The following is a 72,089-nucleotide window of genomic DNA, read 5'->3' on the forward strand; positions in this document are numbered from 1 at the left end:
GAGGGTATAATACAGAAAGCTGTTTGGAGAGCCTTGTGTATGCAGATGTGACTTGTCCACTGGAGACCTCCGCTTTATGACAATTGCTCAGAGAACTCTCTTTAAAGGTATACTGTTTCTCTTTTAATTTTTAATAATCTTTCTGGATGATTCACCAACAAAACCTTTTAGGACTAACACCCAAAAAAGATGTCCTTTTCATTACAGGGGACTGGAATACAAAAGTAGGAAGTCAAGAAACACCTGGAGTAACAGTCAAATTTGGCCTTGTAAAGAATTATCCTTCAATTAAAATAAATTAATTAAATATATTTTAAAAAGTATTTGTTTTTTCTATTTCTGAGAGTTCTATGAGGGTTATGTTCTATGAGGGTTATATTCTGAGAGTTCTATGAGAATTATGTCTGTCTCTCCATTCTGTACCTCAGTGGTACACAGGGTACATCTATATGCGCACACACACACACACACATATATATATATACACACATACAAGCATTCAGTTAATGTGCCAGTTAGAACTGGACATGGAACAACAGACTGGTTCCAAATAGGAAAAGGAGTACGTCAAGGCTGTATATTGTCACCCTGCTTATTTAACTTCTATGCAGTGTACATCATAAGAAACACTGGACTGGAAGAAGCACAAGCTGGAATCAAGATTGCTGGGAGAAATATCAATAACCTCAGATATGCAGATGACACCACCCTTATGGCAGAAAGTGAAGAGGAACTAAAAAGCCTCTTGATGAAAGTGAAAGAGGAGAGTGAAAAAGTTGGCTTAAAGCTCAACATTCAGAAAACGAAGATCATGGCATCTGATCCTATCACTCCGTGGGAAATAGATGGGGAAACAGTGGAAACAGTCTCAGACTTTACTTTTTGGGGCTCCAAAAGCACTGAAGGTAGTGATTGCAGCCATGAAGTTAAAAGATGCTTACTCCTTGGAAGGAAAGTTATGACCAACCTAGATAACATATTAAAAAGCAGAGACATTACTTTTCCAACAAAGGTCCATCTAGTTAAGGCTATGGTTTTTCCAGTAATCATGTATGGATGTGAGAGTTGTACTGTGAAGACAGCTGAGTGCGAAGATTTGATGCTTTTGAACTGTGGTATTGGAGAAGACTCTTGAGAGTCCCTCAGACTACAAGGAGATCCAACAAATCCATCCTAAAGGAAATCAGTCCTGGGTGTTCTTTGGAAGGACTGATGCTAAAGCTGAAACTCCAATACTTTGGCCACCTCATGTGAAGAATTGACTCATTGGAAAAGACTCTGATGCTGGGAGGGATTGGAGGCAGGAGGAGAAGGGGACAACAGAGGATGAGATGGCTGGATGGCATCACCGACTCGATGGACGTGAGTTTGAATGAACTCCGGGAGTTGGTGATGGACAGGGAGGCCTGGCGTGCTATAATTCATGGGGTCGCAAAGAGTCGGACATGACTGAGCGACTAAACTGAACTGAACTGAACTGAAAATGCCAGATACTGAAAATACCACCAGCTTGAACTTTACTTCTGTGCTACAAACTCAGTATCTAATAATTATCTGTTGGGTATCTTCACATGAAAATCCTACATTTTCAAAACTGAATTTACCTTTCTGATTAATGGTTCTACCATCCACTTTCTACCCAAGCAAGAAAGGCTGGCCTCTCCTCTGCTTGCCTCATTCATGACCACTTTGCTTGCCTCATTCATTCCTTTTATTCCACCTCTGTTAACATTTCCTCAAGTTTCCAGTCTGACTTTGTCTTATTTAATGATTTTATTATTTCTTCTGAAATGATGGCAAGTTGCCTGCTGATTTTCTCTATTCTTATTACCATCTAAAAATTGATCTTTATCATAGGGAAAATTACATGTCTCCACTTTCATAACTCTATGTGAATGGTTCCCCTTTTTCCACAAGATAAGAGAGTTTGCTTCTCAAGGGCACAAAGACTGTCTAAGACCTGGACTCTGCCCTCTTCTCCTGCTTTATTCCTTGACACCCTTCTTTCCCGCTATGAGATCTTGTCATTCTAAACTATTTGAAAATACTGAAGGTAACATGGTTTTCCATAGATCCATCATTTTAGGCTTAAATGTGTTCCAACTTCTATTTATGTTCATCTGGAAAACTACTCATTTGAACACCTGAATTCTCCTTCTCTAAATCCATCAGGCAAAATGACCATTATTCTACCCAAGCATATATCTTTTAATTTATTTTAATGGTTTACTTATATTCTCACTTAGCTTATGGTTACTATCTTTTTAGGAGGAGCCATTTCTTATCAATGTGGATAGAATATAGCATAAAAATCTAATATATAATAGCAAAACATATCATTAGCAGTATGTATCAGGAACTGTTATAGGTTCTGAGCATTCAGGAGTGAACAGACTATACAAAAAAAATTTCAGTTCTTGCAACACACATTGTAAGCTACAATGGTTGTTATCATATATGTTATATATTGTAATTTATATAGTTTATATCACATTAATGCAAAAGAATTGTCCCAAATAGTAAAACTCATTTTAGAGTCACCAAGATGACTGTAGACTGAAAATTAACTCTGCCTTCAAGCAAGAAAACTTGTATCTTGTAATCAGATCAAGAAAAGGTCATATTACTGAATGCATTTTATATGGCATCAAATTTCTTTTAATAAAAGACAGATTTATATAAAATGAAGCACATTACCTTTAAATACCTTTTTTGGGGGGGGTAATGTTTACTAACCTCTACCTTTTGAGTATACTTGCTCTGATAACTTTTGTTGTTTTTTTTTGTTATTGTTGTTCAATCACTAAGTCACATTCCACTCTTTGCAACCCAGTGGACTGCAGCACGACAGGCTTCCCTGTATGTCACTATTTTCTGGAGTTTGCTCAAACTCATATCCATTGAGTTAGTGATACTATCTAACCATCTAATCCTCTGCCGCCCTCTTCTCCTTTTGCCTTCAATCTTTCCCAGAATCAGGGTCTTTTCTAATGAGTCCCCTCTTCAAATCAGGTGCTTGTGTGTTAAGTTGCTTCAGTCATTTATGACTCTTTGCAACCCCATGGACTGAAGTCAGATGGCCAAAGTATTGGAACTTCAACTTCAACATTAGTCCTTCCAATAAATATTCAGGTTTTACTTCCTTTGAGACTGACTGGTTTGATCTTCTTGCAGTCCAAGGGACTCTCAAGAGTCTTCTCCAGCAACCACAATTCAAAAGCATCAATTCTGTGGCCCTCAATTCTTTACAGTCCAACTCTCACATCCATACATGACAGGAAAAAACACAGCTTTGACTATATGGACCCTTGTCACCAAAGTGATGTCTTTGCTTTTTAATATGCTATCTAGGTTTGTCATAGCTTTCCTTCCAAGGAGCAAACATCTTTTATTTTCATGGCTGCAGTGACTGTCCTCATTTATTTTGGAGCCCAAGAAAATAAAATCTGTCACTGCTTCCACTTTTTCCCCTTCTATTTGCCATGAAGTAATAGGACCAGATGCCATGATCTTAGTTTTTTTAACGTTGAATTTTAAGCCAGCTTTTTCACTCTTCTCTTTCACTGTCATCAAAAGTTCTTTAGTTTCTCTTCACTTTCTATCATTAGAATGGTATCATCTGCATATCTGAGGTTGTTGATATTTCTCCTGTCAATCTTGATTCCAGCTTATGCTTCGTCCAGCCTGGGATTTTATGTAATGTACTCTGCATACCTGTTATATAAACAAAGTGACAATATACAGCATTGACGAACTTCTTTCCCAATTTGGAACCAGTCTGTTGTTTTGTGTTCAGTTCTAACTTGCTTCTTGACCCGCATACAAGTTTCTCAGGAGACAAATAAGGTGGGCTTATATTCCTATCTCTTTGAGTGTTTTCCACAGTTTGTTGGGATATCAGAGTCAAAATTTTTAGCATACTCACTGAAGCAGAAGAAGATGTTTTTCTGGAATTTCTTTTCTTTCTATATGACCCAAGGAATGTTGGTAATTTGATCTCTGGTTCCTCTGCCTTTTATAAACCCAGCTTGTTCTCAGATAACTAGCTCTCTGATAACTAGCAGTAGTAAATACTAAATATTCAATAGTTATTTGAGATTATAACTAAGTAATAATAACTAAAGATGGCTGGATGGCCTCACTGACTCAATGGATGTGAATTTGAGTGAACTCCGGGAGTTGGTGATGGATAGGGAGGCCTGGCTTGCTGCAATTCATGGGGTCGCAAAGAGTTGGACACGACTGAGCAACTGAACTGAACTGAACTGAATGATCTTGGATCCAGAATCTACAATATTTTTATATTTCTTATAAAGCACAAACCCAGATTATGAAGGGAACAAGCTAGAGCTAGTGGTTAATTTCACCGTATACATTTCCCGTGATGCTCAGTGTTCTACTTCAGTCTTTACAAATCACGACACTACAGGCCTGCTGATGCTGGCTTTCACAGTTTAAAAAGTTTGGCCAGATATAACAATGATACATTATTATGTGTCAGATCTTACATGAAGCATTTTCTTCCCTAGTTTTTTTGAGATATAATTGACATAACATATGCAATATTTTATATGAATTGTCTTGTTGAATCCACAACTCCATGAACTAGGTTCTATAATTCTTTACATTTTACATGAGGAAAATTGAGGAAATTGAGTCTCATGAGGAAATTGAGACTCAGTGAGACTTAATAATCCGCCCATTATCACAGTGTTAATGACTAACAGAGTAAGAATTTGAACTCAGAGCAAGAATTTGAACTTTAAATGCCCTTAACTTGACTCTACCCTCTGCTTCACTGCAACTCATACAAGGCACTAATGCTGAAGAAGAGAACTCACAGGTTAATAAAATCACCAAACCCTAGTAGGCAAATGTATCCATTATCTGCTAGGATTGAGGTATGTGCACAAATAGGAGAGGAAACAGTTAAGAGAGGAAACAGAGGAGGGGAAAAGTGCTCAATGTGAACTGAACATGGAAGTTATCAATCTTCAGCCTCAAAAAGTTTCAAATAAGAACCTGTCATGGCGCAGGAAGAATGAAGAGGAAATAGTTCCATACTGTCTATTGTGGAAATACATCAGAGCTACTTTTTGTTTCTGCTTCATGTCAGTTTCAATTCATGCTGGCATGCTCCATGTTAAAGTGTCCTGATGGTGTTTGGAAGCAGTGGAGTAGGCTGGGTGGAAGCGCCAGAAATGCAGCTCTGCAAGTGAAACTGAATAGATTTCCTATAAACTGGTCTGCTAGATTAGCTCTGATTACCAAACATGGCCTTGATAACTGAGACTTAGGCAATTAGGTTTCAGATTAATTTGATTTGTTGAGTTTACAACAAAATGAGAAAAAAGGAACATGAGAGTGAATGATTGGAAAGGATGATGATAAGAAAATGAGTGAAAGGAGAACCAGAAACAAATTCTACCTATCTCTTCTATACAACAACTAATATTTCCATGACTTAGAAAGTTAGGAACTCCTAAAGGTAGTTCAGTTCAGTTCAGTTGCTCAGTCGTGTCCGACTATTTGCAACCCCATGAACTACAGCATGCCAGGCCTCCAGTCCATCACCAACTCCCAGAGTACACCCAAACCCATGTCCATTGAGTCGGTGATGCCATCCAACCATCTCATCCTCTGTCGTCCCCTTCTCCTCCTGCCCTCAATCTTTCCCAGCATCAGGGTCTTTTCCAATGATTCAGCTCTTTGCATCAGGGGGCCAAAGTATTGGAGTTTCAGCTTCAACATCAGTCCTTCCAATGAACACCCAGACACGCCTCAAAAATGAGTTCATTATTAGAGCAAGAGGCCATGTCTTGGAGTCATACCTGTGCTCAAGCCTAGGTTCCTTATCTAACTAGTTCTGCAAGTTTATCTTATCTGGACCTCTTTCTCTTCTTTTAAATGGTAATGAGATTAGTTGTTTGTCAGTTGCTTCATTTGCTATTATTTTCTCCCATTCAGAAGGCTGTCTTTTCACCTTGCTTATATTTTCCTTTGTTGTGCAGAAGCTTTTAATTTTAATTAGATCCCACTTGTTTATTTTTGCTTTTATTTCCTGAATTCTGGGAGGTGGATCATAGAGGATCCTGCTGTGATTTATGTCTGAGAGTGTTTTGCCTATGTTCTCCTCTAGGAGTTTTATAGTTTCTGATCTTACATTTAGATCTTTAATCCATTTTGAGTTTATTTTTGTGTGCGGTGTTAGGAAGTGATCTAGTTTCATTCTTTTACAAGTGGTTGACCAGTTTTCCCAGCACCACTTGTTAAAGAGATTGTCTTTACTCCATTGTATATTCTTGCCTCCTTTGTCAAAGATAAGGTGTCCATATGTGTGTGGATTTATCTCTGGGCTTTCTATTTTGTTCCATTGATCTATATGTCTGTCTTTGTGCCAGTACCATACTGTCTTGATGACTGTGGCTTTGTAGTAGAGCCTGAAGTCAGGCAAGTTGATTCCTCCAGTTCCATTCTTCTTTCTCAAGATTGTTTTGGCTATTCGAGGTTTTTTGTATTTCCATACAAATCTTGAAATTATTTGTTCTAGTTCTGTGAAAAATGTGGCTGATAGCTTGATAGGGATTGCATTGAATTTGTAAATTGCTTTGGGTTGTATACTCATTTTCACTATATTGATTCTTCTGATCCATGAACATGGTATATTTCTCCATCTATTAGTGTCCTCTTTGATTTCTTTCATCAGTGTTTTATAGTTTTCTATATATAAGTCTTTAGTTTCTTTAGGTAGATATATTCTTAAGTATTTTATTCTTTTCGTTGCAATGGTGAATGGAATTGTTTCCTTAATTTCTTTTTCTACTTTCTCATTATTAGTGTATAGGAATGCAAGGGATTTCTGTGTGTTGATTTTATATCCTGAAAATTTACTATATTCATTGATTAGCTCTAGTAATTTTCTGGTGGAGTCTTTAGGGTTTTCCATGTAGAGGATCATGTCATCTGCAAACAGTGAGAGTTTTACTTCTTCTTTTCCAATTTGGATTCCTTTTATTTCTTTTTCTGCTCTGATTGCTGTGGCCAAAACTTCCAGAACTATGTTGAATAGTAGTGGTGAAAGTGGACACCCTTGTCTTGTTCCTGACTTTAGGGGAAATGCTTTCAATTTTTCACCATTGAGGATAATGTTTGCTGTGGGTTTGTCATAGATAGCTTTTATTATGTTGAGGTATGTTCCTTCTATTCCTGCTTTCTGGAGAGTTTTTATCATAAATGGATGTTGAATTTTGTCAAAGGCCTTCTCTGCATCTATTGAGATAATCATATGGTTTTTATTTTTCAATTTGTTAATGTGGTGAATTACATTGATTGATTTGCGGATATTGAAGAATCCTTGCATCCCTGGGATAAAGCCCACTTGGTCATGGTGTATGATCTTTTTAATGTGTTGTTGGATTCTGATTGCTAGAATTTTGTTGAGGATTTTTGCATCTATGTTCATCAGTGATATTGGCCTGTAGTTTTCTTTTTTTGTGACATCTTTGTCAGGTTTTGGTATTAGGGTGATGGTGGCCTCATAGAATGAGTTTGGAAGTTTACCTTCCTCTGCAATTTTCTGGAAGAGTTTGAGGAGGATAGGTGTTAGCTCTTCTTGAAATTTTTGGTAGAATTCAGCTGTGAAGCCGTCTGGACCTGGGCTTTTGTTTGCTGGAAGATTTCTGATTACAGTTTCAATTTCCGTGCTTGTGATGGGTCTGTTAAGATTTTCTATTTCTTCCTGGTTCAGTCAAACAACTAATCTCAAAAATATACAAGCAACTTATGCAGCTCAATTCCAGAAAAATAAACGACCCAATCAAAAAATGGGCCAAAGAACTAAATAGACATTTCTCCAAAGAAGACATACGGATGGCTAACAAACACATGAAAAGATGCTCAACATCACTCATTATTAGAGAAATGCAAATCAAAACCACAATGAGGTACCACTTCACACCAGTCAGAATGGCTGCGATCCAAAAATCTGCAAGCAATAAATGCTGGAGAGGGTGTGGAGAAAAGGGAACCCTCCTACACTGTTGGTGGGAATGCAAACTAGTACAGCCACTATGGAGAACAGTGTGGAGATTCCTTAAAAAATTGCAAATAGAACTACCTTATGACCCAGCAATCCCACTGCTGGGCATACACACCGAGGAAACCAGAATTGAAAGAGACACATGTACCCCAATGTTCATCGCAGCACTGTTTATAATAGCCAGGACATGGAAACAACCTAGATGTCCATCAGCAGATGAATGGATAAGAAAGCTGTGGTACATATACACGATGGAGTATTACTCAGCCGTTAAAAAGAATTCATTTGAATCAGTTCTGATGAGATGGATGAAACTGGAGCCGATTATACAGAGTGAAGTAAGCCAGAAAAAAACACACCAATACAGTATACTAACACATATATATGGAATTTAGGAAGATGGCAATGACGACCCTGTATGCAAGACAGGGAAAGAGACACAGATGTGTATAATGGACTTTTGGACTCAGAGGGAGAGGGAGAGGGTGGGATGATTTGGGAGAATGACAGTCTAACATGTATACTATCATGTAAGAATTGAATCGCCAGTCTATGTCTGACGCAGGATGCAGCATGCTTGGGGCTGGTGCATGGGGATGACCCAGACAGATGTTATGGGGAGGGAGGTGGGAGGGGGGTTCATGTTTTGGAACGCATGTAAGAATTAAAGATTTTAAAATTTAAAAAATAAAAAACTAAAAAAAAAAAAAAAATAGAAAAAAATAAATGGTAATGAGAGTATTTACCTCTCAATATTATTGTGAGATAATGTGTAATGCCCCCAGTACAGGCCTAAGACATAGTAGAGATGAATGTGCCATCTAAAAAAATTTCACACATGCTCATATCACACACATACACACACACTCACACCACATACACATCACTGCCTTAGAGGGAGAAAAAAAAAAAAAGAAGCAGGCACTTTTACGATGTGAAAAATAGAAGCATTATGCTTTGACCCCATTTTTTCTTATATGTCATGCTAAAGATTTACAAAGATCTTTAGAAAGAGATTGTCATTCAGCAGTCAAAGAGCTCAAAGGGCAGCTTCTTACAAACATCAGCCTGCCAAGGGTTTACTGAGAAAGTGCCCTGTCTACCCACTAAACTGATTCTTATCTTTGGGAAAAGTTGTTTAGAAGAAACTTCATGTTTTCTTTAGAGCCAATCACATCTAATCCTAAACGATGAGACCCTTTGGGAAGTGAGATCTGAGACTAACATCTGCTTGAGACTTAAGTTAACCAAGATCAAGACCATGATCTCTGCTAGATACCTTACCTTGCAGTCCAATGCACACCTCCTGCTCTACTTTGGAGTCAGCTTTGTCTGCCTCTCCCTTTCTGTGTGTATGACGGCATTTCATAGAGTTCTGTTTCTTGTCCCTAGACTGTGTCAAACAAAAATATAAAAGTGAGAAATGCTACTCATAGTTACTCTCTGACTATATATGTCACATACTAATTATAAGAAGTATGTTTTTGTTAACCTATATGTAACCTGAAAACATACCTTAATCATCAGTGAAACTGTCTGGAAAAGAATTCAGAGAATTTAGCTAGCTCTCTAAGATAATATTAAATAACAAACACATAGTTGTTTTAAATGCCTGGTACTATTCTAAACATTTACCATATATTAATTTATTCAATGTTCCCTGAACCTTATAAGGCAGTTACTATTATTATCCTCATTGTGAAAATAAGGAATTTCAGGGACAGAGACGTTAAACGATTTGTCCGAAGTGAATTAGTTGGTAAGTGCAGAAACTGTTCTGTGGTCTAATGTTCTGTGTCTAATGATAACATTACTCTTGGAACTTTGAACACTTTGTGTAAAACAAGATGGCTTCTTCCTCTCACTGTCAAAATTTTCCAGGTACAATAAAATCTTATTCTGTTCCACCATTTTTCCAACTCCTTGAGGATGGACAAACAACTTTCTTATAATACAGAGAAGTATTATTGCAAAATTTACTGCCAGGTTGAGACCTTGCATGCCATACTAAATTTTTATGACAGTTATAAACACCTAAAAAATCTAAGTCTATCATGGGACTGCTTATAAATCCTAATAATAACTCTCTGACCAAGCAGCATCATAAAAGAGTAGAGTGGCTGACTTCGAGTAAGCAAGAGCAAAGGTTTGGATAAGTTTAGTTTGATGTTTGGTTCTTCTTCCCTTTCTCTGCAAGATACTAAGAGAAAGAGGAGGTGATGAGAGGTGAAAGAAAAAGAAGGCTTCCCATAGAAGGCCTGCTCGATCTAACTTTCTGAACTTCCCTTTTCTTTTAAGTATAATGGTATTCAATACATTGTAGCATCCTTTGAAATTCCATCTTACTAAAGCTACTCAGCATTTAGGAGAACAATTTAATAAGTGATTGTAGAATTCCTGCCATCCGAGTGCTGCCTCAGGAGTTATTTCCCTGTTGGGTGTTTCTTTTTAAGTATTGGAAGGCCTGGGGAAATACTGAACAGAATTACAAAAATGAATTATACAAGATCTGACTTTAAAGTAATGAGACTAATTCTACAAGCCATACCTGAAAATCAGTGCTATTGCCATAATCACACTTGTGCTTGCAGTCAAGAAGTCATAACACAAATCGGTGGGATTAGGGAGGAAAAATGGATTAGAAGAATACACATCAAACTCAGAATAGTGGTTACCTCTGAGATTAGAGGGGCTTCCACCGTGGATGAGTGGGTAAAGAATCCACCTTCAGTCTGCCTGCATTAGACGCAAGAGACGGGGATTTGATCCCTAGCTCAGGAAGATCCCTGGAGGAGGGCATGGCAACCCACTCCAGTATTCTTGCCTGGAGAATCTCATGGACAGAGAAGCCTGGTGGGCTATAGCCCAGAGGGTCTAAAGAGTCGGACACAATGGAATCAACTGAGAAGGCAGGCATGCTGTGATTAAAGAAGACTCTGGCTTACTCTATAATGTTATCATTTATTAAGCATAGTGTCTTTATATATTCTTAAAATAAATCAACTAACACATTTTGGTCTAAAGAGTACCTAAACTAATCTTTAAAATTGCTGTTCAGTTTTTTTCTCATGAATTTTTCAAAGAAAAAGATTTCATGCTTTCAAGAAGTAACCATTCCAAGGCTTCAGTTCTTAGGCAATACTGTCTTCACATGTTACTTTCATTTTAGGGTTGGCATTATTATCACTACTAATCAGAAACAAAACATTTGTTTGCCATGAGTAGGCAATCTCACTGGCTTCTCTGATGTAGGAGTCCAACCCTGTTAAGTTTCTCACTAGACTTCATTAATACATTCTGTCACTCTCTTCCATATGCTTGAGTCTCACCATTCATTTCATTTCTTTTAGTTGACTTGTTTCATTATCACCGACTAGACTAGGCCCAATGATTGATTTCCATATACATTTCTCAGATATTCAAGAAGAAAATTCACTCTCTCTCTTTAGAGGGAAAAAAGGCAAAGGGAAATCATTTATTGCTAAGCTTGAATGTGTCACCATAAGCAAGTTTTAATGGATGGTGGTGGGAGGAACTATATCTTCAAGCAAAAGTGATTTGTCCATTGGCTTGCCTCTTGGAAGAAGTTAGGTATATACCCTAGAATGTCTAGTGCTTAAAAATATATATCTTGGTTAAAACACAGGAAAAAGTCTACTTTAATTTTACCCACAATAAAAATATTGGTCAACATGAAATTAAAAGTGAAAACAATACTTCTCTTTGTCCCAGCCTCTTCCCAAAAAAACTCAACCTCTTATAAAGTCTTTAAAAACAAAATAACATGCATTTATGTGTTTTTTCTACTAACATTCTTTTGGTATTTATTTTGTAGTACAGAAAGACTCTTAAGAGGAGAAAATGGCAAGTTAGAAAAACATACCAATGTGCTTAGCACTGAGTTTACAGAGGGTACCCACTCACACCACAGTACTCTGACCAGGCGAGTGGAAGAGAACAGCAAGGGAAGAAGAGAACTGTTCTCCATAATGGCTACAATAAGGCAAAATAGTTATTCAGAAAAATCACCTGGGAAAAGAAGCCTCTGGCCCTCTTCGTCTGGTGCAGGTGGGCATCCATGCATACATTCACATATATAATTATTGACAGTAAAATATAAGTACATTGGATCATAATCATTAGTGAGAATTTATCAAGCCTTACTGTAAAGGGTACTGACAGTATGAAATGGGAAGGCAAATCCCTGTGGAAGGACCTCTGATAAGACATTCTTGATTCTTTATCAAATAGTGAAATTAACTGAGAATGCCTCATGTGACTGCACCCTGAGGCCAAGTGATATTCATACATTAACACTCCAACCCAGGGAACTAAGGTATAGATACCTTCAATTTCTCCTCCAGCTTGCTCTTGTTAGACAAGAAAGCCTCACATTACTCTGTGTGTATAGGGGCAGCATATTTCTATTGACAGATGAGACATCATGGGAAAATTCACTTCTTAAAAAAATTCAAATGAGCATGCTTGTAAATATCAAATCTTAATATTTTTTTAACTGAGATTTTAAGAAAACTGAGAAATAAAATGTTCACTATCAATAGAGTTCAGAGATATAAGAAAAATACCCAGGCATTACTATGATGTCTATAATGCTTAACCACTTTTGATGTATCCATTCCTGTAGTCATTTGTATAAATGATTGATTAACTTCTTAATTACAGTCTCTTGACTGACATGTGTGGACAGATAGAGTATAAGCTGCGGAATCAGGCCTAAAATCACATGCAGCTTCAGTGACTAGCTATATGTTCCTAGACAAGTCATCTAGCCTCTCTGGGTTTTATTTCCTTTATCTGCAAAATGAAGATAATAAGGTTTACTTCACGTAATTGTGTGATAGAGACATAATATTGAATACCTTCCTAATCTGGATCAAAGTAGGTGTTCAATAATTGGTAGATAACTTTCTTATTCCTACTATTGATAAAGTAAATACCATTTTCCAAAGAACCTGATCTTCTCCTCGGCATAAATTGTGTAAGGCACTAACAAGAGCAGAAAGGACACGGTATCTATTCAACTCCTAGTATATGCCTGGAATTTCATTTTGCACTTTATATAAGTTATCTCATGAAATTGTCCCAGTAATCTGAAGAAGTAGGTATTCTTAGCTCTGTTTAAAGATGAGATGACTGAGACTGAATCAGATTAAGCATCATCCTTAAAATCAGACAGCTATAAATGTCGAAGTATCAGAGAATGAGGATTTTTGGAATGCTGCTTGTTCGTCATTGCTTTGCTAATTGAGTCCGTGTATCTTTCCAAATTCATTTTTAACCATGAGATGGTGTCAGGTATAATATCTACGATCATAAAGTTCCAGTTCTTACTAAAGTTGTCTTCTGGCAAGCTTTGCAAAGAGCTGTAAATGCTCCTTAGCGGTTTAGTGATGATGTCCAGAAATCTTAGTATTGCAGAGCTTGGGATTTCAACCTCAGTGTTCCATAGATCTTCTCTAGAAGGAAAAGGGTAATTTTTCCTCCTTATGGTAGAAGAGAAGACCTTGCATTTTCAAGGTTCAAAATAGACCCTTCCTTTTCCTGCATTTCCTTCAAATCGCCTTGGGTGACAGTTGATCAAGTATTCCATACTACGTCAAAACTGTTTGTGGAAAAGCTCCAGGAAACTGTAAATTTCAAAACATCTAGGCTTGCTGTCTTCAGAGTACAATAGTCAATAAAGTCATAAGGGCATCAAGGTTTCATTTTTACTTTGTGGTCCCCATATTTGCAAAAAAGATGCGCAAATGAACACCCCACCCCTAGACAGTCACACGTAATTTCTTGCATTTGCCAGATCCCTGGAACATTTATATTTTCAAAGATTTGAAGAGATTTTATTCAAAATCACTAAACTTAAAATTGCCATGGCACACAATTGTTTTGTCACCCACTTGATGTTTAAGAACTACTTGGGTGAATCATCATAAAATGTGCCTAGTATAGTACCTTACCTTAAAATATCTTAATAAATAGTTGCTAATTGAATGAATAAATTAGTTCAAGAATTAAAGATATCACAGTTATCTTTCTTCTTTAAAACATAAAAATAACTTTTGGTCAATGTGGACAGATAAATCATAATAAATATGTGCTTTCAGAATAGACAAGTTTGTTCTCATTTAACTAATTCATAGTGAATCTATACTTAATATTTATACATGAGCAGAAAAAAGTATATGAAAATCATAAAGAAGAATGCATACACAGCATTATTCCTATGTATTTATAAATGTCTTCATCTAGGCAACAATTATTATTTTGTGTTCCAAATATAAAAAGGGAAATTACAAGGAGTGCTATGAGCTCAATATTCATTCATTCTTGAGCAAAATTAAACCATTTGGAAAGCTACAATGACTTTAACAGGATTAGGAAGAATAATAACATTTGCCATGTTTTCTTTGTCTTACTGAGAGCTGCATATTTAATATATTACCTTTATGGAGAATTCCAGATTCTTAGGAAGTTGGTAAGTTAAAATGGCCAGACATTTTGACAAGTCATTTAGCCCCATTTCATTCATGTTTATTACAATTCTCCATTACCTTCAAAATAAAGTCCAAATTCCATAGCTGACATTCACGGCCTTTGATAATCAGGCCATGCTTTCTTCTAATACCAGCTAGGACTCTGATTTCAATCTATTGATACTGACTATAATTTATTTAATAAAATCAAATTTGTTTGAAGGATATATGGTGCTAATAGGTTGGAATAGAAGGCGGCAGAAGCAAGATTAAATGCTGGGGAAAACCAGGGTATTTCAAAAGGGCTCAAAGTTGAAAGCTGCTTGACTGTTTCACATGGGAAAGCTTCTGTAAACATAAGGATCTCAGTAATTTTCAGTCTTTTTGTCACTCTTTTTGTTCTCTGGCTAAAAGAAGCCAGGCATCATATTAGTCCTACCCAATGGTACCCAATGGAAAGAATCCAAATAAAATCAAATTCATATTTCCATAAGAAAGGTAGTGAATGCAACTAAATAGCAATGACTGTCCATCTCTCCCCTCCAATTTATTTGTGCCCCTCTTTCTGTTTTTTTTTTCAGCCACATAGAAGAAATTTCAGGTCCATAAATTTCTTGGACCTGAAGATCTCATAAGACCTTAAGATCTCATAAGTGATTTTATGCCTCCATGCCTCTATACATCTTTCCCTCTACTAAAAAAACCCTGTATTTCGTCTTCCCTCATAACATAATTCTAACCAAGCCTCTAAGATTTAACTTCTCTAAGAGCCTTTGCCAACATGTCTTCCTCCCACCCACATTGCCCACCTGAGTTGTGTCCTTCTTCCATTTTCCATAGCATTCTCTGTTCACTTCCACCATACCTCTTACCATGGGTAGTGTTGTAATTCCTAATATAACCCCTTTCTCAGACCTGTCCCTAAATTTTGTTTGGAGCTGTCCACTCTTCTCTTCTTGTCCTTTGCTGTTTTTTGCTCCATGTTGGCCATTTTTTTTCTTTTTCTTTTTCTTTTGCAGAAACCTGTCTGGCCCAGGAATTAGTGGTGTGACCTTGGAAGAATGAACCTGGGAAAGAGGCTCTGCACAAACCCAGGAAGAAAGGCTTCCTCACTGAGTGGGGAACTCTGGGTCTCAGGTACCTGGAGTGTGGTCTAGAAGGTATGGTGGCTCAAGATCTAGATGAACACATCTCCTTGGTCCTGTGAAAAAAAAAACAAAAACAGTCAGAGAAGGGCAGTAGGATGCTCTAAAGCTCCATGTCTAATGCAGGGTCCCTGAATACCTGAGTCTAAGGACCAGCCAGTCTCATCTAGGCTATGAGTTGCTGGAAGCAGATTCAGCACCTCCTGTGGTGCATATGTAGGCAGTGTCCTATCCAAGGATTAAATAGATTAAAAAACTTCAGTTTTCGTTGTAAAATAGAGATCATATGTAAAATAGAGATATGTTACCTATTTGTAAAATAGAGATCATACTATCATACAGGTATGATCTCATTCCATGGCTGACATGAGAAAAAAGAGCTAATCGATTCAAGGGTGCTTTGAAAGAATTTAAGTTTTTAAAGGTTGTTTTTAACATTTTCCCAAACAAGTTATGAATTAGTTTTGTTGCCTTCCCAGAACAAGAAATAGCAAAATGTTTGATCAAATCAAACAGAATAAAGTTCAGATTATATATAATAAACTCTTAGCACAGAACCTTACAAATTGGGTTATGATTATGAACAATAGGATAAATAGAAACATTAATATCTTAATTTCCATAATTTATACTTTTCCCTTTCCTATTAAAAAATAATGTTAGGAAATCTATAACATGGGACCTCTGACAGAAGAAACAAACACCAGTTGGCACAGGATGCTAATTATTCTTAAGACACTCAGGTTCTTACAAGATAGTCATTTTAGTGCAGCAATTTCAGGCTGAGGCCCATTTTGAATGTGATTATAACGTAATTATTTTCTCTGAAAATTTACTTATATAGGAAAGAATATCATCTGAGGTGTGAAGTGACCCTGGGAAATTGAAAAGAATAACTGGGATTTGATGCACAGAGGTCCTAATCCTGACTAAGCTGTGTTCATTCATCTGTTCATTCATTCACGTTATTCATCCAGTGTGGAACAGTTCTTGAGCACTTTCCTGCTGCAGAAATTGTAAAAGATGCTAGGGACGAAAAAAAAAAGAAGAAAACTAAACAAAACATGAAATCTGCCTTGTAGGAGTTTGTGATTTGGTGAGAAAGAAAAAAAAAATAAGCCATACCATGTGAAACGCACCATGCATGCTCAGTCGTGTCTGACTCTATGCAGTTCCATGGACAGAAGTCTGCCAGGTTCCTCTCTCCATGGAATTTTCCAGGCAAGAATACTGGAATGGGGTGTCATTTCCTTCTCAAGGGGACCTTTCAAACTCAGGGATCAAACTGGTGTCTCTTGCATCTCTTACACTGGCAGGTAGGTTCTTTACCACTAGAGCTAATCTTGGGAAGCTGAAACACACCATAATGGTAACTATAAGCATAAATCTTGATATAGAGTTAGAGATCCACTCCACCCCTCTTAAACTTTTCCAGAACTTCCAGCATTGCAAAGCTGATGATAAAAAAGGTGCTAGCCCCATCTAGTTCATTCCTATTAAGTTCTATGTTTGCTTGACTTTCAGAGTTTTTCTTTTTTTTATACATCTCATTCAATTTTGTCAACAGAACAGTTAAGTAGCTATCGCGTAACAAGATGAAGACAACTGCGGCTCACTCAGCTTCAGTGTCAACAAGACTGACACCATCCTGGAAAACAGGTATAGGGTATTCATTCTACTCACCACTTAGATTAGTGCCACTCAGACTCATTTCATAAGTATTACTTGATGAATGAGATGTCTGCATTTCTAACTGTGTGTCCAAGCTTGCTATTGCCTGGCCCACACCTTTGAACACCAGTGTAATGAACAGAAGCTGAACTCATACTTACTTTTATCCCCACTCCCAGCTCAGATTGATGACAATGAGTTGCAGTTTTGGGTTGAATGAAAAATGATGTTAAATTTATTTTTTAAGAAAAGATTAAAAATAATGTGACACTTGAAAGCGAATCAAATCTGACCATGAAAACCAACAAAAATTGAAGAATACTAGCCTTATGGTAATCAACAATTTTCACAATGAAACAATATGCCATGCTAAGAAAAGTATAGCAAAATAACCTAGAGAACTCCAAAGAAAATCAAATAAGTACCTTTTAAAAAACTGTTGACTCTGATACACTAACCCTTGACACAACACCTGAAGTGATCATGAACCATGCCAGGCCCTTTGAACCATACCATTCCATTGTATACAGAATCTTTTCTGAGTTCCTGGCACAAGCCTATATTTGTTTAATATCAGTCGTGCATTTACTCCCCTCCAGCCAGGGCTTGCAGGCACCAGCTGCTTACACGTCTCCAGGAGGAGGAAGGGGGGTGACTTGTTCGCTCTGCACATTGTCTCCTGTCAGAAAACTTTCCAAGTCACTGAAGGTTGTGTGAGACTGCAGAGCTGAAGGAAAGTTTGGTCTTGAGTATTTCCTTTTCTGTCTTCTTACGTTAAAAGCACTAAACGCAGACTCGACCAGTGTCATTTCATGGGGGCAATTGCACTGCCTCTGTTTCCTAATGACCTGGATGGTGTGGCAGTCAATTGTTAAAACAGTAATGACTCTAAAACCTTTTGTAACCTCTCTGAGCTGTCTAGGATATGACAATATGCAACCATTCTTGAGGTGCTGTTTAGGCAGCTGAAAAGACTTTCCCAGGAGAAAACAAAGAGATGGAGAAAACCTGCTGATGGTGGAGAGAAACTAAAGGTGTAAAATGAAAATCACATGAAAATTATACAATGGTCTTATGTAGGGTAATCATTTACGTTGGCCTCCTGGCCAGCCACTAGCGTTCTTAGTTCACACTGTGCCTCTAGACTGGGCACCACATCTTTGCCTTGCTACCGGGAGACTGGTGAGTTGTGAAGGTAAAGATTTGTTGCCCAGATGGCTGGAGAAAACCTACATAATTTGAAACTCACTAGTTTGAGTTGTAGTTTTATAAGTCATTTTGAAAAGAGCAAGACATGCACTATGGACAAAATAATAGACGTGACAGGAAACAGGGGCAGAATGCCTCAAACTGCTGGAAAGCAGAGACCAGTTCACCCAGATTTCACTCAGGGAGCCTGGCTATGTAGAATGCCCTGTATGAGGGTGTGCAAACACAATTATAATCCAAACCTTATGCTCACAGAGTTTTACAAGCAAGTGTTAACTTACACTAGACATCCACTCTACAAAAGGCACTCACAAATGTTAGCTCATGTGATCCTCTGGGCAGGGCTACCTCGTGGAGAGAGAATCTTGGGAAGGTGGTTTAAGCCTTGCTTTCCAAACACCTGAGAGTGAAGTGGAATGGAACCATGATTTCAGCACCTGGGTTCTTTGTGCTTACAACAGGAGTAGTTTACACCTGTGTGAGCATGCTAAGTCGCTTTAGGCATGTCTGATTCTTTATGACCCTATGGACTCTAGCTCACCAAGAATCCTCTGTCCATGGGATTACCCAGGCAAGAATACTGGAGGGGGTTGCCATGCCCTCTTCCAGCAGGTCTTCCTGACCCAGGGATCAAACCTGAGTATTCGGCAGCTCCTGCATTGCAGGCAGATTCTTTACTGCTGAGACACCAAGAAGCTCTAGTTTTTACCAAGGAAGAGAGGAAAATATACCTACTGAGTAACCCATAATCTGGGAGATGATATTCTAGGATCAAAGTCTCATATTTTGTTTCCTTTTTTGCATCCATCCACAAACATACTTGTAAGTAGTCCTTTGAATCATCAGTTACTTACTTGCCACAAGTGTTGGCCAATGAGAAATAAATACAACTTACATTTATTATCAGGTGGCACAGTGGTAAAAAATCTACCTGCCAATGCAGGTGACTCAGGAGATGTGGGTTTGATCCCTGTGTTGGGAAGATCCTCTGGAGGAGGAAATGGCAACCCACTCCAATATTCTTGCCTAGAAAGTCCCATGGACAGAGGAGCCTGGTTCACTGAAGTCCATGGGGTCACAAAGAGTTGTACACAACTGAGCATGTGTGCACTTTCATTATATCATCATTATAATTTTCTTAGGAAGGAAAAATTTCTTAAGATGTGTCCATCTGCTTAATTTTGCTCTAAGAATTTAAATGATTGGATCTTTGTTGAACATCTTAAATTTCTTTTACTTTTTTTAAAATAAAAAGTGTAAGACCATAGTTGTAAATTTTCAGAAACATCTTTCTGTGGAAGGCAATGGAAATCTAAGGGAAACACACACAGTAACACACACACACCCATAATGCTTTACTATCATCCTGCAACATTCTTCCACCAACAAAGCACTAAAGATGCAAAGTACCAAATGGTAGGTGATAAATCATAGTTCTCTGCCTGTTTTCCATTTGGTATGGCTGTACTCACAACCTTGATAGCAATAAGCAAACCTTCTGTTTCTTCTTCAAAAATTTTATGGGATAATCTCATGTCCTTTTCTTCCCCTATTCCTCCCTGCTACAATTCAGCTCACTCAGAAAATGCTATAAAGTTTCAGAGAAGAGGTTTGCTCAAAGCAACTACAAATAAAGTGCATGTACATAAATAACTTAGCCTGACTTTTTGTTTAATGTCCAAGATGATTGGAACAGATTGTATCATGAACTACTTTCCCTTTGGCTAATTAAATAGCAGTCCCCACTTACCATAAAGCATATTCTTATTAAAACAAGTATCTATAGTCACTCTGCTGGATAAATTACTCCCAAGTAGTGCCATAAAGCCCATTACATTCCTGCTTTAGGAATGGAGCAGGTCCAAACAGACAATCAAAGGATTTCACTGGGATTATTTTAGATTAGAAAAACTAACGGAGACATGTGGCCCTGACAAGATTGTAAAGGCATAAAGGATAAATTAGCAGTTCCATACCAAACAAAGTGCTCTAGTGGTATCATAGTATATCCAAAAGTAAAAACAAATTCCTACTGTATTAACCTTCGCCAAAATGGAAATCTGTTTATGCAGAAATAAAAATGTCATGAACAACTGTTATCTCCTTGCAAATCAAAATGACTGTTTTGAATAATAATAATAAAATCCTTTCAAACCAATGACTATGGAAAAGCGCCATAGGGAAGAAGATGTCTTCATTTCAATAAACTGCTTTTTACATTTAATAGAAAAGGTTATGTTATGATTTGTCATGTTAATGAACCATTATTGCATAGCCATATTTTTATTGCAATATATTACCTGCTAAATGATGCTGGTTTTTTTTTTTTTTCAGAAGAAAAAAATTTTGTCAAAAAGATTCTATAGGAGTTTTTCTTGCTGCCAGTTGTTAAATCTTTCAAAAGCTGTCAGGAGTCTCAGAAATCAAGTTCAAAATAACATAACCAACATGAGTATAGGGATAAGCTAGCTTATTTTAAAACTGCAATACAAAATTGCCAGAGAAATACCTAAACACAAAAAAATTATTTAAAAAATGAGATCATCTTATCTAACTTGTCAGTGTAAAGGACAAAGCCCGTGAAGTGAAATTTAACCCAAAACTTCTATAAACATAGCTAGACATTTGAGTGCTATGTGCTTTTTTTTTTAGATTAATTTTTCCTTAAATGTATCATGCACCAGAGCCTTCATGAACTCAGCCTGCACAGATCCGGTCCACGGAAGCCACAGGTAGTATGGGGTGCTAATCGGCCAAAGCAGTCAACTAACTGGCTCAGTTGCCTACTTTGCCTCAGTCAAGCAAGCCCTTCTTGAATCGGTGGCAAAGACATTGGCTTCTGCCCCGGAAACTTCTGCAGGAAAGGAGCCATACTTGTTCTTACAAATGGCATTCTGGCTTTGCCCTGTGTCTATGAGCACTGATTCACCACACTGCTTTTGACTGACAAGACTCTGTCCTTGGCATTACAGTAAGAGCAACACCAGCTGGGATTCCCTCAGAATATCCCAAGCTTGTGGCAGTGAACTAGTGGCCTGATGGAAACAGAGGTGGGTTATTTAGGATTATCTTTCTGCTTAAGCTGCTGCTGCTGCTGTCATATTCTTAGAGGGAAAGGACAGGCAGAACGAAGGTATGAGCTGTCATTTCAATAGGTATTGCCTGCCTTGGCTGTCAGTTTATGGGTATACTCACCTTTGGCTGCAGCTGACAGACATTACAGCCCATCATTCATTCCAGACATATTTTTTAAAGTATTTTATGTGACAGCAGTGCATTAGGTGCTGGAAACAAGAGTGAACAAAGTTCTTACTCTCAAGCAACTTCAAGTCTAGTGACGGAATCAAATATTTAATGAGTAGTCAAAGAGATTGCATACTTGGAATCTGCAAAAAAATATGGTTTGGAGACATTCTTACCACTTTTACAAATGATACAAATATTGTACAAACTATGCATGCTGCAGAACACCTAAACAACTGTAATACTGTGAAAATTCTCTACCTTCTCCTTCCAACCTACACCCTTTCTATAGGTAAATATTGCACTTTTACATTTAAAAATAATATCTAGGTAAGTACCCACCTCTGTACTTATATGAACACACATACAGGCTTACTTTTCTTTTTCACATACATAGTCTAAATATTATGCTGCTTAAATTTATATCTTAGAAAAATTTTCATGTATATGTATATATAAAGCCACCACTTATTACAATGATTAAATTCCTGTATATTGACAGAATATAATTTCTATGACTATTCCCTTTTTGGTGGGTGTATTAATTTCCTGTGGCCACTGTAACAATTAAGCACAAACTAGATGAATTAAAACGGGATCTTATTTTTTCATGATACTGTGACCAAAAGCCTGAAATCAGTATTGATGGGCTAAAATCAGCTTGGCAGTTGGGCTATACTCCCTCCAGCGAACCCACTCCTTGCCTCTTGCAGCTTTTGATTTCTTCAAGGGCGCTCAGGGAAAATCCATTCCTTGCCTTTTGAAGCCTGCCAGCACTCTTGACTTGTGGCCACATCACTACGTTTTCAAGGACAGCATCTCTCTCTGCTCCGTTTTCACGTGGCCTTCTCTTCAGAGTGTGTCAAATTATCCTCTGACTCCCTCTTACAAGGCTACCTGTGATGGTATTTAGGGCCTATCTGGATAATGCAAGATAATTGTTTTATCTCAAAATTCTTAGTTTATTAATATTCTAACTTATAAATCAAATTTGGAACCAAATTATGGTCCTTTTTTGTCATAGAAAGTTATAGTCACAGGCTCTAGACATTAAAACTTGGTAACTCTGGAGGTCATTATTCTGTGTACTATGATGGGTATTTAGGTTTTTAATAAAACAACACAGAAACTATGATCATTGAAATTTATATTTGTACACATATATAAATATTTTGGTAGATGAGATTCCTAAAAGCAAAATTTCAAAATCAAAGAGTATAAAATTTTTTAGAAAATATTGTTAAATAATGCCAAGTATTCTCTGAAAAATATTGTATCACAACACTGCATAGTCTCCAAAATACTTCATGGAGTGCTTTTTTCCTATTTTTGTCAAAATTATATATTTTATCTTTGTTCTTATAAATTTAAAAAGTGAAAACTGACAACTTATCATTGTTGATTTGAATTTTCTTCATTATTAATAGGTTTAAAATTTTTTATTTGTCTAGTTTCTCATTCTTCATTTTTCACCTTTTTTATTAATTTGTAAGCAATCATTAATAACATTATATATTTTATTCTTATATTTTTACCAATCTATTACTTATCTTTATAGATTTGTTGAAAGAAATTATAATTAAAGTCTATAATATTTTCCTTTTGCATATTTTAAGGTTTGCATCTTATTTAGAAATATCTTGCTCATTCTAAAAAGATGAAATGTATTCTTACAATTTCTTCATTTTTTTTCCCTAGTTGCCAGAAATTTAAGTGTAGCAGTCTAGTTTAATGAGCTCTCTTTCCAATGGATGACCAATTATACCACTGATAGTTTAAAACTAATTTATCTGCTCTCTCACTAATTTTCAAAACTACCTTTATCATATATTAAGTACTTAAGTACATCCAGAACTGTTTTGAACTATCTGTTGATTATCAATTATTTGTTTTTATAAGGAATCTCCACACTGTTCTCCATAGTGGCTGTATCAGTTTGCATTCCCACCAACAGTGTAAGAGGGTTCCCTTTTCTCCACGCTCTCTCCAGCATTTATTGTTGTAGACTTTTTAATGATGGCCATTCTGATGGATGATATCTCATTGTGGTTATGATTTGCTTTCTCTAATACTGAGTGATGTTGAGCATCTTTTCATTTGTTTATTAGCCATCTGTATGTCTTCTTTGGAGAAATCTCTGTTTAGTTCTTTTGCCCACTTTCTGGTTGGGTTGTTTGTTTTTCTGGTATTGAGTTGCATAAGCTGCTGGTATATTTTGTAGATTAATTTTTTGTCAGTTGTTTCATTTGCTATTATTTTCTCCCATTCTGAAGGCTGTCTTTTCACCATGCTTATAGTTTTCTTCAATGTGCAAAAGCTTTTAAGTTTAATCAACTGCCATACAACCAGCAATTCCTCTGCTGGGCATATACCCTGAGGAAACCAGAACTGAAAGAGGCACATGTACCCCAGTGTTCACTGTAGAACTATTTACAACAGCTAGGACATGGAAGCAGTCTACATGTTCATTAGCAGATGAACAGTAAGGAAGCTGTGATACATATACATAATGGAATATTACTCAGCTATAAAAAGGAACATATTTGAGTCAGTCCTAATGAGGTAGATGAAATTGAAGCATATTTTACAGTATGAAGTGAGTCAGAAAGAGAAAGACAAATACTGTATATTAATACTGAATATATGGAATTTAGAAAGCCAGTAATGATGATCCAACATGCTGGGCAGCAAAGGAGATACAGATGGAAAGAACAAACTCAGTGGGAGAAGGCGAGGGTGGGATGATTTGAGAGAATAGCATTGAAACATGTATATTACAGTATGTAAAATAGATGACCAGTGTGCGTTTGATGCATGAAGCAGGGGCACCCAGAGCAAGTGTTCTGGTACAACCAAGAGGGATAGGGTGAGAAGGAAGGTAGGAGGGGGTTTCAGGATGGAGGGACACGTGTACCTGTGGCTGATTGATGTTGGTTGATGTATGGAAAAAACTATCACAACATTGTAAAGAATTATCCTCTAATTAAAATATATTAATTAAATATTTTTTAAAAAGTATTTGTTTTTGCTATTTCTGAGAGTTCTATGAGGGTTATGTTCTATGAGGGTTATATTCTGAGAGTTCTATGAGAATTATGTCTGTCTCTCCATTCTGTACCTCAGTGGTACACAGGGTGCATCTATATGCACCTATATATATATATATATTTATATATATATATATACATATACAAGCATTCAGTTAATGTGCCAGTAAAGCATAAGACTTCCAGTTAAATATGAATTAGTATAACTGTGTTGCAAATATTGAATGAAACATACTTACAATAAGAGAAATTATTCATTGTTTACCTGAAATAAAAATTTAACTGGTTTCCCATATTTTTACTTGCTAAATCTAAAACTGTACAGTTGGTATGTATTGAACACTCATTATAATTTTGTAATTATATTTGTTATTATATTTCATAAATATATTTATTATCATACAGGGAAAATTTTTCCTTAGTGTTCTTCTTTTATAAAAGATTTTGCTTATTTTTAAGAAGTCTCCATCCTGCATAAATCTTAGAATCATTTTGCTAAGTATTTTTATTGGGATTGCATTAAATTTATCAATAGTCTTTATTTTGCTTTCTGTACTTCTATAATTCTCAATACTCAGACATGTTGAAAAAAAAGGTGATGAATAAATAAATAAATAACTTTGGCCAATATATGTTGAATGTTTAAACACTAAAGGCATTGTCATTTAACAAAGAACAAGAAAAGAATGAAAAACTGCCACCTTTAGAAATTTTAGCCTCTTTAAAAAAAAAGGAAAAGGCAATGAAATATATGAACACTGGGACATAGAAATTATTTGCTCATAATATAATTTCTTACCTAAAAGTTTCTATTTAGAAAACCCAAAGAATCAATTAAACATATTCAAATTAATATGAACTAATTTAGTAAATGGATCAACTATAAAATAATTGTATAAAAAAGTAACTTTTATAGATTTTCAATAAAATCAGTTAGAAATCATGACATAAAAATATCATTCTTAATAGGAAACAAAAATATAAAAAATCTAGACATAAGCTTAACAAAATATACCTAAGTTTATATAAAAGACTCAGAATTATAAAATTTTACTAAGAGATGTGAGAAGTCTTTAATACATGAAGAGATTTATCATATTCTTGGATAAGAAGTTTTAATGTTAAAAATCAGATTTTTATTGAACTTACTTTCAAATTTATTATAATCTTTATCATACAGTATAATTTTTGACATCATTTGTAAATCTGAAAAAGCTCTCAAACACGTCTTACACCTCTTTTAATAATGAAGTTTTATGACTATGTCTTCCCAAGTCTGTGGAAAACTATTATATCTCATAAATCAAGTTTGCTAACTTAAAATATATGTTATCTGAAATGATAAAATTGCTTGATTGATATTTTACATATCAAAAACCAGTTGCATTGTGTACCCAGAGTTAATATAATTACATCAATGAGAAAAAATGATCAAGATTATTTAGAAAAAAATAATACCATTAATAACTAAGAAATAAAGAAGAATGAGAGAAAGAAATGGCAACCCACTCCAATATTCTTGCCTGGAAAATCCCATGGATAGAGGAACCTGGTGGGCTACAGTCTATAGGGTCGCAGAGTTGGGCATGACTGAGCAACTTCACTTTTTCAGAGAAGAATGAGGGGAACTTGTAGTAGCAGATATGAAAGAGCAAAATAAAGCTATGAAAATCAGAATGACTTTTTAATGAAAGAATAGACAGAAAACAGAACAGATTAAATAATGAACAGAACTACTAAATAAAAGCACAGCTGCTGCTGCTGCTGCCAAGTCTCTTCATTCATGTCCAACTCTGTGCAACCCCATAGACGGCTGCCCACCAGGCTCCCCCGTCCCTGGGATTCTCCAGGTAAGAACACTGGAGTGGGTTGCCATTTCCTTCTCCAATGTGTGAAAGTGAAAAGTGAAAGCACAGCACCATACTCTAATACTCCTGGTCACTTTTTACCCCAGTACTGAGCCAGTAGTAGTCTTTCTCCAAGAAATCTTTTTATGAGAGACTGGTTCAAAATGACAGACTTTGTATGTGACTCAACCTTCCTTTCCTCTTGCGGTTCTACTTAGTGCAAGATATATATATTTACAAACATATACCACACAATGCTAGTAGAATAAAAAAAATTGAGCAGGAATAGACTAGAAACAAAAAAAAAAAAAAGAGAGAGAAAAACATGAAAGTTATAAAACAGATGGTGCTTGATTAACCAGGAAAATATAACAGGGAAATAGAGAGCTTGAGCTACCAGAGGAAGTGATTCTTTCTATCCATAGCAATGACAAGTATAGGGCCATAAATTTCCGGACTAAGAGAGCGGGAATGGGTAAACATCCGGGGAACTGGCTGAAAGAAAGATTCAGATAACTGAGTGGATTGTGCCTCTTCCTCACCACTTTCTTTGTGAAGCAAGGGAAGAAGGACTTGATGGTAATTTTCTCTTGTTCTTCCCTTGATTCTTAACAATTCCTTTTTAATGAATTCATCATTTTAAAAAACTGTATGTGTCCTTAGGTTATCTTGCTGCTAAGTCAATTCAGTCGTGTCCAACTCTGTGCAACCCCATAGACGGCAGCCCACCAGGCTCCCCCATCCCTGGGATTCTCCAGGCAAGAACACTGGAGTGGGTTGCCATTTCCTTCTCCAATGCATGGAAGCGAAAAAATGAAGTTGCTCAGCCGTGTCTGACCCTCAGCGACCCCATGGACTGCAGCCTTCCAGGCTCCTCTGTCCATGGGATTTTTCCAGGCAAGAGTACTAGATTGGGTTGCCATTGCCTTAACCAAATCAAAATGTCAGAATAGAATTTAGGAGACAAGTTGCTAGAAGATATTCCTTTATACTATTTGTAATTTGGTTGTTAATGATTCCTCTTATTGAGGAAACTAAAGAGTCATAAAGCATAATAATTTTAAATTTTAATCAACTATACCCCATATTATAGTCATATGAAAAAGGCTAAGTTTGGGAAATGTAGGTGTACCTTGATCCACATGAGCTAGAGGAGTGAGTATACATTCTGAGACTAATTAGTTACTCATTTGTATGGTCGGTTCCCTTTGTTTATGATTCTATTGGAGAACAATTGATTGTTACTTGATGACAGTAACCTTTCTTTAAGATAATACAACTTCATTCCTCATTGAATATATTTCTTAAATAGACTTCTCTATGAGGAACATAGTTCCACACAGCTAAGAGAGATATTTTTATCAGTTATATCTGCTGTTCTAAATTAACAGAATAGGCATTCTGAGATACAAATCTAGCCATTGTGAATGTGGTTGACAACAATTAGTGTTCATTCCTACTTTGTTCTGCCCACCCTAATTGAAATTTGCAAATGAACTAATTATATTTTGCTGTTGAATCTGAGATACCACTCACATGATAACCCCTTCAGATAATCACTTGACTTGCTAGGATGTATTTACTGAAAAACTACATCATAACACAGAAGGCCCCAAAGTCTTAACTAGTCTGTGGGCCTTTCTCATAATGTATTTTCTTTTTTCTTCTTTTTCAAATAACTATTTATTTGGCTGTGTCGGATCTTAGTTGCAGCACAGATATTATTTGCCCCACAGCATTCAGGATCTTCCCCTACCAGGGATGGAACCCAAATCCCCTGCATTGGAAGACAGATTCTTAACCCCTAACCACTGGATCACAAGGGAAGTCCCTTCATAGTTTGTTTTCTTTCTCATCTTCCTGTTCTATCCAATCCCTGTTCACTCTGATAACCCATCCTCTCTTCTATTACCCAAACATGAAGTTACCCTTTGACCAACACAGTTTTTAAAGACTGTATTTAACATCACTATTATTTCATTGTCACATTAGTAGAGCTCTTTTTTTTTTTTTTAGCATAAGTTTATAAATATCAGCTCATTAGAAAGTTGAGACTCTAGTTTTACCATTTAACTCAGAAATGTGTCTTATATCTGTTTGGGCTTACTATCTTGTTCTACTTTTACTCTTAAGATAGATTCTTTAGTGTGTCATTTTAGAATAGAAATTAATAGACAGACAGTTATAAAAGTTGAACGTTAGGCAGTTGAAGGAAGCTGTGCTAGAATGGGAGCCCACAGCCACACATAGCTGTGTCTCTAGCAAATCTTAGCCTTTAATAAAATAGTTTTTATGCATCATCCTGCTTATCTGTGTGTTCACAGGTGTGTGAAAGGCTATCATCTGCAGAACAAAACACCCCAATGGCACCAGGACAATAAAAAGTGGTGACTCTCATCTATCCTTGCCTGAGGAAAAGAAGGCTTGAGAACATATAGAAATAGAATGTGGGAGAGAAAGAAAAGGCCACAAGCAAAGTTTAAATTGTTTCCAGTTTGGGTCAGTGGAAGGGGTATGCACCGAGCTAGAAGGCATTGACCTTGCCATCCAGCAGGTGCGCTTAGAGATGTGGCAAGATGGCCCAGTACAAGGCCCCGCTTGGCACAAATGTAGCTGTGACCTAAATTAAGGGAGCAGAGAGCCACATTAAAAAAGCAAGATGAGACCCTAATCGCATCTTTCTGGAAAGAGAGAGAAAGGTATTGTAGACAGAATAGATTGAAGAGAAAGGACAAAAGTATGCACAAATACATATCCCAAAGTGTAGACAAATTCCCTTTAAATTCAAAATTGAGAAATCCAGTTCTAAGAGATACATTTGGCCAAGTGGGCTGAGGGTTTATTTATTTCACTGCTATATTAGCTTTAGCCTCTCTGGCATATAAAACATTCTATTAAACAGGAAAAGGTCTATTTTTTCAAGTATAAGAAAACTTTTCTTTAAAAACGTTTCTTTTAATTGTCCAAAATATTCCAAACCTTTCTCTATATCAAAAAATTAAATGAATCAAATAAATTCTGAACTGAAACTCACAGTTCTTCTATCATTATTTTCAAACTAATGCAACCTTCAGAAGAAGGCAAAATAGGGTTAAAGAAGTGAGGCCAAAGAAATCTTCTTTCCAATGTTTGTACCTAATTTTCAGTTCCAAAGTCTTGTTGCCTGAATTTCATTCTGAATGACTAAGGGAAGAGCGTCATTGTAACCAGAGTTCTGGGGAGACCTGAATGATATTATTTTATTTAGGAGAATGGTAGCCACCTGAGCAAACAGACGACCCAAAATTGGGTCTGATTTGAAACAACATAACTTGTTCTCAGACACTTAGCCTCCTGGTAAGCCGGTTACCTGTTAGACAGGATAACACAGCCCCAGGATCTATTTTCAAAGATTTCATCATTTCAGATATGTGGGGGAAACACACATTGTCAGACACACAAAATAAACTCTAACATACTGAAGGGCACCAATTTTCTTGTACCTGAAATGCTTATGCATTTGAGTCAAGTATTCTGAGTATGAAAGGGAGGTACACTGTAGAAACAGTGGGGTGTAATGATTTTCACTGCAGTGGAGGGAGATTTATATCATACTGAAGAGCATTCAAAAGAAAAAGGTCTATACATGGACAGGGTGGACACATTTTACTAGGTTTCTCCCTCTCCACAATTTTACCTTCCCAAGCTTGAATTTATAGGCTTAGGTTTCATAGTGTAATTACTGGGTTTAATATCAGAGAGGAGAGCAGCTTTGGTTTTTGGAGTATGTTTGGTGTTTATTCAAGGGAAACAATCTCCAACGCAGTTTCATTTTCTTTTCATTTTCACTGGGGTGGGGGCGGGGGATGAATACTGATGTTTATGGAGTTTAAGGGCCTGGCAGCACTGGGAGCTGCAGAACTTTGTTTATCCAGCGTCCAGTTTCAATCCAGAGGGTGCCAATGCAAACTTCTCCAGACCACCACGCCAAAACTGTCAGCCCTGTCTTGGAGGAGCAGATTTCCCAAGCAGAGAGAGGTTCTCAGAGCCAGCTTAGTTTGCAACTGAACTGGGGAGAAAGCCCAAGCACTAAACCATGCTGTCTCAAGCACAGCAGTTTAAAAATATGCTTTTTATCAGATTTGCCTCATATTTTGCCTCATATTTTTTATCACAGCAGGAGCCTGCCATCACCAGCTAAGCTGATTGACTGTGTCCTCTATCAGCATTCAGCTTTGATATTCATGTCTTCAGGAAGGCTCCCTCCCTTTCACTTATACTCTTGCTGGGGTCTCTTTATGCACCCACTATTACCGCAGTCACAGCATCTGTCCCCCAACTGGGAAGGAAGCTTAAACTCATCAGGATCACCTGCATATCTACTAACTGTGGGTGCCATCAGAAATGCAGTGCAGTCAGCACTTTCTTTCCATTCTTGAGACATTACAACTCCACAGCCCTTGGGGGGTTTCATTCTAACAGCTGGAAAGTCCTGATTTTCAATACAATTTGCTTTTTCCTCCTCATATTGCTTGGTATCAGGGCCAACTTCGTAAGGCAGTTTTTAATGAACCCGTAGCCAGTGTGTTAAATATGTTAGTTGAGTTTTTCCATAAAGCCAAGCTAATATAACCCGATTGTTTTCTTAGGCACCCTGTGGGGAGTAAGGAACATAGAGGGTAAGAAAAGTGGGGGTGTGTAGTTGATATAGTTGGTATGCTGCCAAAGTTACCCACCTTTCAAGACTTCCCACCCAATAGTGAGCTGATGGCCTTCATGTTAGCTGAGCTTTCTAAAATAAGGAGCTCATCGATACAGTGGAGCCCAGAAAGACTCAAACTTGAAGTATAAGCCTTTGGAAAATGCTACCATAGTGAGAAAAAACTAGCTCAGTAACTAGCATGGACAAAGTCAAACTCTGTGCTTGCTACTTTTATTCCTAGAATTCTTGTCCCTGTAAAACTGTCTAAGAAGATCACTGCCAAACTATTTATGATGTTAATCAGTGCAATAAAAAGATTGATATAGCATATTTGGTTTTCTGTAACTTGCGCTGCCTGTGGCATTTGTCCAGTGCCTACTAGGCAGCACATTCTCAAGTGCCGGGACAGTTTCGGATTATTCCTGTGTGAGTTCACTATGTAGTCCTGTGAGAGGTGGCAAATATCTGTCAATAATCAGAGCAGTTCGTTTAAGCGCAAACCTCTAAAACTACGAAGTGAGAAGAAAATATCAAAAATTAAAACAAGCAAGCAAGCAAACAAACAAAATATCCCAAGTGCAATAAGTTAGTTAAAATCCCGGACTCTTGAGTCAGACTACCTGAGTTTCAGTTCCAGCCATTCACTAGCCGTTAGGGTCTCAGGCAAGAGTTCTAACCTTTCTCTGTCTCAGTTTTCTCTTATGTAAAATGAGATATATATAAAATATAATAATAGTATTTACTCATTTTATTAGCATGATAATTAATTGACGACAGAGGTTGGTGATTAGTATATAATAAGTTCATTTAGATATTTGTTAAATAAAATACTCTCAAGATGCGGTCACTTATTAGAGGATAATATTCCCTTGTCAGATTTGAAAGTACTATAGGTGGAAAGAATGCATGCATTGCACAGAAGAACTAAATCCATCAATTATGAAATATTCCAGTATCATGGTATGTATACAAATTAAAACGAATTATTGAAAACTAAGCATTTACAACATTGCCAATGATGATAATTTAAAACATTGTGTAACATTTAAAACCAAACTGACAAAGGTTTTGAGTTCTAACTCTGATGTTTACAAACTTGTAACTAAAATTTCTGCATTCAACTTTCCTCATCTGTAAAAAGAGCTTTTATAGCACTTCTTGCAGTAGATTATGGTGAGGGCTAAATAAGTATTTAGTACAGTGTTTGACATATAGCAACCATCCAGTAATATGGAGAATTTTAATTTTTTAATTAGGAGGCCATGACACATTTTTGGTAATGAAACTTCAATATACTTATCAAGAAGTAGGGTTCTTATAGCATAAAATCTTCCTGATTTTAAGGACTCAAACTAAGAAAGATCAGGTTTAAAGCTTAACCAACATGTTATTTTGTGACATATTTTGGGACTTGTAATTGTCAAGCAATGGCACCTATCAAAAGGAAAGATTTCATTCTCCTTTTAATCAACATTCAAAAAAAGAAATGGTTAATTATGACATGAGAGATGATAATTGTTCATGGTTAGCAATGATGTTTCTAAAAAACATACCTAAAACTAGAAATTAGTAAAGGGCAAAGTATATGGCCTTTTAAAAGGATATAAAATAATTATTGATAAAAATTTCTAAGAACTTTCGCCTGGAGTTTATATTTTTCTTTCAGGTCTTTCAGTAGTTTTATTTCTGAGCCCCATATGTTTTATTTCCTGTCAAAATTGATTTGGCTCCATCTTCCTTCAAACTTCTCACACGTAAGGAATTCAAAGTTATGTAATCTTAGATCTAGGAGACGCCTTATCAATCATCTAGTCAAGACTTCTCATGAGGAAGCTGAGGCTCAGAGAAGTGAAGTAGTCAGCCCAAGCCCACAGAGATGCTCAGAGGCAAAGGCAGGTTTAGCATCTAGGATTCCTGGTGTTCTTCCCACTTAATTTAGTGAAACGAAAAAATTTTGTCAAAGTTGCTGGAGAGGTGACAACAATCATCAGTTTTAGTTTTTGTTTGCAAGGTGTGCATGCGTAAGACTGTTTATTTCCTCTCAGATACCATATCTACAGCTCTAGTACATGTCACAGGGTGAATAATGGTGTCGATGCTATGGTCTTCTGTGTAAGCAAATAGGTTTCCCAAATAGATTGAATATTTGATTTTAGTACCTGCTTCCATTTATGTGTGTATGTAGTTTACACATACATATGCCATTCTTACTGTGTTAACTTTTTGTTATTTTAATGTATATATTGTATATGTATATATGAAAGTGAAGTCGCTCAGTCATGCCCAACTCTTTGCGACCCCATGAACTGACCATGACCTACCAGACTCCTTGGTCCATGGGATTTTCCAAGCAAGAATAATGGAGTGGGTTGCCATTTCCTTCTCCAGGAGACCTTCCCAACCCAGAGACTGAACCCAGGTCTCCCGCATTTCAGGCAGACGCTTTACCGTTTGAGCCACCAAGGAAGTCATATATATATATGTATATTTTTATGTAACATATATATGTATGTTTTTATGTAACATATATATGTATATGTAAATATATAATATTTACTTAAGTAAGTTATATATATACATATATATACATAAACTTAAAGAAATATAATGCTTAGGTACAAGTTAATGTAATCAGTTGTTAACAATTTTTATGTCTAACCCCAGCCTTCTGTTCAAAAAGAACACAATATCCCAATAACTTTGAACTTAATCTTGAAGTCCACTGGGATAAATAGGCAGATACTGAATCAAGCATTTGGGAATCTTCAGTTGAAGATGTTTAATTTTCTCATAGGATTCCACTGATCTCTGCTTATAACTCATCACAAATGAGGGATGACATTCCCTTGCCAGAACTATCATACAATGTTTTTTACTATCTGGATTCCCAGGTCTCCTAACCATTTTGAGAAAGGTAAAACTGATTTGGTCAAAAAAAAGTTTAAAAAAATAGAATATGTAATAAGAGGTTTGGTTCTTACAAAAGTTCTAAGGGGTAGGTTCTGTTATTATCTCCATTTTACACGTGAGGAGACTAAGATAGAGAGAGGCTAAGTAATTTGTTCACTAAGCAACAAAACTGAAATTTAAACCCATACAATGGGGCTCCAGAGTTTACATTGTTAACCACAACAATTACAACATCTCCACTAAGCCAGCGGACTTCCTAAGAGGAAGGGTGGTTTCTGGTCTCTTCCACCTGAAATGTGTTAGAAAATCCAATTATTCAGTAGTCTTTATGGTCCTCTAGCTCATCTTTAACATAACTTCAAATTCAGAGAGCAAGATTATACTCTATTTAATAAATTATGCATTATTTCATATCATATATTGCTAATATTATACATCTTATGCAAGAGACCCGGATTTGATCCCTGGGTTGGGAAGATCCCCTGGAGAAAGAAATGGCACCCCACTCCAGTACTATTGCCTGGAAAATCCCATGGACAGAGGAGCCTGGTAGGCTACAGTCCATGGGGTCGCAAAGAGTCAGATACGACTGAGCGACTTTGCTTTCTTATAATAAATACATGCACACAAAATACCATGGAGTTTCAAAGTATACTATACAAGCTGCATATATGGTTTTGTCAAGAATATCTTGTGTTATCACTATATTTTGGATAAACATACAGATTTTTAATTTTTTTTTGCATGAAAAGAGCAACTAATCATGTTGCATTAAAAATTGTATTACTTGAGCAACAGATATTGAAAACTGAACATAAAGAGAAAATAGTATATAATAAAATTAAATATATAAAATATTATTGCAAAATATGTATAAGAAAATGCATAATCATTGTGGTATAGTAGTAAGGTATAAAAACCAGAGAGCATGGTATAAGTACTATAATGGTTAGTACTCTTACATAGCAAAATTATGCTTTTATATTTTTTATTCCCATTTTGTTGGTTCCCAGAATCTAGAGTCATCATCACTATTAGCAGATTTTTTCCAGCATATATAATTAGGTCTTGTTACCTACTCATACTGTTATGCATATTAGAAGATCATGTCCTGAACTCAACAAGCTAGTGTCTTGGGTTCCTCTACCTGTAGGGTTTGCTCCAACCAGGAACAATGCTCCATGCACATGGTATGCTGCCAGGAGGAATGGAGTTGCTTCCTGACCGGAACGTAAAAGTCGTCCACCAAGAGCTCCTGCGTCCCCGAAGTCTCGAGATGGGGATTCTGGGCTATCAGCACACAGAGATGGAAACTTTAGACAAAGCCAGTGCTCCTTCATCTTCTAAAGCAGTTTAATTGCAACTCTGAGGGGAAGAAAACTGAGCTATTGAATGTGAGATGATAAAATCTTAATGGAGAGGATGTCGTGAGAAGAGCCTTATGGAAGGCTGAAGTCAGTTGCATGTGGAGAGTGCTGGTGGAGAGCAGAGAAAAGCTGAAAGCTACGAAAGGGAGATGAGAAGGACTGGAGAAAGCAGTGGCTGGGGTAAAGTCCAGAATGGGAAGTATGGAGAAAAGCAATGGCCGTGAAGGTGTGCTCAGCCCAGGGAAGATGGACTCTGGTCTCTCAAGCAGAAGGTAAAGATCCCATTGCTGTAGAACAGGTTCTCCTCTTACCTCCAGATGTCTTCCAGTGACATTCTGCTGCTTCCTGGGTCATGGGATGGCAAATCTGAGACCACTGTTAGGTAGGATTACTGCTTTTAGATTCTCCCTGCAACCTGAAGGGTTAAAAAAAAAGTGAGAAATTCTTTCCAGGTAACTAATACCATTAATAACTCTTTACCTCCAGAGGGGGACTGGTGGGGACAAATATGGTGTAATATCCCAAATCCAAAAAATTCCTGCTGCTTTAAATCCATTGCATACTCAAAATACACTTGCCACCAAAAAACACTTTGTTCTACTATCAGACAGTAGCTTAAAATGTTTTTGCCCTTGGGAACAGTACCACATAATTTTTATTCTTAAAATGATTGAGTTTTCTTATGCCCAAATTTCAATAAATATGGATGCAAGGAGAGAGGAGTCTGGATAACAGAGCCACTGAAAAAAGTGTGAAGAGGTACCTGAAAAGGTATGTTGGGTATCTTAAAGTAAACTAATGCTTCTGTATTTCCACCTCAGATTGCTTCTTCAAGGAGCCTAGCCAAAGGTAAGCCACAATCATAACCAAGAAGGTAAATAGCACTAAGCAAGAACTATGAAACTCTCTAATCTTCCATGACACCTGGTTTCCTTGTTAGTATAACCAGCTTTTTAGTGGATTTCTATAGCCCTTTTGGAGAAGGAAATGGCAACCCACTCTAGTATTCTTGCCTGGAAAATCTCACGTACAGAGAATCCTGGCAGGCTACACTCCATGAGGTCACAAAAAGTTGGATACAACTTAGCAATTGAGCATAATCATGAAAGTCCCTTTAAATTTTAGTCTTATAATTGCTGGGGTTTTCTTTAAACATTTATTTTTTAAACATTTTTTGATGTGGATCATTTTTAAACTCTTTATTGATTTTGTTACAATATTGTTTCCGTTTTATGTTTTAGCTTTTCGTCCACCAGACCTGTGGGGTCTTAACTCCCTGACCAGAGATCAAACCCTCACCCTCTGTGTCAGAAGGTGAAGTCTGAACCTCTAGACTACCAGGGAAGTCCCTTAAGTATTTATTTTTAAGCCAGTAAAATTATTATTTTTCCAACAAAATCTGAAAAAAGAAACAAATAAAAACACTACTTTGATTAAAAATAAGATCAGGAAGCCCACACCCTGTGTTCTCAGCCTCTTCATTTCCTCAAGGACCCCTGAAGGATCATCAAGGGGTCCTAAAAAGAAGTCCATCCTTAACATTATTGGAGCCCAGGGCAAAGGTACAAATGGAGACCGTACATCTAAACATTTAAAATGAAGCATTTATAAATGAAATTAAATAATCATTAAAATAAGCATATTCCATCCTCCTACTTCATCAAATAAATATTCATAATGATGGAAACTAAGATCATGGCATCTGGTCCCATCACTTCATGGGAAATAGATGGGGAAACAGTGGAAACAGTGGCTGACTTTATTTTTCAGGGCTCCAAAATCACTGTAGATGGTGACTGCAGCCATGAAATTAAAAGACGCTTACTCCTTGGAAGGAAAGTTATGACCAACCTAGAGAGCATATTAAAAAGCAGAGACATTACTTTGCCAACAAAGGTCAGTCTAGTCAAGGCTATGGTTTTTCCAGTGGTCATGTATAGATGTGAGAGTTAGACTATAAAGAAAGCTGAGCATCAAAGAATTAATGCTTTTGAACTGTGGTGTTGGAGAAGACTCTTGAGAGTCCCTTGGAATGCAAGGAAATCCAACCAGTTCATTCTAAAGGAGATCAGTCCTGGGTGTTCATTAGAAGGACTGATGTTGAAGCTGAAACTCCAATACCTTGGCCACCTTATGCGAAGAGCTGACTCATTTCAAAAGACCCTGATGCTGGGAAAGATTGAGGGCAGGAGGAGAAGGGGACAACACAGGATGAGACAGTTGGATGGTATCACCATTCGATAGACATGGGTTTGGGTGGACTCCGGGAGTTGGTGATAGACAGGGAGGCCTGGCGTGCTGCGGTTTATGGGGTCGCAGAGTCAGACACGACTGAGCTACTGAACTGAACTGAACTGAACTGAATGATGGATAAGAACATGTTCAAATATAGAATTCTTAGATGCCTCAGAGTTTGTGATGGAAAATTCTGGAATGAGATAAGTCAGCTACTGGCCCCTAGTCCCTGGTGCCCAGCCTAGAGTCCACTCATTTTTTCTTACTATTCACAGTTCCATCTCCCATGGTGGAAACTGAGAGGCATCCTGTGAGCACCAAGCTTACAGTTAGAAACACTGCCCTCAAGTTCTGTGAAGTGGCTTTGTGGTACATCCTTGGATGATAAAACCTTGTGCGGGGGGCGGGGGGAGGGGATTATTCAGGTTCAGACCATCTGAGCAAAGAAATCCAGAGGCCAGAGTGCCACCCAGACAATGGCCTAGAGAGCAGGCAGTGGCTCCTGATGGGCACATGCCCATCAGGCCCATAGATCTCAGACAGTATTGCCTGGGGAGGGTTACACTCACCCAGGCAAGGTGCTTTAAGTGTGAAACCATTACCAGCTGGGGTTCTTGGCTTCCTTAGTCAATGGAAGTTGACAAAAGGCCAGGCAAGAAATTCAGGCAAGGCTTTGTTGGGGCCCCTGCTGTAGTAATGGGAAGAAAACAAGTAGCAGCTTCCCTTGCTTGCCTGTTCATTGTAGAGGGGAGGTGAGCTGGGTCCTTAGATGAGGTGAGGGTAAGGGTGTGTCCAGAGACTGGGCTGAAGGGGTGGCTTGGGTGTTTTGCCCAACCCTTTGGTGGTGGTGTGTGCAGGGGGCGTATGTAGTACCCTGATTTTGCTCCTAGCTCTTCGGAAGTGACAAATGCAATTGGGATTTTTTTTTTTTTTGTATTTTGTTGTCCATAATTTTCCCCCAACTGTGCATGCATGCTTATTTTTTAACCCCTTGTAATTTCTCTGTATTTTGTTCTTTAGGGAGACATCTCTCTAAGGGCAAGCATTGCAGCAAAGGGTCCCAGGTCACAGGTCCCAACCTATCTCAGAACCTTGACCCAAAGGCTCTCTTGCCCAAGTCTAGGGCAGTGCTGACTGAGCAGAGGTGGAGGCTAGGAAACCATCCTGTGGGTCTTTGAGGGCTCTCTTTGGAATGCAGTTTGGTAGAATGTTTTTAGTGGACTTCAGTGTCAGATTTTTACAATCAACCCCATTGCATATGCCTCTAGACTGCAATGTCAGCCACTGTTGAATCTCCAGCCTGTCCTCCTGCTTTATACATTTCAACCTTGCCAGCCTCACAGCAGCAATGAGGCAATTAATTTCTTAAAATCATATATATATATATATCAGAACTTCAGTATGACACTTATGTTATATGACCTGGGGTTGGTTCCTGACTTCTCTGACAGTTTATTACTTCATCAGTATCATCAAGGAGAAGGCAATGGCAACCCACTCCAGTACTCTTGCCTGGCAAATCCCATGGGCAGAGGAGCCTGGTGGGCTGCAGTCCATGGGGTCACTAAGAGTCGGACACAACTGAAGCGACTTAGCAGCAGCAGTGGCAGTATCATCAAAATAGTAACAGCAACCTCTTGGCCAGTGAAAGATTAAAAAAAGATAAAGTACGGCAAGTTCATCATACTGAGTTTGACACAGGATAATGACTTCAAAAAAGTAACAACCACTACTTATTATTACTATTAACAATGAAGCAAAAGCTATTAAGTTGTAAGTTAGTTATAGAAATGTCAAAACATTCATTCAGCATAATATATTAATAGTAACTGAGAACACAGTCTTTGAACTCAGGTCACAGGTGTTTGTATGTTTGCTCTGTCACCTACTATAGAATATTCTAGGCACAGTCACAGTCCCTGCCCCACAGAATCACGATCTGACTGACATGAGTGCAAAACTCATGAGAGTTTTTCATGATTATTAGACCCTACCATATTGACTTACTTTTAATTTTTTTAAAAACTAAAATTCATTTTTGGTTTATGCTCTTATATTTGGAAAGCACTACCAGATCTCAAGTATAGAGCACAGTCATTAACCAGTAGGAACTTAGGTTCATTTGGAAAACTGAGTCTGGCAATGGCAAAATTGTACAATTTTTGCACGGCAGCTTAGAGAAAGCAGCTCAAGTCACTGTTATAATCAGAAACATCATCACAGTCAGGATGCATGAAAATCCAAAATGTTTCAAACACGGAATCTCACAACATTGAATTTGTCATTTTACTGATGTAAAGCATTGCTCCCCGGGAGAAATAAAGTTTAAAGAAAAAGTTTGTTTTTTTCCTGACTACTAAAAAATACTTAAGGATGTGACATTTAATATGATAATGGTATAAATTTCTCTGTTACCTATCAATTGAAGGCTATTTTTAAAACAAACATTACATTTATATGAAGGAAAGCAAGACCAGGAATGACAATTGTCATTTTTATGGGAGCCACATCTCTCTAAGATAATTGCATGTGTACACTCAAGGACAGAGATTTATAGCTGAAGCACAGTTTGTAGATTTCAGTGACAGGTACAAGCCTTGAAATACATCTCCAATACAGGAGATCAAACAGATTTTTTTAGTTTTAATTTTTAGTTAAAGCTCCTGATAACATGGTAAGAAAATGAGCTGACAACTTACTGAGTTAATCTCTCCCTTTTCACCTCCTGTACAATAGATTTTTCACAGTTCCTACCACTTTTATTGTCTCTTATCTCAGACATTCTCCCACATCACACCTGGAATTTGTGGCTACTGAGTCAGGTCACTGAGCTTTTCTCTGTTGGTGGGAAGCTCTGGCACTGAAGGCTGCCCTGTCTTGTAATAGTAATAAGTGCTGCTAACAGGAGGGATTAATCTAAACCAAGCCCAGGAGTTCAGTAACCCCTGGAAAAACTGGTCTTTTCCCTGGAGTTGCACCCTTGTCTGTAAGTGTTAAACCTTATAATAACCTAGGGAAACATGCATAGTTCACTCAGTTTCTGGTCATCAGGTATAGAGTGTCAAATTGCTATGAGCTCCATATATTAACATACTGAAGAGCTGAATCAACACCTAAGCCTATTTCCCTGAACAAGAGATTCATAGAATCTCAGTCATGCAAAGAACTTTTAATCATGGTGGGGGGTGTGAATAAAGAAGACTAAAAGGGGCAAGGATAACAGAGAAAAAGGACTAGACAGGTGTGGAGCCCTTGGAAAACTGTACAGTAAGAAATGAAAATCTAAGCTGTTCGGGTTAAGTCTTATCAAAACAAAGAACATTTTCAATCCTCCAAAACAATTCCAAGTCCTAGAAAATGCCTCACTTATGTTAAGGGAGATTTTATATAGTAAAACTTGCCCACAGCAATGGAATTTATATGATTCTTTGGTGTGGTATAAAATAAGGATTGCATGGCAAAAAGGAAAGATGTCTTGGGGCCAGATGGACCCATGTTCAAATCTTTTATCATTTCATAGCTGGGTGGTCTTGGCCAAATCACTTAGTCTATAGCTTTAATTTCCTGATCTGTCAAAAAGAAGTAGTTTATTATAGACTCTAGTCTATAAGGGGTGTTCTGTAAGTGGTGGTTATTATTATAAAAGAATATGACCTTCAATCAGAAAAATACCGGGCTATAATACCAGGCAAAATATACTGGGCTAAGCAGTCAATAGGTGGGTTGGTCATACATCCCAGTTTTCTCAGGACAGCACCAATTTATACCTATTGTCTTGGCATAATTGTTAACATTGCTTCCTTTCATTCATGATGGATGATATGGTCATTCTGGTAATAGGCTAAGTCCTCCCTGGTCAGCTAAGGCAGAAAGGAGCAGGTACAGGCATCAACCAACTAAGTCTTGGTGAAGAAAGCAGAGGAATCCTAGCAAGCCCAGAACTTTTGATGCTGAGCTCTGAACATAGGTCAGTTGCCTCCTCATTTGAGAGTCAGAATCCATGGGTAAAAAATGTCCTTAAGTATAAAACTTTCTGGATATAATTTTGTTTTATCAAATATTATTGTGTATATTGACTTCCCAGGTGGTGCTAGTGGTAAAGAACCTGCTTGCCAATGCAGGAGACATAAGAGATGCAGAATCGATCCCTGGGTTAGGAAGATCTCCTGGGGAATGACATGACAACCCACTCCAAAATTTTTGCCTGAAGAATCCCATGGACAGAGGAGCCTCGTGGCCTATGGTTCACAGGATCACAAAGAGTTGGACACAACTGAAATGACTTAGCATGCATGCACATTGGGTATCTACTAGGTACCAGTTAGTGCCCTAAAGGGCTTCCCTGGTGGCTCAGATGGTAAAGAATCCGCCTGCAGTGCAGGAGACCTCGATTCAATCCCTGGGTCAGAAAGATCCCCTGGAGGAGGGCATGGCAACCCACTCTAGTATTCTTGCCTGGAGAATCCCATGGATAGAGGAGTCTACCGGGCTACAGTCCATGGGGTGGCAAAGAGTCAGACACGACTGAGTGACTAACACAGCAACACAGTGCCCTAAAAATATCTCCTTTTAAAATTTTCTAGTTTATACCCAAAGAAAGACCCAGAACATTATTTCATATTATGCTTGTTAAACTAGTGACTTTATTAAAAGGTCTAAATAGGAAGATTTGTAAGGAATATTTAACTTTGCCCAAGAAGAGAGCAACAGTATAGGCTTAGAGCCTGGCTTTGAAATTTGGGTAGGTAGGTATGTCTCAGGCAAATAAGGGGATACTACTGTTTTCTAGAGTCAAATGCTTGGGACAGAGCCATGAGGAAGACTTGTCTGCTCCAGAAAATTCTAAGACATCAGACGTGAGAACAGAGTAGCTTTTATAAAGGTAGATGAAGCTAGAAAGTTTACCTGTGTAAGGCGAGGAGAGCTTATGTGTACCAGAATAATGTTAAGCCAACTAAGCATTATTTTATGTAATGAAATGACTGAAAGGGATAAAGCTCTCAGTATGTGGTCAAAACCAAACCAACAACTCTTGGGTTTATTTTTAGTCCAATTCCTGAAAAATGAATATTGGAAAGGGAAAAAAAAGTTGTAGGGAATATAACGCATTGACACATTTGTTCAAGTTATATTTCATAACCACTAAAAATAAACAGAATTAATTCTTCATCACATTGCTCTCCTTGACTCCTTTATTTATTATTTTGCAGTAGCTGTTTCCTCTGAGTCTGGAGGTCCCTTCTAGACTAACTGTGGAACTTAATGTCCTTTTGCCATTAGTGGGTTAGGACAATATTCAGTAGGCTGCTGTCAATAGAAAGAACTGAGACAGTTTCAACTGTAAAATAGGCTTGAGAGTGAAGAAAATTAATAATTTTGTGAACACTTTTTTGTGTTATTTTTATTCAGCCCTGTAGTCCTGGACAAGTCATTAATAGAATCTCAGACATCTAGAGATAATAAATCTTGTATGAGTTATACATCTAAACAGAAGTATCCATCAAAAATAAGGTGTGGCAAGAAAATGCTTGTCCAGTTATCTAATCCTTTAATTAATGCATTTATTCAATAAGAATTCACTCCAGGCTAGGAAATATTATAGATATTGTGAGGGATACAATGTTTGATGAACTATGCTTTCTGCCTTAAAAGAAGAAGAACCTCAGATAAACTCAGAAATACATGATAATATATAGAAACATTTGAGACAGACTTGTGATATTAAGAAACTATTAAACATTTTCCTCTTCTACTCCAAGTGCTTAGGTGTACCAAGCAAAATAGTTAATTTTTCTCTTCAAAAACATACAGCTGATCTTCAGTGCAAGGAAGGGAAATATTCAGGTACCAGATAAGTTTAAGAAATCCATTGAAGTAACTGAAAGTCAAATGAGTTATGAAGGAAAATGTTGAGAGGGGGGTTTTAACAACCATGTGGTGATAATAGTTAAAAAAAAATACAACCGGGGAGGTGAAATGCAAAAAGGGAGGTGAAACTGGGATCTCAGCATCTAAAGATGGGAGCCAAGAACTAGCTAACTTCCATAAAAGGAAGTTTTAGAACATCTTTATTATGGCTGGGTTGGAACCTAAAGATAGATATTAATTTTGCCCACAAATATAAATAATAATCTATGATGGACAGAAATCCACACTTAGGAATTGAGCTGATTTAAGCCATGTGTTGGGGGAATATAAAGAGCAAAAACATTACTTAGAATACTCTAGGGCCCGATTACATAGTAACTGCAAAGCCATCGCATAGTGGATCTCCATAACCAAGATACACTTGGAAGAAAGCAATTATAGAATGTGAGAAATTTTACTGTTAAGAGACAATATGTAGCAAAGGAAAAAAATTGAGGGGAATTAGAGAGAAAAGATATACTGTAACAGTAAAGTTATGAAGCAAGAATAAGCAATAAGAGATAAAGAAGAATAAAAAAGAGATGGAGATAAGGTGCTCATTAAAAAATCTAGATAGGTAAAAAGATAATTAATTAATTGGAAGATAACAGAAGAAATCTTCCCTAAAAAAATAGAGAAATGAGAAATGAAATGAATGAAAGAAAAGTAAAAATATTTGAAAAGTAGAATAAGAAGCTTTAACAAATGTATGATATTTACTTTAAAATTTTATTTAAAATAATCATAGATTCACAGAAATTTTTAAAAACAGTAAACTGGGGTACAATATACCCTTGACCTAGTTTCTTCTAAAGGTTAAATCATACATCTTAATATTTCATTTAATATAATATCATATACATGTGTATTAGTTGCTCAGTTGTTTCTGACTCTTTGCGACCTCATGGACTGCAGCTTGCCAGGATCTTCTGTCCATGGAATTTTCCAGGCAAGAATACTGGAGTGGGTTGCCACATCATTCTCCAGGGGATCTTCCCAACCCAGGGATTAAACCTGGGTCTCCTGGATTGCAGGCAGATGCTTTACCATCTGAGGCATCAGGGAAGCAAAACAGGTAAATTAATAGCGGTATAATATGTATAATTGTACCAATGTCTCCTTACTCCTAATAATTTTCTTTACTCTGGTGTCCACTTACTCTAATGTTAGTATAGCCACTCCTACTTTCTTTGGATTAATGTTAGTATACCTTTTACTTTTAACTTGCCTATTTCTACATATAAACTTAGAGTGATTCTCCAGTTCCATTCTTCTTTCTCAAGATTGCTTTGGCTATTCGAGATTTTTTGTATTTCCATACAAATCTTGAAATTATTTGTTCTAGTTCTGTGAAAAATACTGCTGGTAGTTTGATAGGGATTGCATTGAATATATAGATTGCTTCGGGTAGTATACTCAGTTTCACTATATTAATTCTTCCAATCTATGAACATGGTAACACCAATACAGCATACTAACACATATATATGGAATTTAGAAAGATGGTAATGATGACCCTGTATGCGAGACAGCAATAGAGACACAGACGTGTAGAGCAGACTTTTGGACTCTGAGGGAGAGGAAGAGGGTGGGATGATTTGGGAGAATGGCATTGAAACATGTATACTATCATGTAAGAAACGAATCGCCAGTATGTTTGATGCAGGATGCTTGGGGCTGGTGCACAGGGATGATCCGGAGAGATGATGTGGGGTGGGAGGTGGGAGGGGGGGTTCATGTTTGGGAGCTCATGTACACCCATGGCAGATTCATGTCAATGTATGCTAAAACCAATACAGTGTTGTAAAGTAAAATAAAGTAAAAATAAAAATTAAAAAAAAAACTGTGAGTTTATTACAGGCAGCATATGCTTCAGTTAAGCCAAACTATATATTAATTGGATATTGGTGTATTTAAATTATTCAGTTGTTAAAGTTAAATTTAATTTTTTAGGACAGTTCTAGACTTATAGAAAAATTGCAAAGGTAGTATAGGAATGGTATCATATAACCAACCCCAACTTTCCCTATTATTTACATTGTTATGGTACTTCTGTTGCAATGAATGAATCAATATTGATACACCATTACCTTTATTCATGTTCATATTCTCTATTCATATATATATATATGTATATATTTAGTTTTTCTTCATGTCCTTGTTTGATTTCCCACTCAGGGTACTACATTATATTAGTTGTCATGTCTCCTTAGGCTTTTCTTGGCTGTGACAGTTTCTCAGGCTTTCCTTATTTTTGATGTCTTTAATTGTGTTAAGAAGTACTGGGGAAGTATTTTGTAGAATTTCCCCCAATTAGGATTTGTCTGACCTTTTTCTCAAGATTAGACTGAAGTATGATTTTTAGGGGAAATCCATGAAGATAAAGACACATTTAACCCCATCATATCAAGGATACATACTACCAACATGAATTATCATTGCTGACTTTTAACCTTGACCTTTTGGTTAACTTAAAAGCACTGTCATTAAACTTGCTTTCCCTTAAAGGTAAAGTGCCATAGTGCTCTCAGGATTTTTTTCTTTGCTTGCTTTTTAGAAATTTGACTATTATGTGTCTTGGCATGGATTTCTTTGAGTTTATTCTGAGTTTTCCTAGCTTCTTGAATCTATAGACTTTATAGGATTTTTGTGTTTGTTTGTTTATTTTTCTAAATCTGAGAAATTTTTAGCCCTTAATTTTTTCAAATACCATTTTAGCTGTCTCTTACACCTGCCCTTTGGACTTGAATTAAACAATACTTAAGATCCTGGAGCCACTGGGTTTTTGCTTTGTTTCATTTTCTCTTTTTCCTTTTCTTTCTTTCTTTCTTTTTTTTACTGTCCCAGTCTGCTTTTGTCTGTTCAGATTGGGTGATTTTTATTGTTCTGTCATTAAGTTCATTGAGCCTTCCTTCTGTCCTCTCCATTCTGCTGTTGAGTTCATCCATGAGTTTTTCACTTTAGTTGTGCATTTCAAATTAAAAAAAAATGTCCATTTGGCTTTTCTTTATATCTTCTACTTCTCTATTGAGACTTTCTATTTTTTCATTTGCATCGTTTCGTTGTAATCACTCACCCAAAACATTTTTCTGATGACTGCATTACAATCTTTACCAGATAAATCCCACAGCTATACCATCCTGGTGGTGGCATCCACTGATTCTGTTTTCTTACTCCAACTGAGATTTTCCTCCCTCATGTTATGAGGTGTGATTTTCAATTGTTCCCTGGCTATTTGGGGTGTTATGTTTTGAGATTCAAGCTTTTGTTTAAATCTTGTTTAACAGGCTTTCTATGATGCTTCATGAGTGGGAAAGGGAAGCATCACCTTGCTATTATTGCCAGGTGAGGTCAGGAGTCCAGATTCCCCACAGGGCTTCCACTGACACTGGAAAGGTGGGGGGACTCCATTTCCCCTGAAAAGCAGTGAAAGTTCTGGTTGTCCTCTAGGTTTCCTTTGACACCAGTGCAGAAAGGAGGGGAGAGCTGAGCCATGCCTCACTACCAATAAGTCATGGGGGAAGTGTAGGAGCCCCACATGGTGAGAGTTTCCTTGTTACTGTCTGAGGGTTGAAATCTTGTCTTCATAATTGGCCTTCTCTAATAGCATCCTGGTGGGTGGTGGGCAGAGAAACACCTCATTCAAGTCAGGCAAGAGTGAAGTCTAGATGCCCTAGACTATAATGAGGGATGAGGTAGGGGTTAGGCCAAGTCTGGTTGGGGCTGAGTATTATTGTTTATAAGTTTTCTATTTTGCTAGGCTTTTCTTCCTAGTCTTTAGTGCAAAATGAGCTAACTTTTCTTGGCTCTTTTCTTGTTTATGCCCATCATGTTTCTGGATGGCTGACTTCTCCAGCACCCAATATGGCAAAAATATAGCCCACTACCCTTGTCTGAAAGTGCTGAGGTCCCCAATGCTCTGCCTTCTTCTTTTTGCTTTTCAATCCTTCGATGTTCACTTTACATGTGATCCAAGTTTTCTTAGGTGTATTTAGCAGGAGGAACAGGAAGAGGTGCATCTACTTCTGACAGGAGTTTAGAAAGAAAAATGTAGAAAGAAGAGTGAGTAGGTAATATGTGAAGAACAGTTGAGAAATTTCCAGATATGACAGAAAAAGGAATTTATATTGAAAGGACACATTGAGGACTTGGTAGAATTAAAAATAAGTCTATCATTTAGAAATACTATAGAGAATTTATAGAATATCATAGATAAATAAAAAAATCATAAAACTCACACAAAGAGAGAGAGATCATCCAAAGGGAACAACAATAAATTTAGCACCAGATTCAGCAGCAGCAACTATAAATATCTAAAATAATCTAATTAATACATTTGAAAATATGTCATAAATTTGTTAAAAATTGTCATAAATCTAGAACTGAAAACAAACCAACCTATCACTTAAACCGAGATTAAAATAGATATATTAATAGACATCAGTTCAGTTTGGTTGCTCAATCGTGTCTCTTTGCAACCCCATGGATTGCAGCATGCCAGGCCTCCCTGTTCATCACCAACTCCCAGAGCTTACTCAAATTCATGTCCATTGAGTCAGTGATGTCATCCAACCATCTCATCCTCTGTCGTCCCCTTCTCCTCCTGCCTTCAATCTTTCCTAGAATCAGGATCTTTTCAAATGAGTCAGTTCTTCACATCAGGTGGCCAAAGTACTGGAGTTTCATCTTCACCATCAGTCCTTCCAATGAATATTCAGGACTGATTTCCTTTAGGATGGACTGGTTGTATCTCCTTGCTGTCCAAGGGACTCTCAAGAGTCTTCTCCAACACCACAGTTCAAAAGCATCAATTCTTCAGCACTCAGCTTTCTTTATAGTCCAACTCTCACATTCATACATGACTACTGGAAAAACCGTAGCTTCGACTAGACAGACCTTTGTCAGCGGAGTAATGTCTCTGCTTTTTAATATGCTGTCATAACTTTCCTTCCAAGGAGCAAACGTCTTTTAATTTCATGGCTGCAATCACAATCTGCAGTGATTTGAGAGCCCCCAAAAACAAATTCCCATATAACGGGCAAATAATGTTTCCCATCTATTTGCCATGAAGTGATGGGACCAGATGCCATGATCATAGTTTTCTGAATGTTGAGTTTTAAGCCAATTTTTTCACTGTCCTCTTTCACTTTCATCAAGAGGCTCTTTAGTTCTTCTTCACTTTCTGTTATAAGGGTGGTATCATCTGCACATCTGAGTTTACTGATATTTCTCTTGGAAATCTTGATTCCAGTTTGTGCTTCATCCAGCCCAGCATTTCTCATGATGTGCTCTTCATATAAGTTAAAAAGGCAGGGTGACAATATACAGCCTTGACATACTCCTTTCCCAATTTGGAACCAGTCTGTTGTTCCATGTCCAGTTCTAACTGTTGCCATTGACCTGCAAACAGATTTCTCAGGAGCCAGGTCAGGTGGTCTGGTATTCCCATCTCTTGAAGAATTTTCCACAGTTTGTTGTGATCCACAAAGTCAAAGGCTTTGGCATAGTCAATGAAGCAGAAGGAGATGTTTTCCTAGAACTCTCTTGCTTTCTCGATGATCCATCCAATGTTGGCGATTTGATCTCTGGTTCCTCTGCCTTTTCTAAACCCAGTTTGAACATCTGGAAGCACACGATTCACGTACTGTTGAATCCTGGCTTAGAGAATTTTGAGCAATACTTTGCTAACATGTGAGATGAGTGCAATTGTGCAGTAGTTTGGGCATTCTTTGGCATTGCCTTTCTTTGGGATTGGAATGAAAACTGAAATCTTAAAGTTTGCTACCTATAGGACTTCACTGAAAGGGCCAATTTTAAATCGCTTCTGTGAAGTAAAAATATACTAGGAGGAAAGTGTGGGCTTCCAAAAGAAAAGAGATGTGATAAATCATGGTGGCCAAGCTAAAGCAGTAATGAAGAAGAACATAATAAACATACTATTACTACAAATATTTATAAATAACATGGATGTAATTATGATGAAACAATATTTAATACTATTTTTACTATATTTAATAGCATTCATTACAGAACAAGAAAGAATAGATAAAGCTTGAACATTAGAAAATGTAATTTAAAGGAAATTTAAAATATGTTAGGAAATTTACCTTTTTCAGGAGGAAAATAAAGATATTTATCCTAAGTTGCTTAGAAAAATATTAATTTAAAAATATACTATTACTTAAGTATAAAGAATAAACTAAGTATTGTTCAACAGAGAAGGGGGGAGGAAAAGAAACTGGCAAAACTCATTATCAAACAGAAAGCAAAAACAAAGGGGCAAAAAGCTAAGACTGTAGGAGAATAACAAACATAAAGTATAATAACTCATATAAGTAAAATCTGTATGCAAGTCAGGAAGCAACAGTTAGAACTGGACATGGAACAACAGACTGGTTTCAAATAGGAAAAGGAGTCCATCAAGGCTGTATATTGTCACCCTGCTTACTTAACTTATAAGCAGAGTACATCATGAGAAACGCTGGACTGGAGGAAGCGCAATCTGGAATCAAGATTGCCAGGAGAAATATCAATAACCTCAGATATGCAGATGACACCACTCTTATGGCAGAAAGTGAAGAGGAACTAAAAAGCCTCTTGATGAAAGTGAAAGAGGAGAGTGAAAAAGTTGGCTTAAAGCTCAACATTCAGAAAACGAAGATCATGGCATCCGGTCCCATCACTTCATGGGAAATAGATGGGCAAACAGTGGAAACAGTGTCAGACTTTATTTTTCTGGGCTCCAAAATCACTGCAGATGGTGACTGCAGCCATGAAATTAAAAGACGCTTACTCCTTGGAAGAAAAGTTATGACCAACCTAGATAGTATATTCAAAAGCAGAGACATTACTTTGCCGACTAAGGTCCGTCTAGTCAAGGCTATGGTTTTCCCAATAGTCATGTATGGATGTGAGAGTTGGACTGTGAAGAAGGCTGAGTGCTGAAGAACTGATGCTTTTGAACTGTGGTGTTGGAGAAGACTCTTGAGAGTCCCTTGGACTGCAAGGAGATCCAATCAGTCCCTTCTGAAGGAGATCAGCTCTGGGATTTCTTTGGAAGGAATGATGCTAAAGCTGAAACTCTAGTACTTTGGCCACCTCATAAGAAGAGTTAACTCATTGGAAAAGACTCTGATGCTGGGAGGGACTGGGGGCAGGAGGAGAAGGGGACGACAGAGGATGAGATGGCTAGATGGCATCACTGACTCAATGGCTGTGCGTCTGAGTGAACTCCGGGAGTTGGTGATGGACAGAGAGGCCTGGTGGTGCTGCGATTCATGGGGTTGCAAAGAGTCAGACATGACTGAGCGACTGAACTGAACTGAACAGAAGCAGCAAACTCATGGATTAAAACATAGAGACTCTCAGATTAGATAATATCAAATCCAGTATATGCATTTTTCAAGAGACTATTTTAAAAGCAAATAATAGAGAAGGTAGAAAATACAGATCTGGGAGAATGTAAGTGGCTTTCCAGGTGGCACTAGTGGTAAAGAACCCACCTGCCCATGTAAGAGACATGAGACTCAGGTTCAGTCCCTGGGTCAAGAAGATCCCCTGGAAGAGGGAATGATGATCTACTTCAGTATTCTTGCCTGGAGAATCCCATGGACAGAGGAGCCTGACAGGCTACAGTCCATAGGGTCACAAAGAGTTGGACATGACTGAAGTGACTCAGCACTGGCAGATCAGGTAAGTACTAACCAAACTGTACCAGTAAATCAATGCAAATATAAAGCAGGGCTTCACAGCCTCAGCACCACTGACATTGTAGGCAATATGTTTGTTGTAGGAGGCTGACCAGTGCACGGTAGTACCTACCCTACTACACAACAATGGTACCTTCTCCCCTAGTTTTGACGACTTAAAATGTTTCTAGACATTTCGAATATTACTTTGCTGGATATTGACATTACTGAATATTCCCTGGGGCAAGTTACCTCTGGCTGAGGACACAGACTTAAAGAAAATTATATTGAAAGGGAAGAAAGAAAGGACTTTCCATATACACAGAATTCTAAGATGTTCTCTAAGATTACTGCCTCCTGTTGTACACACATAGTCTTCCTGTCATTTAAACAAATACTAATCTTGCTGCAGTTGAAGGATCTGCAGATCTAATTAAGGTCTCAAATCAATTGACCTTAAAATAGAGAGATTATGCTATATGGAAACTGACCTAACCATGTGAACTTTTAAAAGGGCTTAGGCTCTTCCTGGAGTTAGAGATTTGAAGTGAGGGGGACTTGATGAAAGAGTCTCCATTATTTTTATCTTTAAGCATGGATGGGACAATGCGGCAAGGAAAAAGGCAAAGGATGGCTATCCCCTGGAAGTTGAATCCAGCCGTTGGCTCTGAGAGCCAGCAAAATATGAGGACCACCATCCTGCAGCTGCAAATAGCTGCCAACACCATCTCTTTGCACATCTATTTCAAACTTTCTTGCTTATTCTTATACTTTTACTCTTCCCCGTGAATTTGAAGAATTCATTTCTTGTGTCCTATAGTCCATTATTTTGCCTGTAAAATGGAGATAATATAAAGATTAAATAATGTTAAGAGACTGGAGAAGATATTTTTAATATGTGATAGATAATTGATTATCAATTAACTTCCAGAATATGTAAAAATAACTTTTTAAAACAATAAGAAAAAGACAGCAGCAAAATCAGAAAATTAGTCAAGATATTGAATTGCAAAAAAATTCACAAGAAATTTGAAATATAATCTCCAAATAAAAATTAAAATCTCCCAATTTAGGACCTCTTCTATAGTATCTTTTCTTAATCAAAACATAAAGCAATTTAAGAGTTCAAGAATACAAAATACTGAGAATGCTAAGAGTTGAATTGTTACCAACACTTTGGAGAGAATTTGGCAGCACTAGTAAACTGTGTAAGGTAAATACCTGAGGGTCCAACAATACCACGTTTGGGTGTACAATATAGAGAGACTCTTACAGTTGTGGAGAGTATAGAGAGGCTCTTACAGTTGTGGAGAGTAGAGACAGTTATAAAAAGCTATAAAAAATATGTATTTTTATAATTGTTTTAATGGAAAGAAAAACCTTCCTAAGAGATCATATTAATAGATAGGGAAATGTATAAATAAAATGTGGAATATTCACATGAAGAACTACACAACAGTTTAATAAAATAATCAACTTGGCTATATTTTTTGCATAATCCTTAGAAGGGTTTAAAAATAAATAAGAAACAGAATGTTACATCTATTACAAAATCATAGCAAAAATGTCATATATTATTTATGGAAACATATATAGGTTTTGTTTTGTATTAAAATATAGATGGGAAGCATGCATGGCAAATCCATGATAATAGTCGCCTCTAGGGAGAGAGAAATAAACAAATAATCATTTAATATTTAATTAAATAATTTATTAGTTAATAAATACAACAAGTAGTATTATATATTTGTGTGCAATATATATTCTTAAATATATATGCATTTTATTTTTTAAAATATTAAAAGCAAATAAGACAAAATGTTACTAATATTAGGTTTTATAAATGTGAGCATTTGTGTTACTGTTTCTCTGTTTTTTTCATAACTCTTTAATTTCTCAAAATAAAAAGAATGGAGGAGCAAACTTTGGAGGAAAAAAAGCAGAAAAGACTTGGAGCTAGGTTTTGTATGGCATAAGACAGAAGGCAAAATCTTCCTAGGAAGAAACCAGAGAAAAACAGGAAATCATTTCATTCAGTGGTTTTGTGAGAGGTGCTTTGTGGACTCTAAAGTGGAAGGTGGCATGGTATGGGGTGAGTAGAGCTCATGTGAGCAGGGCTTTAGACATCCACACCCATTTCAACTCCAAGAGTTTTCATCTGTATCTGTTTCATAAAATGGGCTTCCATGCACACAACTATGAACTCAGGGTTCCCTTGATAAAGACTTTCCAATCCTATGGTTCAGTGCAACTCTCTCATAGATTCACAGACTGGCTCAAGGTCATATTGGATGCAATATGGTTATTGGATGCAGTATTGGATCCATTGGAGCTTGATGTAGAGGCCCAGTTAAACTGTTGCCCTAACATTCTCTCCAGGGCTTATCTTTTCTGGCTCTTCTCAGAGTTAAGGAAGATAATCCTCAGAGTTATGGACTGGGCTTAGAATTAATTCTTAAAATGATGTGAAGACACAAAATTCCCAGCATTCCACATGCTGTGGCCCATGAGAGACCACTTAGGGGCTGCCAGGCTACTTACTGCTGGTATCCTTTGGCTGAGAGTGAATGCCACGGATTTTAAGTTACTTCTTTAGAAATAGTGGCACTGTATAATTTTGGTTGATTGATATCATTCAGTTGACATGGCATATTTCTTGTTAGCACAAATAACTCTGGCCAAAGCTTTGTTTATGGAATGCAGATAGACACACTTGCAGTTCAGTTCAGTTCATTTCAGTTCAGCTGAGTCACTCAGTCCTGTCCGACTCTTTGCGACCCCATGAATCGCAGCACGCCAGACCTCCCTGTCAATCACCAACTCCTGGAGTTCACCCAAATTCGTGTGCATTGAGTCGGTGATGCCCTCCAGCCATCTCATCCTCTGTTGTTCCCTTCTCCTCCTGCCCTCAATCCCTCCCAGCATCAAAGTCTTTTCCAATAAGTCAACTCTTCGCATGAGGTGGCCAAAGTATTGGAGTTTCAGCCTCAGCATCAGTCCTTCCAATGAACACCCAGGACTAATCTCCTTTACAGTGGACTAGTTGGATCTCCTTGCAGTCCAAGGGACTCTCAAGAGTCTTCTCCCACACCACAGTTCAAAAGCATCAATTCTTTGGTGCTCAGCTTTCTTCACAGTCCAACTCTCACATTTATACATGACCACTGGAGAAACCATAGCCTTGACTAGATGGGCCTTTGTTGGCAAAGTAATGCCTCTGCTTTTGAATATGCCGTCTAGGTTGGTCATAACTGTCCTTCCAAAGAGTAAGAGTCTTTTAATTTCATGGCTGCAATCACCATCTGCAGTGATTTTGGAGCCCCCCAAAGTAAAGTCTGACACTGTTTCCACTGTTTCCCCATCTATTTCCCATGAAGTGATGGGACCAGATGCCATGATCTTCATTTTCTGAATGTTGAGCTCTAAGCCAACTTTTTCACTCTCCACTTTCACTTTTAATAAGAGGCTTTTTAGTTCCTCTTCACTTTCTGCCATAAGGGTGGTGTCATCTGCATATCTGAGGTTATTGATATTTTTCCTGGAAATCTTGATTCCAGCTTGTGCTTCTTCCAGCCCAGCATTTCTCATGATGTACTCTGAACAGAAGTTAAATAAGCAGGGAGACAATGTACAGCCTTGATGGACTCCTTTTCCTATTTGGAACCAGTCTGTTGTTCCATGTCCAATTCTAACTGTTGCTTCCTGACCTGAATATAGATTTCTCAAGAGGCAGGTCAGGTGGTCTGGCATGCCCATCTCTTTCAGAATTTTCCAAAGTTTATTGTGATCCACACAGTCAAAGGCTTTGGCATAGTCAATAAAGCAGAAATAGATATTTTTCTGGAACTCTCTTGCTTTTTCAATGATCCAGTGGATGTTGGCAATTTGATATCTGGTTCCTCTGCCTTTTCTAAAACCAGCTTGAACACCTGGAAGTTCATGGTTCATGTATTGTTGAAGCCTAGCTTGGAGAATTTTGAGCATTACTTCATTACTGTGTGAGATGAGTGCAATTGTGCGGTAGTTTGAGCATTCTTTAGTCCCTGTGAAATCCAAAGAACAGAATATGAGCAAAGAATAAAGAATATGAATATTACATTGTGCCTTTAAAAAATGTTCATCAATATTTTGTAAGTTTCTTTTCTATTGGTAAAGTGTTTTTGCACACATTTTCCCTCATGATCCTCAGGACGCTGCTAGGCGTTAATGTTTTACGCCTGAGGAAATAAGAAGTCAAAAGATGTGAGTGTCATCCCTGAAGTATGATTCCTACCTTGGTATTTGTAACATCATTACAGTTAAAGTACTAGCTTACACGTTATCTTGTGACCTAAGCAAAGGTCAGACAGATTTAACAGAGAGCATGCTATGCACGTAAGCTGGTTGCCATGTGGTTTAAGCTCCCTTTATAACAAATTTTAGAAGTTATGGCCTTGAGGATCAACATGGTCTACAAAATACAGCTGAGGACTGTGCTAATTTCAATAAATGTCAAATTTTTGTTAAAATGATGTTTTTATTTCCTGTTTCAAAAAAGGCACATATAACACACACACACACACACACACACACACATATATCAATGTATATGCATAACTGAAATCATACAGAACCCTGCAATATTAAGGAACATCTGATACCACTTGGAGAACTCTGAAATACATTTTTTTTCAAAAGAGAACAAATAGGATGCAATATAACTTTCATTTGCAGGGCTGCTTTCATGCTAATCATTGCCCCCAGAAGCTTTACAGATCAATATAATAGGAGGCAGCAGCAGAAAGCATATGGTCCAGTGTAAATTACTAGAAAAAATGAGTTACAAAGACATTATATGATGAATAAATTAAAGTATTCAATCATAAATCCAATAAGAAAGGGAGAAATTAAGAAGTTGTGAATAGGAGGGAAGTAAGTGCTCAGAATTAACTCTGAGATGAAATGAAGAATACATGGTATAGATGTGTGTCTCCGAAGTGCAGCAGAAAAGAGGGAGTGTGAGAGCCTTGAACTCCTCAGCCAGGCCTCTAGGAGCCAGAGTGAAATATTGGCAAGAAGAGGGCCCAGCCAGGAAAATAAATATTGGGTCACTGCCTAGGATCTAAAAGAAATAAGGTTAAACCTAATGAAAATCAGACAGCAGATCTAAAGAAAAATGTATAATATTCTGTTCTTTCTTTTTTCTGTTTTGATTGGTTTTGATAGGAACATGTGTTTATGGGAGGGCTCTAATCTATGTATGCAGAGGTTTGTTTTCTTTTAAAACCCTGAGATGGAGAGAAATAGAAATGAGAGAACACTGTGTTGGGAAATTGGCTTAAGCCAGTGCAAATTTTGTGGGATATTAAATGTTGGCATCCAAATGATATTCTTAAATTATCTGTATATTCTTTATATGTTATGGAGACCAGAGAGCCAGGATTTCGTCTCCGAGGCCCATAGAAGAGGCAGGTGAGCCAAGAACACATTCAGAACATTTGTTAGGTCCTTTAATTTAAAAATATTGGGAGGATTGTGAACCAGTATCAAAGCGGAGCTTGTGTAGGCAACCAGAACCAAGTTCCAGTGGGGGCTGCTACAACAAATAGGCAGAAGAAATTGAAGTACCAGCAGTAGCTGGTTGCACATATAACCCGTAATTTTGCTACTACCCATGGGCATGTGTCTGTACATCAAATATTACTAAATTCCTACTTTGTAATGCACATTGATATACATATATACACCCATATACATACACAAACACATATATACACGTACATACACACATAAAGTGAGAATCACAGAGGGGCAAAAGGGGCTGTCAATAGAGAAACCCTGTCTTTCTAAGAGGGGAAAAAGAGAACGTGACCAAGAATGAGAATACAGATCTCTGTATAGTTGTGATAGTTTCCAAAGTTATAATATTTCTCTATTTACTCATGTATTCAATTACTAAACACCTATAGCTCATATGCCATGTATCAGGCACTGTGTTGGGTAGCAGGTATGTGCAAAAATGAAGAAGGTACCACCATCCTTGGGCTGGGTCTTCCCAGGTGGCTCAACAGTAAAGACTTTGCCTTTCAGTGCAGGAGAAACAGGAGATGTGGGTTCTATCCCTAGGTCAGGAAGGTCCCCTGGCAAAGGAAATGGCAACCCATTGCAGTATTCTTGCCTGGAAATTTCCATGGACAGAGGAGCCTGACAGACTCCAGTCCAGGGGGTCGCAAAGAGCTGGACATAACTGACAAGAGCATGCAGACATGCATGCTTGGGCTACCTCGAACCTAGAGGAATGATTTTCAGGAGAAAATCACTGAAAAGAGGAAATTTTGTGTGTGTGTGTGTGTGGTGTTATTAAAAGTGAAAAAGAGACTAACTCTTATTGAAAGGAGAAAAATAAAATCTGTTCAACAGCATTAGAAGGTGGGGAAGGGATATCACCCAAAATGGAAAGTGAGTTTAGGGGTAGGAAGCAAAACCTGCCCTTGCTTTTAAAATGTAGAATTTTCACAAAATCAAAGCCACCTGAAGAAAAGAGTGTGGCTCACCTTCCCCGCTCTGCAGTCTGAAGGGAGCAAGTCACAGGAGACATATGTTGCATGTATAGCTCGAGTTTCTAGCTCTGAAAAGAGTCTAGCTTGCTGTCGATGCTCGCTGCATATTTGTACACCTGGACTGTCCACCTGGATCTCGACTTTCAGGTTAAGGTGACAACACTCATCAAGGGAGGGGAAAGCGGAAGTCAGCAGCATTTTCCTGCCTCCCCGAGATTCTCCAGGGAGCATCTCCCATCAGGCACGCGGTGTTCATCTACTCTTTGTCTTGTGGGGCAAAGGTCTGTGATCACAGACTGGTAGGTGTGAAAGAAGCAAAGAGGATGATGGAAGGAGGAGAATAGAAAATGATCTGATTTATGTAATATAATGCCTTTTCCTGATTTATTTGCTCTCCAGATTAAGAGCAGTTCTTAGTTAAACTACAACTTGTTTACCTGATAGTTTATCAATCTCCCTTTTATATGCTCTATATTTGGTATCTTACCTACATTTCAGCCTAGATTACTTTCAGAAACACTGTAATTTAGATGAGAAGAAACCTGCAAAAAGGACAGAGACAGAGCATATACAAGATTATCTTAAATACAGTTGTTAAACTGAAGAGAAGCAAGGAAAAGAGAAAAAGGTAGTATGAATAACATTAGATTCATAATTTAGTTAAAAGAATATATGTTAACATCTCTGCACAGAAAGAAATGAAATCAACAACAAATCAAATAATTTGGAATATTTTCTTTGTGGAATGGCTATAAATTAGTTTACTTTAAACTATGAATGCTTCTTTCTTTTCTCCAGAGATCTGAATAAACACATTGATACTGAATCTTAATAACAAAAAAAAAAAAAGAGGAAAAACAAAACAAACTTTAGAGACTGATCAATACATTTACTATCTGCTCAAGTTCTCCAGCAATGATTTTTCAGTATTCATTGTTTTGGACTTTAAGAAAAAAAATTAAAAAGAGAAAGAAAAGAAAAAGTGCATTTACATTCAGTTTTCCAGGCTTCAGGGATACCTTTTCTCCTGGATCCTTCATGAAACACTTTTTCTGCCTGCAGAGGTCTCTCTCTGGCACTCTGCTCATTGCAGCACATCAGCCCATCTTCCTATTGGCATCTTCCTTCATTCTAACAAGACTATCATTGGTGCCAAACTCCACCGATCTATGCGGGAGCATTTTTGAAAGGCGGGTTCTATTGGGGCCTAAGTGCAGACCTGTGCTGTGCTCAGTCGCTTAGTAGTGTCTGACTCTTTGTGACCCCAATGGACTGAAGCCCACCAGGCTCCTCTGTCCATGGAATTTTCCAGGCAAGAATACTGGAGTGGATTGCCGTTTCCTACTCCAGGGGATCTTCTTGACTCAGAGATTGAATCTGCGTCTCTTGGGCCTCCTGCACTGACAGGTGGATTCTTTATAACTGCATCACCTATGAAGATCAAATGCAGATCACCGTATTAGAAAACAAAGCATCTGACTACAAAACCAATTTACAGCAAACAAACTACGGATTGCAAATCCCAGTGGTCTTCAGTCACATCAGCACTTAGCCATGCCATGCTTGGTCAGACACAATTAACCCATTGCTGTGAGCTATGACAATGCTGATGCCCAAACTGTAAAGGATATTCTAGAAATAACTATCTCTATACCTGTTAGACTCTTATTGGATATCAGATTCTAAAAATGTTTAAGGGTCATCCACGCTGTGTACTGGAGTCCACCATCAAATTAAAATGGGATGGAGGGAGGGCAGTGAGAGGGGAGACCACTAAAACTATCTCACACAGTCTTCTCTGAAAAACAGACAACATTGCCAATGTCTGGATGTCTATTTAGCTATTCCACTCAAGTTCATTCTTAGGGGGGTCTTGTCAATAAAGTCAAACCAAGGCTTTTGGTGTGTAGCAGAGTTTCTGAGGGTCCTTTTGAGAGCTTCATTAAAAGCAGACAGTTTCTATAACCTTTTAGCAGAACCTGTTATCTGATGACGTGAATTAAAGTCTCTCAAATGACTAATAATCATATCAGGGCTGCCATGTCAGCTTGTAGATTTGAATAAGAGGGCCTGAAAACATTTGCATGCCTCGATGTGCCAGTGCTAAGAAGCTAATGTGATAGTGCTGTCATAAAGCACTGCAAAGACATGACTTAATGTAATCTGTCATGTCATATGCTAATCTTCAACCATTACTTGAGTGCTGTAAGTAAGTAGAAAGCATTTGGGAGAAATCCTTTCCAATTTCTCTGAGTACCACTTCTGCTGCTGGTCAGCTCAAATGGGTTTTGTGCATTTAATGCAGAGCTCAAGTCAAGTTGGTTTAGGTCACACTTAATTAACCAGCACACTGATGGGCTGGGCCGCTACAGCTCTATGGAAAATGGTTATTTCAGAGGTGGCCTAACAAGTAAATATTTCATACCCTGAAGAAAAAGGGAAAAGGACACTTTCTCAGTCCTTGATAAAGAATATGTTCTTTTCAGAGAAAACACTATGAATCTTAACTAGACATCATTTTGGCTTCTGCTTGCCTTCTTCTATATTTGAGTTGAGTTTACAGAGAGTAGATACTAAATAGTTAAAGACATTCCTCTCACCCTGATAGCAAGAACTCCCCTGTTCACCAGATACGGACTTCTCACTCAAACAATAGAGGCTGCTGCAACTGCAAGTCCACAGAAACAGAGGACAAGTGATCAAAGGAAGACATCCACTTGGCACACTCTTTAATGAGATGACAGCATCTCTTAATATACCGTCATTAAGGAAGGAGACGGGTTCTCAGAGCTAAGTACAGTTTGCGAGACAGACAATGAGGGAGGCTAGAGAGACTGACAAATTTTTGCCCAATTTTTTTAGGAACGTGTGCATGGAATTGTGATTCAAAATATGAAGGTTATTTTTATCAGCCACACTGAGTCAAGTCAAAAACACGCCTAAAAACTAGAAGAACTGCCTTCTGGAATAGCATTTTTGAGGACGCTGAGCAGATGGTATGAGATTGGCCCCAACATTACTGCCTGAATTTCCCAACATTCCAATGAGGCCCACTATTGGTAACCCAAGGGAACTTTCGTTCACGTGGGAACTGTCTTTTTATAGGGTCTAATTAGAGAGCACAACCAATTCCTACCTACAGAATTAAAAGAAAATGCTTCTATAAAATATTTTTCCTTGACAAATGTGTGTCAAATTCATACAGAAAAATGAATATAAATCAAAATTGTTAGAGATGTGAGGTCAGTATTTTCCTTCCAGCCATGGATTTTGTTAAAATTTGGGACTATCTCTCAAAAGAAGGACAAAAACCTGATCACAGAAGCGGTGAGTATCTGTGCTGCTTACACTGCTTCCAGAATATCTTGACCATTGATCATGAACTGATGATTGCCTAGCATAGCTACATTCTCCTTTATGTCCACTTGCAAAATTCCAGCTGACATTTCAAAGAGGTGAAGAATGAGTGTGATTCTTGGTGCCAGTGAAATGTGCTTCCTTATCTAGTTTTTTTGCTCCTGACACAACCTAATCACCAGGGGATCTTTTGATCTTTTCAGATGTTATTCAGCTGAGAAAACTGGTCAGATGACTTCTTTGGGCTGGTTGGAAGCTGGTCTCACTGGCACAGATTTCCAAGGCCAATCATCATTTGGACCATCCATTTAACAGCACTTTCAACTCCATCCAGGCCTCTTGCATTTGTACATTGCTAGCTCTGGGAAAACTCATTATTATTAAGAGAACAAAGTAACACATTCCTCAGATTTGAGGTCAATGGCTTCACCTTCCAAATGAGGGCAGTAAAATGCCTTCTAAGGCCTCTGGGGACTTATCAGCTTGAGTTTAACATCACAGAAGTGCGTAGGACTAGGTCCCAGAAAATGATACTCCCTAATAACATTAAGCCAAAGCCAGCCTCTTTCCCCCTCCTATATCTTCCTCTTCTTGATAGACTATCCAAATAATCTGTTTGGGTTAATCCCTCTTAATTGCTGTAACTTCCTGATAGCCTCTCAAAGTTCTGACTCAGTCAACTTAAATTATTCTTTACCCCAAGCTCCAAAGTGTGCAACTTTCCAGGACTCACAATCACTCTTTCTGTGCCATTCCTTATCCCTCTCTCTTAAAAAAAAAAAAAATACTATTTGACTACCTTCTCTTCCCTGTGTTTTCCTAGGCTATAACTTTTGCCTAAACAGTCTCATTTCTTGTGAAGCCTCAAATTATGGCCCTTCTCATCATTAAATTAATATTTTTCCCCAGTGTATCTGGCAAATATTCCCTGGTTAATCCAGCCAATAATTAATATTATCATTGACTATTTTCATCTATTCCTTCCTTCAAGGAAGCTCATATATATGATTAAACTCCTCTGTTGGGTCAGGTGCTATGCTAGTCAGTAGTAATGGTAATACAAGTAAGGAAATAGTTCTCACTCATATTCATTTTGTCTTAAGCCTATGTACACAAATGTAAATTATGTTGGCTGAATACTCTTCCGTCTGACTTCTTATATTATGTTCTCCTTAAGGGTCTCATGGACTTCCCTTGTGGCTTAGTTGGTAAAGAGTCCTCCTGCAAGGTAGGAGACTTGGGTTCAATCACTGGGTTGGGAAGATCACGTGCAGAAGGGCATGGCAACCCACTCCAGTACCCTTGCCTGGAGAATCCCCATGAACAGAAGAGCACGGGGGCTATAGTCCACGGGGTCTCAAGGAGTCAGACACGACTAAGTGACTTTCACTTAAGGGTCTTATACAGAGAAAGTTTTTAGATTATGCCTACTATTTTATATATCAATGCACTTTCTTGCTCCTACCTACTACCTTCTGAAAAAACCCAGGCAGCTTTCAGTTACGTAGAGGTGCTCATTTAGTTCTAAGAAGACTTATAACCTTTAAGTTATTGTGTAAATAGCACTGACTAAGGCAGTATAGTTTTGCCAAGAAAATGCACTGGTCATAGCAAACACCCTCTTCCAACAACACAAGAGAAGACTCTACACATGGACATCACCAGATGGTCAACTCCGAAATCAGATTGATTATATTCTTTGCAGCCAAAGATGGAGAAGCTCTATACAGTCAACAAAAACATGACCAGGAGCTGACTGTGGCTCAGATCATGAACTCCTTATTACCAAATTCAGACTTAAATTGCAGAAAGTAGGGAAAACCACTAGACCATTCAGGTATGACCTAAATCAAATCACTTATGATTATACAGTGGAAGTGAGAAATAGATTTAAGGGACTAGATCTGATAGACAGAGTGCCTAATGAACTATAGAATGAGGTTCGCGACATTGTACAGGAGACAGGGATCAGGACCATCCCCATGGAAAAGAAATGCAAAAAAGCAAAATGGGGAGGCCTTACAAATAGCTGTGAAAAGAAGAGAGGTGAAAAACAAAAGAGAAAAGGAAAGATATAAGTATCTGAATGCAGAGTTCCAAAGAATAGCAAGAAGAATTAAGAAAGCCTTCTTCAGCGATCAATGCAAAGAAACAGAGGAAAAGGACAGAATGGGAAAGACTAGAGATCTCTTCAAGAAAATTAGAGATACCAAGGGAACATTTCATGCAAAGATGGGCTCGATAAAGGACAGAAATGGTATGGACCTAACAGAAGCAGAAGATATTAAGAAGAGGTGGCAAGAATACACAGAAGAACTATACAAAAAAGATCTTCACGACCCAGATAATCACGATGGTGTGATCACTCATCTAGAGCCAGACATCCTGGAATGTGAAGTCAAGTGGGCCTTAGAAAGCATCACTATGAACAAAGATAGTGGAGGTGATGGAATTCCAGTGGAGCTATTTCAAATCCTGAAAGATGATGCTGTGAAAGTGCTGCACTCAATATGCCAGCAAATTTGGAAAACTCAGCAGTGACCACAGGACTGGAAAAGGTCAGTTTTCATTCCAATCCCAAAGAAAGGCAATGCCAAAGAAAGCTCAAACTACCACACAGTTGCACTCATCTCACATGCTAGTAAAGTAATGCTCAAAATTCTCCAAGCCAGGCTTCAGCAATATGTGAACCATGAACTTCCTGACGTTCAAGCTGGTTTTCTAAAAGGCAGAGGAACCAGAGATCAAATAGCGAACATCTGCTGGATCATCGAAAAAGCAAGAAGAGTTCCAGAAAAACATCTATTTCTGCTTTATTGACTATGCCAAAGCCTTTGACTGTGTGGATCACAATAAACTGTGGAAAATTCTGAAAGAGATGGGAATATCAGACCACCTGACCTGCGTCTTGAGAAATCTGTATGCAGGTCAGGAAGCAACAGTTAGAGCTGGACATGGAACAACAGACTGGTTCCAAATAGGAAAAGGAGTCCGTCAAGGCTGTATATTGTCACCCTGCAAAGAGTACATCATGATAAATGCTGGACTGGAAGAAACACAAGCTGGAATCAAGATTGCCGGGAGAAATATCAATAACCTCAGATATGCAGATGACACCACCCTTATGGCAGAAAGTGAAGAGGAACTAAAAAGCCTCTTGATGAAAGTGAGAGAGGAGAGTGAAAAAGTTGGCTTAAAGCTCAACATTCAGAAAACGAAGATCATGGCATCTGGTCCCATCGCTTCAAGGGAAATAGATGGGGAAACAGTGGAAACAGTGTCAGACTTTATTTTTCTGGGCTCCAAAATCACTGCAGATGGTGATTGCAGCCATGAAATTGAAAGACGCTTACTCTTTGGAAGAAAAGTTATGACCAACCTAGATAGTGTATTCAAAAGCAGAGACATTACTTTGCTGACTAAGGTCCATCTAGTCAAGGCTATGGTTTTTCCTGTGGTCATGTATGGATGTGAGAGTTGGACTGGGAAGAAAGTTGAGTGCCGAAGAACTGGTGCTTTTGAACTGTGGTGTTGGAGAAGACTCTTGAGAGTCCCTTGGCCTGCAAGGAGATCCAACCAGTCCATTCTGAAGGAGATCAGCCCTGGGATTTCTTTGGAAGGAATGATGCTAAAGCTGAAACTCCAGTACTTTGGCCACCTCATGAGAAGAGTTGACTCATTGGAAAAGACTGTGATGCTGGGAGGGACTGGGGGCAGGAGGAGAAGGGGATGACAGAGGATGAGATGGCTGGATGGCATCACTGACTCAATGGACGCGAGTCTGGGTGAACTCCGGGATTTGGTGATGGACAGGGAGGCCTGTTGTGCTGCGATTCATGGGGTCGCAAAGAGTCGGACACGACTGAGCGACTGAGCTGAACTAAGGCAGTATAGAAGATAAACATGAATCTGAGGCATTCCCCTGCTGTCAAATGATTGGGAATGTTTAGTGGAAGGTAATACTCTCTATATTAGAAAGTTGAACGGCTCAAAGACAATATGAAATAAAGTTACAAACTCAGCATGATCAGATTGGGTCAACAGAGATGGTACAGGTGAAACACACATATAAGGACTAGAGTTGATAGGAGAAGGAAGAAATGAAGATTGGCTGGAGAAACCCATACATTTCTGCAAATTTATCATGAGTTAAGTTTTATCAGAAGAGGACATTAGGGAACCACGGATGTCCAGTATGGATCCTGTTGGCTAGAGAGAAACAAGAGAAATCAGGTGGAAGAGGAGGTCTTTAATGTGAGAGGATCAGAGGCAGGGAGAAAGTCAGCTGAAAAGCATGAGACCTAGGAAATCTATTTGAGATAATATCACTCTAAAGTACTAAATTTATTAGTGTATCTCCAAAATCAGACTTCTTGTCATCAAAAATGGAAACAGAAGTTAGAGGCAAATGGCTGAGAGCTCTAAGATACATTAATTAGGATTTTTAAGTCTGGTCAAGACTACTCCCTGAACTTATGCAGTTTTTAAAAATATATTTCAGAAATTATTAACTTACCCATTATCTTTCTTATCAAGTAACTAATTTATGGCAAAATATAATATAAACTCAACCAATATCTGCTCTTCAGTCTTAATTAGAGGATTTAGGTTTTGCTAAAGGTTCACTGGTAAAGGCAGTTCATTCATTTCTAAATCAAGTTTTTACTTTTTAGAGGCCATTGTGTCTCTTAGGCCCCTTGTCAGCTTCCTGCTGGGTTTCTATCCAAGAACTTAATTGTTAATGGCTCCCAGCTGTGCTACAACCATGCTTCTTTAACTCCTTCCTTCCTGGCTGCCAAATGGCATTCTATGCTTGAGAAATCAAGTCCGCAGTGTGAGCGGAATTAATTGTCAGGTAGGAAGACTCGATTGGAGAGAGCATACATGAATCTTACCAGATCCTTGGCTTGACAAGTACACCTCTGTTCCTGTCTCTCAGGCTGAAGTGAATAACTGAACTTTTACCTTGAATCTTGAACAACAACATCAAAGATATCTTTTCTTGATATCTTATCTAGTCTTGATGGAGTTAAAAAAATTATTTATTAATTTAGGCATCAACTTCCTCCTTAAAGCTGCTATCTATAGTCAAACCCTACTGGCAATTCTTAGGCTTCCTGTTCCCTTCCTCATTTGCCTTGATGAGCTATGATCTTTCAGGATCTTCAGTTCAAACCCCCAGTGAGTCTTGCTATCCACGTCAGTACATCAGGCAAGTTCAGCGCATCTTAACACCTGTAAAAGTCATCCAATTTTCTTTTAATTTCTGCACATACTTGCTGCTAGTTCATCTTGCAAAGGAACATTTCCTTTGTAAAGGAATGTAGCTGAGGCAGCCTCTAAAGTCCAGGAATAGGCTCTTGTGATGGCATAGACTATGAGCACTTGACTTGGTCTAGGAGTTCTGAAAATCTTCAACGTAGTGACACACTGAGACCTGATGGATGAGAGTGAAAGGCATTAGAGTTGTGATGGGATGATTATTTCAGGCAGAAAACCAGCAATGGGTACAGACTCTAAAATAACAAAATGCCTGGAGCCACAGAAGAAGTCAATGAATACCAGCATTGGCTAAATGTTTGTGACAGGAGGAAAGAGAGTCGTAGGAAGTAAGGCTGGAGAGATGGGCAGGAACCATACTATGTGGGACTTCTATGTCAGGGCAAATATTTTGGTCTACTATCTTGAAGTGTAATAGGAAACTCTCCCATAGTTTTAAACTACTACTTTAGAAATGAGATGTCAATAGCTTTTAAATCTCAAACATCAGAAATTTAAGAAACTGGAGTTAATAAATTTGTAGGAACAGTTGAAAGTGAAAGTGAAGTCATTCAGTCAGACTTCCCTGGTGGCTCAGAGGTTAAAGCGTCTGTCTACAATGTGGGAGACCCCGGTTCAATCCCTGGTTTGGGAAGATCCCCTGGAGAAGGAAATGGCAATCCACTCCAGTACTATTTCCTGGAAAACCCCACGGACAGAGGAGCCTGGTAGGCTACAGTCCACAGGGTCGCAAAGAGTCGGACATGACTGAGTGACTTCACTCACTCACTCCCATAGTTTTAGTTGAAAAGTGACTTAGATTTATAGTCATCCCAGGAGGAGAAGGGGACGACAGAGGATGAGATGGCTGGATGGCATCACTGACTTGATGGACGCGAGTCTGGGTGAACTCCGGGAGTTGGTGATGGACAGGGAGGCCTGGCGTGCTGCGATTCACGGGGTCGCAAAGAGTCGGACACGACTGAGCGACTGAACTGAACTGAACTGAACTGATATCCACAGGGGACTGGTTCCAGGATTCCTCACGGATATCATAATTCTTAGATGCCCAAGTACCTTACATAGAATGGCCAGGACAGCTGGTCCTCTGGATCTGCGGGTTCTATGTGGTTGACTTTGATCTGAAGTTGGTTGAATCTCTGAATGCATAACCTTTGGATACAGAGGGCAGAATTTACTTTTTAAAGTTAGCACCAAAAGAGAATAATTCAAAGACAGTTGGATGCGCGTATAGCATATCAATTAGAACGTTTAACTAGCTGATGATATTTCATTGTAATGCTCATTTTACAGATGAAGAAACTAAGGTTTAGAGAGGCTATACCCTTTGCCTAAGTTGACTGAGTTTGTGCTGAAGTCAGGATCTGAATCCAGTTCTATCTGACACTCAAGTTAATGTTACTTTCCACTACATCAATCTTCCACTTGTGAGTACAACATGTGCCTCTTTACTCGCTGAATGTAACTTGAGGCTAGGGCTTACAGAAAAACTTCCCCAGAGCACACACCTGGTAATTAGCACACTGTGAATTTTAACTCACGTCTTTGAGGCCAAATCTAGTGTTCTTTCCACATTGCGTTGTCTCTTGCTATTAGCCAACATGTTTCAAAATGATCCCTCTTTATGATGAAAATAGAAACCATTAAGTCTTAAATGACAGTACAGTCATAAATGCAATGTATGAAAATACCTGCCCAGTATACCTCACAGAATTGTTATGAGGTTGAGATAATATGCATTAAAACACTTCATAAATTGCCAAGTACTATGCAAAAGTAAGGCACTGCTCGTGTTTGTTACACAGGAAACCAGAATGCCATGGCAACTTGTCCAGTAGGAATGAGATCTCAGCCTCAAATTATTTTGATATCAGTTGCCAAAAGAGCTCACAGATTTTCAAGTGTCAGTGAATTTCAGATTTTTGGAATTCAGGAATAGGGCCAAAGAAAAACATTTGACATCCACATTTCTGCCGCACTCTATCACATGGTTATGCCCAGTCAGAGTTCAATTGGATAATCCTCAGTATAATTACTTGATCTAGAGAAATCTGTGTGTCCCAGAATGCCGCCCGGTGTGTCATTACTTCTATTTTATGAGGCAAAGGCATTTTTTAAAGCATACTTGAAGGTGAGAATTTATCTTTGCAATTTAAATTCCCAAGGAGAATGAAACATGGATACACAAACCCAAATCAATAGTCATCTTTCTTCCATTAAATAACTTTTAGAGTCTTTTATAGGATTCCATTTCTGATCATTAGCCCATTCCTAAAGTTGCTTTTGGTCTGACTTGGTGTTTGTCAAAGGGCAGATCATGACCCATTGGTGGGTTGTGAAATCAATTTAATAGTCATATATAGTATTTTAAGAAATGAAATAGAAGCAAGAGAAAATATCCCAGTGTATACAACAAAGATGTTGTTTTAGGATGCATTTTTCCCTGGCCATAAACCTTGGTGCCTGTGTGCTAGGTCACAGTAGAAAATGTTACTCATGTTGATGTATGGCAAAACCAATGCAATATTGTAAAGTAATTAACCTCCAATTAAAATAAATAAATTTATATTAAACAAAAAAAGAAAATGTTACTCGTACTGTAGGTCGCTATCAAAAATTACTTGCAGCACCTTGGCCTGTTGGTTTCAGGAAGAAAGCTGGTGTCTTTACACTTTTATAGACTGGACTTAATCAAACCTTAGCCCAACTTTGGAATGGAGAGGTGTACAGATTCTATGATGACTTGCTTCCTCCCTTCAGTTTCAGTATTCTCCACAAGCCATATCATGTGGAGAGGGTGATGAATGGGAAATAAGCACTACCCAACAGCTATTCCTGAAAAGAACCCAGAGCTGGGGGCTTCTTTAAAGGAGGGGTGCTGAAGCATCTTCCAAACAATAGCTAAGAATGGAACTTCTTGAATAATATAGATAGATATGGGCTATGTGCCAGCCTCTGGATTGATATGTTTGCTTTATCTGTCTACCATCATTTACAGTACTCACAGTGTGCCCAGCCCTCTTCTCAGTGCTCTGAAGACACTAATTCATGTAACCTATAAGGCAGCACTGTTATTGTTGCTCTTGGCTAGTCACCAAGACGTGTCCAACTCTTTGTGACCCCATGGACTGCAGCCCACCAGGCTCCTCCATCCCTGGGATCTTCCTGGCAAGAATACTAGAGTGGGCTGCCATCTCCTTCTCCAGGAGATCTCCACCCAGAGATAAAAACGGCATCTCTTGCATTGGCAGGTGAATTCTTTACCACTGAGCCACGTGGGAAGCTCAGGCATTATTGTTAGTCCCATTTAAAGGAGAAGACATTAAGACGTGGAGAAGATAAGGAGCAACACAGGAAATACTTTTCAATGATGTGCTCTGCTGGTGTTATGCCTCTCCTTGGTTCCCCACACCATGCTCAGTAATAAGTGTGTTTTATCATCGATTCTAGTTCAACTCACATCACTAAATTGAGGCTGTATACATGTGTACATGCATTTGTGCCTGAGTGTGTGTGTATGTCTGACACTCAAATTCATGTTACTTTCCACTACATCAATCTTTCACTTGTGAATAAGTGTGGATGTGTGTATGCAACATGGAAGCACTTATTACTGGGAGTGGTGGGAAAGATAATGTGAAAGAATCCTATTGACATTAATTTGTACTAAATTGACAAAATACAGGGTCTTCCTATTTTTATTCTGGCATTCTGTTTGCCTGTTCTAAATGCTGATTAAAATAATAACAATTAAAAGGTGGGCCCTGAGCTCCATTTCACACACATGACACATGAGTAACAAGGTAACATTCAAGAAGGACAAAACCTTTAGAGTAATTAGACTGAAGAGTTAAAGGGGAAAGTGAGAAGGGATTTGAGGGGATGGAAGGCTCACACTCTGGAAAGGTTTTTACGAGGCGTTGTGAAGAGCGAGGGAAGAAGAACAAAGCCTTTTGATTGAGGACAAAGTGTTCCCTACATTGGTCAAACTGTTTAAGTGTGTTCTCCAGTCAGAAACAGAAAGCAGACAGAAGAAAAAAGGACCAGGGGGCTAAGAAGGGGAAGAAACTAAGAGGAACAGAACTATAATTAGGTTGATGGAGAGGATGCTTATAATGTGCATATAATCAATGTATCCTTTGCATATGAAAATATTACAGTGTCCATTAGAAGAAGCCTCAGTGTGCCTTGGTATCATTTGCAATTACGTGTTAAGGGAAACGGAAAGACCTCATGTGAGAGAAGACTGAGACGTTTCCTCAGATCAGAGTGGAGAATAGAAATATTTGAGTCCTACAGGCAAAGAAAAGATAGCAGAGTTCCCTGAGGTCCCACGTGCCATTAAGTAAGTTGTAAAAGTTGGTTATTGTTTCTACATGTTCCTTGGTGTCTGTCTGGGGAATTTTCAGTATGACAGCAGCTGAGACCTCAGTCCTGAGTGTGGCACCTGAGTGTAGTGAGGGCAGGAGGGAATGAGGACCTGTGGTCACCCATCACTCCAGCGAGATCAGGCAACTAGCTGGGCCTCCAGAAAGCCTTCCAGGTCATTCTGGTCGGCAGCGAATCCCCCCTTTTCCAATTCCCTTTTTGTTTCTTTGTAGTAATTTTTCACTCAATATGTGAGTGATATGTTTAACATATCAATATGTTTATCAGGTAAATTTCTTACACCCACGTTAGAGGGACAGCTCCTTGAAGGTAGAGTATCACGACCAGCATATACTACTCTGTGTGTGTGGGCGTGCTCAGTCATGTCTAATTCTTTGCAACCGCATGAACTGTAGCCCACCAGGCTCCTCTGGCCATGGAATTTTCCATGGCAGGAATACTGGAGTGGCTGTTGGCAGGTTCTCCCCCAGGGGATCTTCCTGACCCGGGAATTGAACCCACATCTCTTGTGTCTCCTGCATTGGCAGGCAGATTCTTTACCAGTGAGCCACCTGGAAAGTATATACTAAACCCTGAAAAAATGTTTATTGATTTAAAGAGATGCAAGACCTCAGAAAGTTCTAGGCTAGAGGACTTTGCATACACCTGGAGCTGTCGTTTCTGTTGCTGCTTCATGTTTATATTACTTTGAATGGCCTTCTGAACATTTCTTTTGATCACATCTCAGTCTTTGGGGATATTGGTAGGAAACCACCTCTCTATAACCCCAAATCCTCTCCCAAGTTGACTGTGGCCACTCAAATCAAGAGCCACAATGGACAATTTAGATACAGATAATGGCTATCCCAAACTGATACAGAGCTGCTCGTTGTGTACACTGAGTCACTTTAATAGGGATTTCTCCCTTGTGCTCAATAGCCTGCTCCAGACCATTGACCTCTCAAAGGCAGTTTGCCTGTTTCTTTGGAAGTGCCATCCACAGCTTTCCTGACATTGTGGTCAACCTCTTGGAAGTGTGTTCCCACAGGCTCCCATGTCCACAGGC

The sequence above is a fragment of the Ovis canadensis genome, chromosome 1 (assembly GCF_042477335.2).
Source record: "Ovis canadensis isolate MfBH-ARS-UI-01 breed Bighorn chromosome 1, ARS-UI_OviCan_v2, whole genome shotgun sequence".
Classification (NCBI taxonomy): Eukaryota; Metazoa; Chordata; class Mammalia; order Artiodactyla; family Bovidae; genus Ovis; species Ovis canadensis.